The sequence below is a fragment of the Solanum dulcamara genome, chromosome 2, assembly GCF_947179165.1.
Source record: "Solanum dulcamara chromosome 2, daSolDulc1.2, whole genome shotgun sequence".
Taxonomy (NCBI): Eukaryota; Viridiplantae; Streptophyta; class Magnoliopsida; order Solanales; family Solanaceae; genus Solanum; species Solanum dulcamara.
Window position 1 is genome coordinate 31103131 of NC_077238.1, and position 72089 is coordinate 31175219.

Below are 72089 nucleotides of genomic sequence, written 5' to 3' on the forward strand. Positions count from 1 at the left end.
AAGAGTTTATCGATAGCATTCAAAAAATTATTGATATCATATATCTATGTTGAGAAAGTTAGCCACGTATTAATTAAAGGATGTTGCTCATATTTGATGTGACCAATGGAAAAGTGAGAGTCCTAGAGAGGCAGATATTGTGACTTGGGATAAGTTCAAAGGGATGTTTCTTGATCGCTTCTTTCCATTAGAGTTGAGGGTGGCCAAAGTACAAAAGTTCATCAACCTTAAGCAAGGTGGTATGAGTGTGAAGGAGTATGTCCTCAAGTTTACTCAATTGTCAAAATGTGCTCCATTCATGGTTGCTGACTCAAGACCCCATATGAGTAAGTTCTATCGGGAGCATCGTATATGGTCTCTAAAGAGTGCAAAATGGCTATGTTAATATGGTAGATAGACTATCTAAACTCATGACATATGCAAAGAAAATAGAAGTAGAGAAGCTAAAGGACAAGAATAGGGAGTCCAAGAGGCCAAGAACCGTTGGTGGTGATTTCTCTCATGGTAAGTCCAGAGGTGGTGGACGTCCTCATTTTTAGAAAAAGTACTCCGGCCAAGGCTCTTCTAATGCCACTACTCCAAGGTTTGAAAAGGATAGGGTTCCCAATCCTAAGACGCAAGGAGGTGCTCTTATTGTCCAAGTTACTCCCGCATCTAAGAAGTGTAGCAAGAACCACAAGGGTGAGTTTTAGCTTGTCTGAATGTGCGCTAACGATGTGGTAAGCCAGATCATCATTCTAAGGAATGCAAGTTCAAAGATAGTCGTCCTCAAAGCCAAGTTTCTCAAGTTGCTCAAGTGCAACCAAAGGGTGGTCAATACAATAATAGGTTTTATGCTCTTCATGGTAGGCAAGAGGGGGAGGAGACAGTCGATATTGTTACCGGTATGTTATGAGTCTTTTACTACGATGTGTTTTTCCATGAGATTTGATGTTAGCCTCAAAATGTTGTTAGAGCCTTTCTCCATTTATACTCCCATAGGTGAGTCTTTTGTGGCTAAAGGAGTTTATAGAGGTTGTTCGATTTCAATTTTCCATAAAGTTACTTTATGTGATCTTATTGAGCTTGAGATAACCAATTTTAATGTTATCTTTGGTATGGATTGACTATATGCATGTTATGATTCTATTGATTATAGAACCTGAGTGGTTAAGTTCTAATTCCCAAATGTGTCAGTCCTAGAATTGAAGGGAAGAAATTTTATGTTTAAAGGTCAATTCAATTTGTGCCTTAAAGCTCGAAAAATGATTTCCAAGGGTTGTATATATCATCTTTTTAGGTTTAGGGATAAAAATTCTGAAGCCCCTATTCTAGAGTTGGTACACATTGGAAAAGAGTTCTCAGATGTGTTTTCCAATGATCTATCTAGTGTTCCTCCCGAGAGGGAGATTGATTTTAGTATAGACCTTCTTCCAGGTACTCAGCCTATTTCTATTCCTTCTTGTAGGATGGCCCTGATAGAATTAAATGAGTTAAAGGACCAATTGAAAGAATTGGTAGACAAGGGTTTCATTAGACCAAATATATCCCCATGGGGTGCTCTCTTTTTGTTCATTAGAAAAAAGGATGGTTCATTATGTATCTTCATTGACTACCAGCAATTGAACAAGGTGACCATCAAGAACAAATACCGAATTCTAAGGATAGATGATTTATTTGACCAATTACAAGAGGAAAGTTACTTCTCTAAGATAGATCTTCATTTCGGATATCACCAATTAAGGGTGAGGGAGTGTGACATCCCAAAAATGGCATTTCTAACAAGGTATGGCCATTATGAGATCCTAGTTATGTCGTTTAGTTTGACTAATATCCCCGCAGCCTTTATGGACTTAATGAATAGGGTGTTCAAGAAATATTTGGACATGTTTGTAATTATATTTATTGATTACATAGTGGTTTACTCTCGCAATGATGAAGAGAATGCAAATAACTTAAGGATTGTGTTACAAACTCTAAGGAACAGGCAATTATTTGCCAAGTTCAACAAATGCAAATTTTGTTTAAGGGAAGTGGCTTATCATGGTCACATTGTGTCCGGTGAAGGGATTATGGTTGATCCTGAGAAAACCGAGGTGATTAAGAATTGGCCTAGACCATTATCTTCTTCAAATATTAGAAGTTTATTGGGCCTATCCGAATATAATAGGAGATTTTTGGAAGTATTTTCATTAATCTCATCACCTTTGACCAAGTTGACTCAAAAGAAGGTAAAGTTTCTACGGTCGAAAGCTTGTGAAAAGAGTTTTTAAGAGTTGAAAGATCGTCTCACTACCGCTCCTATTTTGACCTTGTTGGAAGGGTCCAATAGTTTTGTTATGTATTGTGATGCTTCAAGGATTGTTCTTGATTGTGTTTTGATGCAACATGGTAAGGTAACAACCTATTCTTCTAGAAAACTTAAAGTGTATGAATAAAATTATCCAACCCATGATCTTGAACTAGCAGAGTTTGTGTTTGCCTTAAAGATTTGGATGCAGTATCTTTATGGTGTCCATGTGGATGTGTTCACTGACCATATTTGTTTACAATACGTGTTTAAGAAAAAGACTTGAACCTTTGGCAAAGGAGATGGCTTGAATTGTTGAAGGGTTATGACATGAGTGTGTCGTATCATTCGGGCAAATATAATATGATTGCCGATGCACTAAGTAGATTGTCCATGAATAGTATTGCACATATTGAAGAAGGTAAGAAAGAATTGGTTAAGGATGTTCATATGTTGACAAGTTTAGGTGTATGGTTGGTTGACTCTGATGATGGGGTGTTCTTGTGCAAAATGGTTCAGAATCCTCCCATCTGGCGGATGTCAAGGCTAAGCAAGACCAAGATCTAATATTAGTTGGGTTGAAGAAGGCAGTTGTCAAAAAAGCCATTGAGGCTCTTTCACAAGGTGGAGATGGTATGCTACGTTACCAAGGTCGGTTGTGTGTACCTAATGTGGATGGTTTAAGAGAGTTGATATTGAATAAGGCCTATAGTTCCCACTATTCGTTTCATCTCGGTTCCACCTAGATGTACCGTGATTTGAGGGAGGCGTATTGCTGGAATGTCATGAAGAAGGACATAACGGAATTTTTGGCTATGTGTCCTAATTGCCAACAAGTTAAAGTTAAGCATCAAAGATCGGGAGGTTTAGCCCAAGCTATTGAAATTCCTACTTGAAAGTAGGAGGATGTGAATATAGACTTTGTAATGGGTTTAACTCATACTAAGAAGCAAAATGACTCCATTTGGGATGTTGTAGATTAGATGATTAAGTCAGCTTATTTTCTACCGGTTAAGACTTGTTATGGTGCCGAAGACTATACTAAGTTGTATGTTCATGAACTTGTGAAACTTAATGGTGTTCCTTTGTCGATTATATCCGATAAAGGTACTCAATTCACTTCATATTTTTTGGAAGTTGTTTTAAAAAGGTCTTGGTACTAGAGTTAAGCTAAGCACCACTTTCCATCCTAAAACTGAATGACAAGCTGAAAGAATGATTCATACTTTAGAGGATAAGTTGAGGGAGTGCGTTATTGATTTTAAAGGAAGTTGGAATGAACATTTTCCATTAATTGAGTTTGCCTATAATAATAGTTACCACTCCAGCATATAAATGGCTACTTTTGAAGCATTGTATGGGAGAATATGTAGATCCCTAGTGGGATGGTATGAAGTAAGTGAGATGGCTTTGATTGTCTAGATTTGGTGATAGATGCTATTGAGAAAGTAAGAATAATAAGGTAGAGGTTAATGACGGCCCAAAGTCATCAAAAATGATATTCGGATGTTATGAAAAGAGAGCTCAAATTTGAGGTAGATAATTGGGTCTATTCGAAGGTTCACCCATGAAGGGTGTAATGCATTTTGGTAAGACAGGGAAGTTGAGTCCTAGATATGTTGGACCTTATAAGTTATTGAGACGTGTTGGTAAGGTGGCTTATAAGTTAGATTTGCCACTTGAGTTAGCTATGGTTCACCCGATGTTTCATGTGTCTATGTTGAGAAAGTTTGTGAGAGACCCAAATTCCATTGTACCATTAAAAGATGTAAGTGTTGAAGAATATTTGACCTATGAAAAAGTTCTGTTGGAAATCTTAGACCGATAAGTTACGAAGTTGAGAAACAAAAAAGTTGTGTCCATCAAAGTGTTATGGAGGAATCAACAAGTAGAAAGTGCTACTTGGGAAGCAGAGGTGGATATGATGAAATGATACTCGTACCTATTTCCCTCTACTAAAGCCTAAAGTAGTAAGTTATTCTTATTCAAAGTTAATTGAACTCTTATGTATTCAATTCCTCCTATGTTATTCGCATGCATGCATGTTCATGAAGTTGAATTTTTAAAGTCATGGTTCTATGTTAAGTTAAAGTTTTCAAGTTCCATGAATTTTAAGGTGTCATCATGTTCATGTTGGGTTGCTAGTCCTCTTTCCATCTCCTTCTTATTGTAAGTTTATCTCATTCAAGGACTAATGTTCCCAAGGGGAGATATTATAAGACCCCAAAAATCAAAAAGTTGGAAAACCAAAGAGAAATCTTGAAAATGTTGACTAGACCCAAGTTTATGATCGTCTCTATGAGTCGTAGAGGTTTTACACCCCGTAGATATGAGTCGTAGAGGGAATCTTGGTAGTTGATCATGAACAACCTCGTAGGAAGGTCCTATGACTCAAGTTGACTACCCGTAAACCCCTAGACGACCCATAGACACAACTTGATGCGACCCAGTCGCCTCTAATCCATTTACAAGGAACCAAATACGAGAGCTACTAGTTCTTCAAAGCATATTTGTGAAGATGGCCATGTTGGACGTTTTTGTAAAAATATTGATACCATACAAAGGATTCCACAATATGATGGTTGGATTAGAGTTAGAAGAAAGGATAAGTTGTTCACTGCCTTGGAGTGACTACCGTCAACTTCGGCATCAAAGGGGTGACACCCCGTCAACATTTGCATCACTTGGATGGTTTGTGGCAGCACATCATCTTAGAGTGATTGAGGAAGAGACAACCCGTCAAGTGGGTGAAGGCTCTTCAAGTTGGGCGTTAACTTGGAGGACTTGAGGCAGCACTTTTCCTAGGCGTGATGGAGGCAACGATGCCCCATCGAGTGAGTAATGGCCTATCACTTTAGCTTCACTTGAACATCAACCAAAATATGGCCACTTTCATAAAGCTTTTGGGCCACTTTTGAGCCATTTCTGTAATAACTAGTCAAACACTATAAATAGCTAGCTTAGTCTTCATTCTTAGGGAGATTATTTTTAATATTGATGAAACTCTTGAGGAGTGTTGTGAGCTTGGTATAAGCTTAGGTTGAACTTTGGTTAGAAATGTGAGTTGCGGGCTGAATTCAATTCCCTCAAGGTCTTCTTAAGAGTTGGGTGCTTCTTAGGATTAATACGACTGAGGTTTTAGGGTTTAATATACCCTTTAGTTGCTTTTGATTTCCTATTTTATATCTATCTATCTATCTTTATTTTCTTGTCTTTTGTTTTCTTATTTTGTTCTTGCCTTCCTAGGCTGGCTCGTATTATTTAGTATTAGAGCTGAACTTAGATTCATTTTAACAATTCTAGTCTTGGGTTGTGGTATTGAAAGAAAATCCAAAAAAAGTGTCAAATTCATTTTTGAAGAAAACCCCAAAAATATTTTGTGTTTCTTAGTATTGTTTGATGTTTCTAATGCAAGAATGTCGTTCTCTAGTATTATTATAGTCTAGATTTGAGATATCACCAAGTTTAGAAAAGGATTTTTGAGTTTCCACCATTGTTGCTTGAAGGAATCTTGAAGATCAAGAAATGGGTCTTTGATTGGGTGTTGATTGGATTCCAATCTATTGTGGGCTTTGTTCTCCATGATGAAAGGAACCTACAATTGAAATTTGGGTCTTATTCGAGCTGATTTGAAGAAGTTACAAATTTGAATTTTCCAAGTTGTTCATGAGGTTCTTCATAAAGTTCAAGAGAAGAAGAAGCTAGAAAAGGTACATTTGATCCAAAACCCTTGGAAAAAATTTGAGGAAAAGTGTTTTTGACCCTAAAAAGGGTAAGGATTAAGAGAAGTGCCCCCAAGAAAATCAATTTTTCAGCAAAATTTGTAAAGTCCAAGAGAGTGGTAAGTGACGCAGAAGTGATAAACTGTCACATACCTGTTGTTACACCCCACCCTTTTAACTCGGAATGTGTTATAAGTTCTTTAAACATTATCATGTGAGTCATATATGCTATGTTACTATCAAACGACTCTAAGGAAGGGAGAATGTGATACCCCATAGTAAAGAAGGTTGGAAATAGAGTCATAAGAATCCGGAAGGAATTGGAGGTCAAGTGACGAATCGTAGGACTCAACTTACCTACGTAAGATACTAAATTAGAAGTCTAACATACTTGAGCTACTTGAGGACATACCAAGCTTACGTAGCACCGATTACATAGGCTCTTAAAATAGGATGAGATTACGAACCCATGAGGAAGGGGAAAAAATGACATGTGGAAGCCAATGGAGGAGTGACACATGGAAGAACCTCAAGCAAGTAGGTGACCCACATGCTTGGGGTAAAGTAGGTGACCCACCTGTTTGGGGGGGAGGTGGACCCCACTGCCACATGGTAGCCCCTAAGTGGTTGCATAGTTACGGTGGTCCAATATGGGTTAGACACGTATCACCCTTAGAAGATGACACATGTCACCTCCTAAAAAACCCTACACATGTATGTATTGTGACTAAGAACTTTAGTTCTTAGCCAAAACAGCAGCGAAAGAGAAGGAAAAAAAATGTGAGAGAAGAAGAAGAGAAAGGTAGCCATGTTTTGGAGAAATTAAGGTAAGTTTCCAATTATTCCTCTGTGAATTAATTATCTACGGTGTTCCTCAACAACGTGGAGGTGTATACATGTATCTTACGATTTCTATGGAACAATAACTTCAGCTTTACACTTGGAACAAAGAAGAGAAAGTTGAAAGGAAAACTCTAGGAACAAGAAGAGGGAGCTCCGGGTTTGGCCCTTTGGAGGTGAGCCTCCTACTTTCATTTCGGGAATTGATTATTTTAGGTGTCCCATGGTTATATAATAGTGTTTGATAACCAAAAATTCCAATTTGGGGCAGCGGATAAGGGACATAAACAGCCCGCTCAATTTTACCACGTTTGAAGAAGTTCCGAGTTGCAATTTGGCAGTTTTGGCCAATTTCGGGTAAGGTAAGGTTTCTCCTTTTAATTTGGACTTTATTGTGATGTTATGTAGTGTATTATATGCCTTGTGTATGTCTGGGAACATAAAAATGGTATAGGAATGCTTGACATTGAAGACAATCCAAATTGTAGTCGTTATAGTTGAATTATTGTCGAACTAAAGTGTTGTTCTTGTGAGGTGTTGCTTCAGGGGTGTGGTGTGTTGTTTCAGGGCCTAAATGTTTTATAAAATGGGTAGGTGTGCTGCTGGTTGAATCCAAATGATCCCTTATTTCGTATAATTAAAGGTTCTACAAAATAAAGGCTAGACATCCTGAACGAATTTGGTATGGTAGCTCTGAACGAATTTGGAGAATATGTTGTATATTGTTAATGTGAACTGTTTAAACATATGTTGCAGGTTTTTTTGGATTGGCTTTAGGTATTAGGAGTGGAATTGGAAATTCGGATAGGGCACATTATAGGGGAGGTGCTGCTCGATTTTCGTAAACTCTTTATCTAGTTAAGGAACTAGTCAAGAAAGCAAGCGAAGGGTTGAGTTCTATGAATACTTATGTGTAGCCTAAGGTGCTGGAAAGCTAAGAGTGTTTGATATTCATATTACTTTCATGTTGAATAGGTTCAAAGGATGACGAGGAAAATGGGATAAAGAGTAACTCATAAGAGGTATGTGAAGCTTCTCTTGGTATGTTTTTGGTATAGGTATGTAAAGCCTATCTTTTCTCTTTCTTTTGGCATGTCTTAGATGTAAGCAGGATATGATATGAGATTTGGGGTCAATTCGATTCCCAGGTTCTGAATATGACTTCAGGACCCTCACTCACTTTTGAATGTCAAACTTTAAAGTAGTAAGCTACTATCCTCGAGTCTTCGATAGGTTAAATAGTAATTAGAGGTATAGGTCTTTATCCTTAAGGGTTCCACGAGGACAAACGTATGGATCCTATAAGCTGTTTGGCAACATTGTGACACATATCTATGGTTCCTGATGCTCCATACAGTCCTCCGTGACACCTAGCAGGTACTTCAATTACTTCCAAGTGATAGTTCACTTGATGACTTCATTGAGTCTCAGATAATTATTTAAATTGTGTTTGGTTTCTCACTACTCTACGCGCGCATATTGTAATACTTCTTCCGTCGACCCCGGGGTAGGGAATAGTAATTGTACACCATTCCACTACATTGTTCATCGCACCCTCACTAAAAGTCCGGGTACGTATGTATATATATGATGATATGATGATGTGTTGTAATAAGGAGGTTGTGGTACTACAGATATGATTCATCGGATCCCTGATAGCGCTGGCTATATTGAATATTTGAGTAGCATGATTTTACTTTTCCAGGTACAAGTTTCTGATTTGATATTTTATCCCCTGCTTCTCTATTTCAGATATGCCTCTAGTCGTATTGTGTTATGTTTTACATACTCAGTACATATGTTGTACTGACCCCCTCTCCTTTTCTCGGGGCGGCTACGTTCATACTCGTAGGTACAGATATAGGTTTTGGAGTCCATCAGCTTAGGATTCAGCTCAGCTCAGCTGAAAGAGGCTCTATCGTATTGGAGCCTATCTTTTAGTACTGACCATTTATGCATAGAACTGTTTTATTTATTTAGGGGTACGACAGGGACCCTGTACCGCCATATGTTGTCATTAATATTGTTAGAGGTCTTCAGACATGTATATGTGGGTTGTATATGTCAGTTTGGTTCAGCTGGGTCTATATGATATATTGTATGTGTTGTTATGTTATGGAAGCCTGGTCGTCTTGTGTGCCTTTTCATGAGGTGATACAAATGAAAGAGGCTATAGATATATAGAATCTTATGACCCATAGGGGTTCTCATGTATGTATCATGTTGTTGTAGTCCGGTTTGACTACACTTGATTTATATGCATTGCATGTTCATAATTCGATATGACCACAACTAATAGATATGTATACGGGGGGTCCAGGTCGAACCCCAGTTGCGACCTACGGGATTGGGTCATGATAGAAGTGGTATTAGAGCATTTCATCCTTGGATTGTCTACAGACTGTGTCTAGTAGAGTCTTGATTATCGATGTGTTGGGCGTCACATCTATAAACAGGAGGCTACAGGACATTTAGGATGTTACCTTTCTTTTACATTTGAGATCGTGCTATAGATCTGAGTCATAGGAAAATTCCTTATACTAATCTTGGATCTTAATAGAAGGACGACATCAATCGAAGGAAGTAATTGACGACATGAGACATTATGAAGCATGCAGGTACGTAAAGTAAAGGCACGAAAGATATCTATTGGGTAAGGTATTAAAGTAATATTGAAATATAAAGTTGAAACCTGAAAGGAAAGCAGACCGGAAGTGCAACAGATGTAGTTTGAAGTTGGAAATACGAGGTAAGTCCATTATTTTTATACTATTGTTGATATTGAAAACCCTGTGTGGCTGCGATATGATGTGATATTGAAAGCCCTATGCGTCTGTGATATGATACAAATATATATATATATGTTGGCCCTGTGAGGCATTGTTGGTATTTTCTGCGTGTAGGTTTGGGATAAGTAAGAAATATAGAGGAAACTCTGCCAAAATTTTCCCAGAACAAGAAAAAAGGGATAAAACATAGCTTTATAACATGTCTTGGAACTTGATACCGAGTACCCATATTATGTCAAATTAAAGTTGTAAGAGGTACTCTTCATGTCATCGATAGGAGAAACCCTTTTTACTCGAGGAAGTTTATTACGAAAAAAAACAAAAGTCTATCGGGGCAGTACAGTTCAGACCACAGTATCTCCAGCCGTAGTTGTGCTGTAGAAAAAAAGAGAAGCTCAGGTTGAAGGGTAAGATGTCCAGTAATTGAGCTTCAATCATTTTGAAAGTACCAAGCCCCCAACTCCTAATTGTAAATTAGATAAGTTATTCATAACTCGAAATAAACTCAGAAGGAGACCAGGTAGGTCAAGTATTAAAAGGAAGTACTGTGATGGTTAAGGGATTCTAGTTTCTTTCGACAATAGTTGGAAAATGGTTTACTATGACAGTTTATAGTTCTCCACCAACTAATTGGGGAAAGAACTTCTAAATAGAAGCACCTCAAAGAGATGTCAGGCACTGAATATGAGTATGAATTTAAAGGTGTACTATAGCAGTACGAGGACAAAGTGAGACCGTTAATAAGGCGCACTTGGTAGATGCTAACTAAGTTAAAATCCTACGTTGAGTACGCAGTAAGAGCATGGAGCTTAAGATATAAAGAAATGACGTGTGAACACAACGTCGCCCCAAAAATAATGGAATTCTAAAGAGACAAAGACGGCGAACTTAGGAAATAAATGGAACAAATTCCATTCATCCTAAGAAACAAAGGATGTAGATTGGGAAAGCCACTACTCCAAGAGAACCTTGGACAATGAATGTCGGAATACAAATGTTACCTAGTTAAAAGAAAATTTAGAATGGCTACAAGTGTTTAACTTTTATAAAGATAAGTAAAATGTGGCCTTGGGCGAGTTGTTCCCGGGGTCCCATTACTGGAGTATAGATTAATAGAGGAGATATTGCACTATGTATGGAAAGGTTCTAGTCGCTATGTGATTTAGCCAAGGTTCCGTACGTGGATCAGTAGGTTATAAAATGTATGGAAAATAGGGACATGATGTAGTACTAAGTAGACTGGGGAAGGAAACCGGACGAATTTGAGACTGGACCTAGAGATATAGGGCAAGGTATAAGCAGGTAAAGGTATAAGTACCCTCTAAAGGGGGGAAGTAAGTGAGAAAACTGCAAGGGTAAGATGGAGGCAATTGATGGGGAAACATGCTTGAGACGGATGTTTAAAATTCAATAAGATCCTTTGTTGAACCAAGTTGGGAAGATATGGAAGTCATCAATAATTGGATAGAAGTCAAAAGGCTATGCAAGATAGTGTTAAGAAGTTTTCAACAAGACCTTGAATGACGTAACGCTAGAAGGTGAGTGTGTATGAAAAGAAAAGGGTATATCAATAAAAGGATATTGAATAACTCAAGAGACACTATGAAGGATAATGACACCATACTGGGTCAAAAGCTAAATATTGGCTATAGAGTTGGTCGCAAATGATATTACGATAGATAAATAACCAAGAAAAAGAAATAGCAAGACTCCTATGGTAGGAGATAAAATGAGCAAGGAGTAAATAAGGAAATAGAAAGAAGTGCGACAAGGTATTTCTTGCACTCTCTCATATTCTCGTAAAGGTAAAGAATGACACGAGAATGTGTTAAGAAGGTTACAAGCGGGGGTAAGGAAAAATTGCGAAATGGTTTAAATAAGACGGACAGGACTAGTTGGTTAATATAGGATTGGCAAGCTTATATGTCAGATTCCTTTAAAACTATGCCAGCTAATGATAGACAGAACTCAAAGTGGCTCTAAAGGTCACTATATGAACGAACTTTAGCGCTACTCAGTAGCCAACCCCAATGAATGGGTGTGTATGTAAAGGGGGGAATACAATAGGAGGAGTTAAACAAGAATGACTTAAAAGGGACATGGTCATAGTGAAACTAAAGATCTACCCCTATACCGATTGCAGATTAACAGAGGAAAGGGAAAGGCAACACATAAAGACTAGTGAGATGACGCTAAGATAAATTTTGGACTAAGTTGAGTGCCCCGCACATTATTGCAAGGATTACCATGAAACACGACACGAGGAATTCCCAGGAAGGTCACCCATCCTAGTATTTCTCTCGCCCAAGCATGCTTAACTTCTAAATTCTGATGGAACTTAATGCATTAGTGCTGGTATGATCACGCGAGATGGAAGAATCTGAACTAGCGGTGGGGAAATGATATGAGATTATGTACCCAGAGTATTATAAGATATATTAAGGCAATTGTAATAAGGTCTTAAGCAAAACAAGCAGTGTTAGTTGATTACCAACTGATGGCGCACTTGCATACCACAGTTCTTCAACATAGTACCAGTTAACGATAGATAGATGATAGAAAGGCTATATGGGCCAGTGGGCGAGGGAATTTCAACACTACTTGGCAGCCAACTTTAAGGATTGAAAAGCAAAATCCAAAGGATGAAGTGCCAGTTAAAGTTTGGGAATAAAATGAAGGACTATACGAGGCTAAGGATTCCCAAATTATCAACGTCATTATGCACCTATGCTATACTCTTCAAGAGTAGGGTGTTATATGGGTTATTGCGAGAAGGCTAACGAATCAGCCTAATTGCCTTCAAGCAAGACCACCTATGCAGCTGGTACTAGGTGAAGTTATAGGAAAAAGAGGTAGTAAGGTTCCGTAAGGCTTCCTCAGCTAATATCTCAGATAGAGGGACTTCAATTATAATTAACATCTTGAGATCAGTCCAAGAAGAGATCAGGAGCACAGACAGGTCTTACTACCACATTTTCCCCTCAAGTTGTTAAACAGACTAAGCGCACTATTAGACGCTAGAACATATGTCGCAAGCCGGGAAATTAACTTCGAAGGTAGCTGGGATGATTATCCATCACTCATCGATTTGCCTACCATAATGGCTACTACTCCAATATCCCAATGACCTCATACAAGACTGGTAGAGCAAGATGTGTAAGTCCCCTACTAGATGGGGCGATGTTAGAGAGACTAAGCTAAAGGGCCCCGACATGATTGAGCAAGTTAAGAATTAGCAGCCTAGAGTCAAAGAAATAATATACAAATAATCGCCATCGATATACAGAGTTCAAATTGATGATTGGATGTTCATAACAGGGTCACCCAAAAAAAGGAAACTTAACCCAAAATACATTGGATCTTGTCAAGTTGCTCATAAGGTGGGAAAAGTTACCAGTAAGTTGAGCTTACCACCTGATTGGAAAACTATACGCCCAGTCTATTAGATAAGGATGTTCCACAAAGGTATTGGTGAGCCACCCAGAGTATGTTCCATAGATAATGTCCAGAAAATAGAATCTTGCGAGGAACAACCGTCGCCATCTTAGATCAGTAAACTACAAGATCATAGACTAAAGACGTGCCTTCCATTAAGATACTGTGGCAAAACCAAAACCTGAAAGAGGATGACCGGGGAAGCTGAAGAGAACATAAAACACAAGTATTCGTACCTATTCCCGATGTCTGCAAGTAACCCCAACTCCTAAAACTCATATATTAATTACTTGGATAGAAGTATATATTATGGAAATAGTAAAGAATCTCCCTACGAATTGTATAAGGTGTTAAGGGAAGTTTTGTTTAACATTCAAGGACGAATGTTCTAAAGGGGGAAGGATGTTACACCCCACACTTTTAAACTCAGAATGTCTTATAAGTTCCTTAGACATTATCATGTGAGCCGTATATGCTACGTTACAATCAAATGACTCTAAGGAAGGGAGAATGTGATACCCCATAGTAGAGAAGGTTGGAAATAGAGTCATAAGAATCCGAAAGGAATTGGAGGCCAAGTGACGAATCGTAGGACTCGACTTACCTATAAAAGCTACTAACTTAGAAGTCTTACATACTTGAGCTACTTGAGGACATACCAAGATTACGTAGCACCAATTACATAGGCTTTTAAAATAGGACGAGATTACAAACTCATGAGAAAGGGGAAAAGAGATATGTGAAAGCCAATAGAGGAGTGACACGTGGCAGCACCTCAAGCAAGCAGGTGACCCACCTACTTGGGGTCAAGTAGGTGACCCACCTGCTTGGGGGGAGGTGGACCCCACTACCACATGGTAGTCCTTAAGTGGTTGCATAGTTACGGTTGTCCAATAAGGGTTGGACACGTATCACCCTTAGAGAATGACACATGTCACCTCCTAAACCACCCTACATATGTATGTATTGTGACAAAGAACTTCAGTTCTTAGCCAAAATAGCAGCCAAAGAGAAGGAAAAAAAATGTGAGAGAAGAAGAAGAGAAAGGTAGCCATGTTTTGGAGAAATTAAGGTAAGTTTCCAATTTTTCCTTTGTAAATTAATTATCTACGGTGTTCCTCAACAACATGAAGGTGTATACATGTATCTTATGATTTCTATGGAACAATAACTTCAGCTTTACACTTGGAATAAACCAGAGAAAGTTGAAAGGAAAACTCTAGGAATAAGAGGAGGGAGCTACGGGTTTGGCCCTTTGGAGGTGAGCCTCCGACTTTCGTTTCGTGAATTGATTATTTGAGGTGTACCATGGTTATATAATAGTGTTTGATAACCAAAAATTCTAATTTGGGGCAGCGGAGAAGGGACATAAATAGATTGCTGAATTTCAGCACGTTTGAAGAAGTTTCGAGTTGCAATTTGGCAGTTTTGGCCTTGTGTGTGGCTGGGAACATAAAAATGGTATAGGAATTCTTGACATTGAAAATAATCCAAATTGTAGTTGTTATAGTTGAATTGTCGTTGAAGTAAAATGTTGTTCTTGTGAGGTGTTGCTGCAGGGGTGTGGTGTGTTGTTGTAGGGCCTAAATGTGTTCTATAATGGGTAGGGGTGTTGTTGGTTGAAGCCACACGACCCCTCATTTCATATAATTAAAGGTTCTACAAAATAAAGGCTAGATATCCTATTTTGGTATGGTAGCTTTGAATGAATCATTTGTAGATTATATTGTATATTGTTAATGTGAATTGCTTAAACATATATTGCAGGTTGTTGTTGATTGGCTGTAGGTATTAGGAATGGAATTGGAAATTCGGATAGGGCACATTATAGGGGAGGTGCTGCCCTATTTTTGTAAACTCTTTAACTAGTTAAGGAACTAGTCAAGAAAGCAAGTGAAAGGTTGAGTTCTATGAATACTTATGTGTAGCCTAAGGTGCTGGAAAGCTAAGAGTGGTTGATATTCATATTACTTTCATGTGAATAGGTTCAAAGGACGATGAGGAAAATGGGATAAAGAGTAACTCATAAGAGGTATGTGAAGCTTCTCTTGGTATGTTTTTGGTATAAGAATGTAAAGCCTATCTTTTCTCTTTCTTTTCGCATGTCTTAGATGTAAGCAGGATATGATATGAGCTTTGGGGGTAATTCCAATCCCAGGTTCTAAATATGACTTCGGGACCCTCACTCACTTTTGAATGTTAAACTTTAAAGTAGTAAGCTAATATCTTCGAGTCTTCGATAGGTTAAATAGTAACTGGAGGTATAGGACTCTATCCTTAAGGGCTCCACGAGGACAGACGTATGGATCCTATAAGTTGTTTGGCAACATTGTGACACATGTCTATGGTTCCTGATGCTCCATACAGTCCTCCGTGAAACCTAGCAGGTACTTCAATTACTTCCAAGTGACGGTTTACTTGATGACTTCATTGAGTCTCACATAATGATTTAAATTGTGTTTGGTTTCTCGCTACTCTACTCGTGCATATTGTAATACTTCTTTCGTCGACTCTGGGGCCGGGAATAGTAATCGTGCATAACTCCACTACATTGTTCATCACGCCCTCACTAGAGGGCTGGGTACGTATGTATATATATGATGATATGATGATGTGTTATAATAAGGAGATGATGGTACTACAGATATGATTTACCGGATCCCTAATAGGGCTGGCTATATTGAAAATTTGAGCATGCATGATTTTACTTTTCCAGGTATAGATTTCTGATTTTATATTTTATCCTTGCTTCTCTATTTTAGATATGCCTCTAGTCGTATTGTGTTATGTTTTACATACTTAGTACATATGTTGTACTGACCTCCCCCCCTTTTCTCGGGGGGGCTGCGTTCATGCCTACAGGTACAAATATAAGTTTTGGAGTCCGTCACCTTTGGATTTAGCTCAGCTCATCTTGAAGAGGATCCATCATATCGGAGCCTAGCTTTTGGTATTGACCATTTATGCATAGAACTGTTTTATTTATTCAGGGATACGGTAGGGACCCTGTCTCGCCATATGTTGTCATAGATATTGTTAGAGATCTGCAGACATATATATGTGGGTTGTATATGTCAGTTTGGTTCAGCTTGATCTATATGATATATTGTACGTGTTGTTATGTTATGGCAGTCTGGTCGGCTTGCGTGCCCTTTCATGAGGTGATACAAATGAAAGAGCTACAGATATACAGAATCTTATGACCCATTGGGGTTCTCATTTACGTATCATGTTGTTGTAGTCCGGTTTGACTACACTTGATTTATATGCATTGCATGTTCATAATTCGATGTGACCACAGCTGATAGATATGTATACCCGGGGTCCAGGTCGGACCCCAGTCGCGGCCTATGGGGTTGGGTCATGACACCTGTCAAGACCCACTCCGTAGGCCGTGACTAGTGCCCGAGTTAGGCACCCATACGTACCTTTAGCCCCACTTAGCATGTTAGCAGAAGAAACAAATGTAGAAATCAAAAGAGGTCGCTTAAGAGCACATGAAAGCAGTTAAGGCCGTAACAAAACATAAAATCCTAAAACATATACAGAACCGAAAAATACATATCTAAAAATCTCTATAGAACAATAGCATAATCATATGATAGGACAGGGCCCCATCGTATCCCTGACCAAAATATGGGCTCTAAACAAAGGAGCACTATCAAACAGCAGAGTGGATGTCCTAAGCAAGCGGATTGATAACTCAATCGTATGTACCTGCAGACATGTAATGCAACCCATTAGAATAGGGGGTCAGTACAGAAAATGTACTGAATAAGAAAAGCGTGGGATGTAATAAATAAAGTCATCACTAGAAAAGAATGAGCAAAACAAATGAGCGAAATATCTAGAAATATCAAAATTCTTATCGCAACCCCTAATAATGCATGCGGAAAAACATATGTCATATCCTACCCCATTACGAGATGTAGTAAACATAACATGGTCGTCATCCCATCACTGGTGCCACAAAACAGCATAACTTCAGAGTAGGGAATACCTCCGTAATAGATCATATCATATCAGATGGCCATATCATATTATATCATATCATCAGACATAAACATATGTGTACATGGCACAGCATAACTCCACAACCCATGTACAGGATATACCTGCCCCCTCACGTTGGGGCACGACAAACAAGGCAGAGAAGTATGCACGATCATGTATCTCCTAGCCCAGGCTCAGTGAAAGAAGCATTGAGGCATCCACGAGTGGAGTAGTGAGAAACTAAATGCAATTTAAATCATATTTGAGACTCGATGGAATGATAAAAATGAACTATCATTCAAAAATCAATACAAGCTCTATATCAAGTACCTTTTGAATGTTATTATGGATTTCATCAAAATAGAACCTCTGAAAATCTAGAACATTGGCCATCCAAGTGGCTCTAAGAATAGGAACTTACTTGGAAGCATATAAAAATCATATATTTATTTCATAAAGACCATGCCAAAGAAAGGAAGATAGCTTCACATTTTTTTACTACTCTCCATCATATAAAAGGCTTGAGAGCCATAGCTCAATTATTATGGAAGTTCTAACATTAGGAAGTAGATAAGAGTCATAAATCATGCTCGGAGCTTTATGGATGGGATAACCCCCAAAACTTACATCATGTAATACTTATCTCAAAACATGCCAAGAGAAGGAAGGGGTAGCTTTACATACCTATGCAAAAAACATGCAAAGAGAAAGAAGAAAGCTTCACATATCTCTTATGGATTACTCTTAACCACGTTTGTGTCGTTGTATTTTGAAACTATTTAACATGAGAGTAATACTAAGATTAATAACCTTTCACTTTCCAATTTCCAACTCTACAACCACGTACCCATAGGAATCATTTCCTTATCTATTTCCCTTAACTAGCTTACTACTAGCTCCGAAGTTACCAAACATTGGGCAGCATCTCCCATATAACTTTAACATCCCTGAGATTTCAACTCGGCCAAAATATCAACAACCATACCAACAACAACAACCAGCAACATATTTACAAGTAAATCACTTCAACTTTACACAATACAAACTCCAAACAACTCGCTTAACTACGATACCAAAATAGAGTTTTTAATCTTTATGTCATAAAACCGTTAAAAATATGAAACAGAGGGTCATTTGGGTGAAACCAGAAGCACCCACAACCTTTTGGAAACACCTTCCATCCCTGAACCACGCAACCAAACCAGCTGCAACTACAGCACCACAATCACATCACACTACCCAACTTCGATTTAAGTATAACGACTTCAATTTAGTTTGTTTCTAATGTCAAGCATCCATATGTAATTTTTCCACTTCAAACCTTATTTAAGACATTTAATATACCTCATAACATCATTATAAATTCCAATTTGAAAGGTAAAACCTTACCTTTCCCGAAACTTACCAAAACTCGCCTCGGAAGTTCCTTTAGCGCGACTAAAACTTTATGGTTGCTTGTTGTCCTTTTGATGCAAACCCAAATAATAAATTTATATTACTAACACCTTCATATCATCGTGGTATACCCTAGATAATTAATTCACAAAACAAAATCAGAGGACTTACCCCTTTTGTTTCTCCAACCCGTGGCTCTCTCTTCTCTAGCTCAAGGTTTCTCTTCTCTTCTTTTTTTCTCTAGAAGTTTGTAGATAATAACGACTTTGGTTGTAGATATGAATGACTCATAATATATATATATATATATATATATATATATATATATATATATAGGATGCCTTAGGGGGGTGGCACGTGTCAACCCCTAAGTGGTGACATGTGTTAAGCCCTAAGTGATGATATGTGTCAAGCCCTCATTGGGCCACCACATCCTCTACTCCAATCCGGGGATGCCATGTGGAATATAGGGTCCACCCCTTGATCCATCTTTTTCCACATGGAACTTCTAACTGCTTCCACATAGCAGTCTCTTATGCTGCCACGTGTCACTCTCTTATCCTCCTCACGAGTTTGTAATCTCGTCTTACTTCACGAACCTATGTAATACTTGTTATGTAAGCTTGATATGTACTCAAGTAGCTTAAGTATGTAACACATCCAAAGTAATAGCTTACACAAGTAAGTCGAGTCCTATGACTTACTACTTGGCCTTCAATTCCTTCTGGATTCTTATAACCCTATCTCCAATCTTCCTTATTATGGGGTATCATATTCTCCTTTCTTTAGATTTATTTGATAGCATTATAGCTTATCCGTCTCACATGGTAACTTCTACCGACTATATAGAGAGTTTTCCTATTCCATTGCAATGATATATACTTTCATCGAGCAATTAATGTCAGAGTTGCAAAGGTTGGGATTACTTGTAGATGTAGGGAATAGGTACGGATACTTGTGTTTCATTTCCTCTTCAGCTTCCTAGGTCATCTCTTCATGTATTTTGTTTCACCACAATACCATGACGGAAGCTACATCCTTAGTTCACAATCTTTTACTCTGTTGATCCAGGATGGTGATAGGTTGTTCTTCACAGGATAATTCCTCTGTGACCTGGATATATTCTATTGGACAAACTCAGGTTGGATCACCAACACACTTGCAAAGAATTAATACCTGAAAGACTGGATGTACTGCTTCTATATCCGCTGGTAAGTCCAGCTCATAGGTAACCTTGACTATTTGGTGAAGGATCTGATAAGGACCAATGTATCTGGGACTAAGGTCTAGATTTTATTACTTTCTTTGTGGGTGATACTTTCGAGAATACTCAATTACTAACTTGAAACTCTAGAGATCGACATCGATTATCCGCATATGACTTCTGTCGATTCTAAGCTGCTAATGATCTCTCCTGAATAAGCTTTGTCTTTTATACAACTTATTGAACCATGCCTGAGCCCATTAGTCGTGTTTTACCAACATCAAACCAACCAATTAGTAATCTTGACAGATAGTAGACAATTGTCCTAGTTACCTTTGAAGTCAACCATATAGGCCCGCCGCATCTCTTCTAGCATTTAGCTAGTAAGCTTAGTCTATCGATCGGTCTGAGGGTACAGTGATGTATGAAGACCTATCTGTCTTCCAAATCTCTTTTCCCAATCTGCTTGGTATCGTATCATATCCATCTCTTTCTTCATCCTTGACTAAGTCACGAAGCGACGAGAACCTTTCCACACATAGTGCAATATTTCATCTATTAATCTGTACTTATGTAATATGACCCATGGAACAATTAATCCAAGGACACACTCCATTTATTTTTATCAAAAGTTAATTAGCACTTTTCGTCATTCCAATTTCAATTAGGCAATACTTGTATTTCGACGATAATTGTCCAAGGTTCTCTTGCAGGAGTAGCTTTATCCCAACCTATATCCTTTGTTTCTTGGGATGAATATATATTTCACCATTTATTCCTTAAGTTTACCATCTTTTTCTCTTAAGGATTCCACTATTGTCGGGGTGACGACTGTGCACGTACCACCCCTTTATACCTTATACCCCTTACCCTTACTGTGTACCCAACACCGGCTTTTAATTTTCTCAACAATATACCAAGTTTGCCTCAATTAGGGCCTTACCTTACAACCATGTAGTCGTATTGCACTTTTAAGTTCATATTGTACATTCCCCTTTTGTTCCATATTTGTATTCATTTAAGCACTTTTAAGTTCATATTGTACGTTCCCCTTTTATCTCGTCTATGTCTATCTTTTATTCTGCACAACAGGGATCTTATACTACCTCTGTATTATTCGGAATGCATTACTTCCACATAGTCCTTTTTCTCATTTCCAAAACGTATTATATCCATCCATATTTATTCGTATCATACCAATCATTCCCTAACACCCATTCTATCTCGTTGCTCATCCTTCTACAGCTTGGGCTTTCGTAGTTCCATCACTTTTAGCATTCGTATCTTCGGCTACACATGTCATGACCTATTGTTACAATGTCATCTCGCTTTCTTCTTACTTACTCCTTTCACTTACTCTTTCTTTCCTTGTGCTCGCTATCCTTTCTGTTATCACATAATCTTTATTCGCAACTTTCCCTACGGAACTTGATAAGTCTTCTTATTTGTTCCCTAGCCCACTTTTCCATTTCATACTTACCCTTATATTCTTATTACACAGACCACGTCCTATCACTAGCCAATTTCTCACTAGGCTTTACTTATTTTCATAATGATCCTCGTTATATTCACATCATATCCTATTCGTATTCTACCCCATAGTATAACACTTCTTAACCTTTTTCATGATTCTTACTATGGGTTACTTACCCTTCTTAGTTAGTCTTATCCTTAATATCTCCCAAGTTATCCTATTTATACTTCATATACATCACAATTCTGTTTCCCTTACACTCTTGTCTTAATCATACTGTTACTCTTTTTAATTATAGTTCATCACAGTTTATCCCTGTGTATCAATTCTGTCGGTGCCTTAATATATCGTTCTATCCAGAACTACCAGTCTTCTCTAAATCATCTCCCTAGGGTCATGATTCTTTTCCAACTTTGGTTTACTATATCAATATTGACCTCCTAGTTTCTATTGCCATCAATTCAGTAATTAACTTATTTCTCAAAGTCAGCCATACTCGTGGTTTAGAGAAATCTTGTCATTATTTTGGGAACGACCCTTTAAGACATACTACAGCCCTGTATCTCATTCTATTTTTATTTCTAGGAAAATTTGGGCAGAGTTTCCTCTATATTCCTTACTCTCTCAAATTTGCACACAGAAAATACCAAAATTGCCTCACAGGGCCAACATGTATAAATTTACATATATATGTATCATATCATATCATATCGCAGCCACACAGGGCGTCCACAATCAATAGTATGAAAATGGACTTACCTCGTACGTCAACTGGAACTTCCCCTGTTACACTTTCCTATCTACTTTTTCCTTTCAATTTACAACTTTACATTTTAGTTCTACTTCAATACCTTACCCAACAGATATCTTTCTTGCCTTTTCTTACCTGCGTGCCTTGTGACTTCCAATATCATCAATCACTTCTTTCCGTTGTTGCCATCCTTCTGTTAACATCCAAGGTTAATATAAGGAGTTTTCCTATGACTTAAATCTATCGCATGATGTTAGATATGAAAGAAAGGTAACATCCTAAATGTCCTGTAGGCTCCTATTTATAGATGTGGCACGCAACACACCGATAAACAAGACTCTACTAGACACGATCTGTAGACACTCCAAGGAAGGACCGCTCTGATATAACTTTTGTCATGACCCACTCCATAGGCCGTGACTAGTGCCCGAGTTGGGCACCCATACATACCTTTAGCCCCACTTATCATGCTAGCAGAAGAAACAAATATAGAAATCAAAAGAGGTCGCTAAGGAGCACATGAAAGTAGATGTAGCACACGAAGGCCGTTTAAGGCAGTCACAGAACATAAAAGCCCTAAACATATATAGAACCCACAAATACATATCTAAAAATATCTACAGAATGATAGCATAATCATATGACGAGATAGGGCCCCGTCGTACCCCTAACCAATGTATACATATAGGCTACAGAAAGGTCAGTACCAAAATATAGGCTCTGAACAAAGGAGTACTGTCAAACAGCAGAGTGGATGTCCTAAGCAAGCGGATTGATAACTCAATCGTCTGTACCTGCAGGCATGTAATGCAGCCCACGAGAAAAGGGGGTCAGTACAGAAAATGTACCGAATAGGTAAAGCATGGGCTGTAATAAATAAAGTCATTACTAGAACAGAATGTGCAAAACAAATGAGCGAAATATTCAGAAATATCAAAATGCTTATCGCAACCCCTGATAATGCATGCGGAAAAACATATGGCATATCCTACCCCATAACAAGACGTAGTGAACAAAACGTGGTCGTCATTCCATCACCGGTGCCAAAAAATAGCATAACTTCAGAGTATGGAATACCTCTCTAATAGATCATATCATATCAGATGACCATATCATATTATACCATATCATCAGACATAAACATATATGTACATGGCACATCATAACTCCACAACCCATATACAGGTCATACCTGCCCCCTCACATTGGGGTACGGCGAATAAGGCAGATAAGTATGCACGATCATGTGTCTCCTGGACCGGGCTATGTGAAAGAAGCACTGAGGCATCCATGAGTAGAGTAGTGAGAAACTAAATGCAATTTAAATCATATTTGAGAATCGATGGAATGATAAAAATGAACTATCATTCAAAAATCAAGACAAGCTCTATATCAAGTACCTTTTGAATGTTATTATGGATTTCATCAAAATAGAACCTCTGAAAATCTAGAACATTGGCCATCCAAGTGGCTCTAAGAATAGGAACTTACTTGGAAGCATATAAAAATCATACATTTGTTTCATAAAGACCATGCCAAAGAAAGGAAGATAGCTTCACATTTTTTTACTACTCTCCATCATATAAAAGGCTTGAGAGCCATAGCTCAATTATTATGGAAGTTCTAACATTAGGAAGTAGATAAGAGTCATAAATCATGCTTGGAGCTTTATTGATGGGATAACCCCCAAAACTTACATCATGTAATACTTATCTCAAAACATGCCAAGAGAAGGAAGGGGTAGCTTTACATACCTATGCCAAAAACATGCCAAGAGAAAGAAGGTAGCTTCACATACCTCTTATGGATTACTCTTAACCACGTTTGCATCGTTGTATTTTGAAACTATTTAACATGAGAGTAATACTAAGATTAATAATCTTTCACTTTTCAATTTCCAACTCTGCAACCACGTACCCATAGGAATCATTTCCTTATCCATTTCTCTTAACTAGCTTATTACTAGCTCCGAAGTTATCGAAAATTGGGCAGCATTTCCCATATAACTTCAACATCCCCAAGATTTTAACTCGGAAAAAATATCAACAAACATAACAACAAAAACAACCAAAAATTTATTTATAAGTAAGTCACTTCAACTTTACACAATACAAACTCCAAACAACTCGCTTAACTACGATACCAAAATAGAGTTTTTAATCTTTATTTCGTAAAACCTTTAACAATATGAAATGGAGGGTCATGTGGCTGTAACCAGAAGCACCCACACCCTTTTTAAAACACCTTACATAACTTCACCATGCAACCAAATCAGCTGCAACCGCAGCACCATAATCATAACACACTACCCGACTTCGATTTAAGTATAACGACTTCTATTTAGTTCATTTCTAACGAAAAGCATCCTTATGCAATTTTTACACTTACAAACTTATTTAAGACATGTAATATACCTCATAATATCATCATAAACTACAATTTTAAAGGGAAAACCATACCTTACCCAAAACTTGCCAAACTCGCCAAAACTCGCCAAAACTCGCCTCGGAAGTTCCTTTAGCACGACTAAAACTTTGTGGCTGTTTGTTGTCCTTTTGGTGCTGCCCCAAATCATAAATTTACATTAATAACACCTTCATATCATCATGGTATACCCTAGATAATTAATTCACGGAATGAAATCGAAGGATTTACCCCTTTTTTTTTCTCCAACCTGTGGCTCTCTCTTCTCTAGCTCAAGGTTTCTCTTCTCTTCTTTTTTTCTCTAGAATTTTGTAGATAAGAATGACTTTGGTTGTATATAATAATGACTCATAAAATATATTTATATATATAGGCTACCTTAGGGGGTGGCACGTGTCAAACCCTAAGTGGTAACACGTGTCAAGCCCTCATTAGGCCACCGCATCCCCTTCTTTAATCCAGGGATGCCATATGACAGGTGGGGGTACACCCCCTTGATCTAGATGCTGCCACATGGCACTTACCACTTCTTCCATGTGGCACTCTCTCATGCTTCCACGTGGCACTCTCTTTTCCTCTTCTTGGGTTTGTAATCTTGTCTTACTTCACGAACCTATGTAATCCTTGTTATGTAAGCTTATTATGTACTCAATTATCTTAAGTATGTAACACATCCAAAGTAATAGCTTACACAAGTAAGTCGAGTCCTACGACTTACTACTTGGCCTCTAATTCCTTTTGGATTCTTATAACCCTATCTCCAATCTTCCTTATTATGGGGTATCACATTCTCCTTTCCTTAGAGTTATTTGATAGCGTTATAGCTTATTCATCTCACATGGTAACTTCTGAGAAATTTAAGAACCTTTCAATAAACTTAAGAAGTTTAATAAACTTAAAAAGCTTTAAAATCTTTCAAGAAACTCAAAAACCTCTCAAGGTACAAAAGTCTTTCAAGATACAAAAGTACGGGGTATAACAATACCCGATGCTCATTAGGGTCACCGTCACCCTTAACCAGTATCTCACTTTTTAGATCCCTTTTATGATGGTACAAGTGATACCCCATCACATATCTGACGGACCATCAGAGTCGCCGTTAGTCTTATCTAGAGAGTCTATTTTTTGAGCTTTTTGTGACAATACAAGTGACGGGCCATCACACATCTGAAGAACTATCAGGAAGGCCATCACAATGTCCTTTGTTCAAATTTTGAGGTGTTTTTTTGGTAATCCTTTACCTAATTCCTAGATTCAATTTCTAAATTCTCTTCCCTTGTGGTGAAGTGAGACTCAATTTGTTAGTTAGAGGTAAAAAAGAAAAAAAAGAGTATGAAAATTTTGAAATTTCAATGCCATGGATTCTTTGGATCATTTAGAGTGTGTTTCAAGTGATTATCAACGACATTACGCACCTATGCTATATTCTTCAAGAGTAGGGTACTATACGGGTTATTGCGAAAAGGCTAATGAATCAGCCTATTTGCCTTTAAGCAAGACCACCTATGCAGCTGGAACTAGGTGAAGTTATAGGACAAGGAGGTAGTAAGGTTCCGTGAGGCTTTCTCAACTAATATCTCAGATAGAGGGACTTCAATTATAATTAACATCTTGAGATCAGTCCAAGAAGAGATCGGGAGCACAGATAGGTCTTAGTACCACATTTTCCCCTCATGCTGTTAAATAGACTGAGCGCACTATTTGACGCTAGAAGATATGTCGCAAGCCAGGAGATTTACTTCGAAGGTAGCTGGGATGATTATCCATCACTCATCGAGTTGCCTACCATAATGGCTACTACTCCAGTATCCCAATGGCCCCGTATAAGACTGGTAGAGCAAGATGTATAAGTCCTCTATTAGATGGGGTGATGTTAGAGAGACTAAGCTATAGGGCCCCAACATGATTGATCAAGCTAAGGATTAGCAACCTAGAGTCGAAGAAATAATATACAGATAATCTCCATCGACATACAAAGTTCAAATTGATGATTGAATGTTCATAACAGGGTCACCCAAAAAAGGAAACTTAACCCAAAATACATTGGATCTTGTCAAGTTGTTCATAAGGTGGGAAAAGTTGCCGGTAAGTTGAGCTTACCACCTGATTAGAAAACTATACGCCCAGTCTATTAGATAAGAATGTTTCGCAAAGGTACTGATGAGCCACCCAGAGTATGTTCCATAGATGATGTCCAGAAAATGGAATCATACGAGGAACAACCTATCGCCATCTTAGATCGGCAAATTAGAAGATCGTAGACTAAAGACGTGCCTTCCATCAAAATACTGTGGCAAAACTAAAACTAGAAAGAGAATGACCGAAGAAGCTGAAAAGAACATAAAACAAAAGTATTCGCACCTATTCCCGATGTCTGCAGGTAACCCCAACTCCTGAAATTCATATATTAAGTACTTGGATAGAAGTATGTGTTATGGAAACAATAAAGAATCTCCCTACGATTTGTATAAGGTGCTAAAGGAAGTTTTGTTTAACATTCAGGGACGAATGTTCTAAAGGGTGGAAGGATGTTACACCCCACACTTTTAAACTCAAAATGTCTTATAAGTTCCTTAGACATTATCATGTGAGCCGAATACGCTACGACACTATCAAATGACTCTAAGGAAGAGAGAATGTGATACCCCATAGTAGAGAAGGTTGGAAATAGAGTCATAAGAATCCGTAAGGAATTGAAGGCCAAGTGATGAGTCGTAGGACTCGACTTACCTACGTAAGCTACTAACTTAGAAGTCTTACATACTTGAGCTACTTGAGGATATACCAAGCTTACGTAGCACGGATTACATAGGCTCTTAAAATAGGATGAGATTACGAACCCACGAGGAAGGGAACAAGATGACATGTGGCCGCTAATGGAGGAGTGACAAGTGGATGCACATCAAGAAATAAAGTGACCCACCTACTTGGAGTCAAGTAGATGACCCACCTGCTTGGGGGGAGGTGGACCCTATTGCCACGTGGCAGCCCCTAAGTGGTTATATAGTTATGGTGGTCCAATAAGGGTTGGACACGTGTCACCCTTAGAGGATGAAACGTGTCACCTCCTAAACCACCCTACATATTTATGTCTTGTGACTAAGAACTTCAGTTCTTAGCCAAAACAGCAGCCAAAGAGAAGGAAAGAAAACGTGAGAGAAGAAGAAGAGAAAGTCAGCCATGTTTTGGAAAAATTAAGGTAAGTTTCTAATTTTTCCTCCGTGAATTAATTATCTACGGTGTTTCTCAAAAATGTGGAGGTGTATACATGTATCTTACGATGCCTACAGAATAATAACTTTAGCTTTACACTTGAAACAAACAAGAGAAAGTTGAAACGAAAACTCTAGGAATAAGAGGAGGGAGCTACGAGTTTGGCCCTTTGGAGGTGAGCCTATTACTTTCGTTTTGTGAATTGATTATTTTAGGTATCCCACGGTTATATAATAGTGTTTGATAACCAAAAATTCCAATTTGGGGCAGCGGAGAAGGGACATAAATAGCCCGCTCAATTTCAGCACGTTTGAAGAAGTTTCGAGTTGCAATTTGGCAGTTTTGGCCAATTTCGGATAAGGTAAGGTTTATCCTTTTAGTTTGGAATTTATGGTGATGTTATGGAGTATATTATATGCCTTTTCTGTGGCTGGGAACATAAAAATGGTATAGGAATGCTTGACATTGAAGACAATCCAAATTGTAGTCGTTATAGTTGAATTATCGTCGAAGTAAAGTGTTGTTCTTGTGAGGTGTTGTTGAAGGGGTGTGGTGTGTTGTTTCAGGGCCTAAATGTGTTCTAAAAGGGGTAGGGGTGCTTCTGGTTGAAGCCAAATGACCCCTCATTTCGTAAAATTTAAGGTTCTACAAAACAAAGGCTACACATCCTATTTTGGTATGGTAGCTTCGAATGAATCGTTTGGAGATTATGTTGTATATTGTTGATGTGAACTGCTTAAACATATGTTGCAGGTTGTTGGTTGGTTGTAGGTATTAATAGTGGAATTGGAACTTCGTATAGGGCACATTATAGGGGAGGTGCTGCTCGATTTTCGTAAACTCTTTAACTAGTTAAGGAACTAGTCAAGAAAGCAAGCGAAGGGTTGAGTTCTATGAATACTTATGTGTAGCCTAAGGTGATGGAAAGCTAAGAGTGGTTGATATTCTTATCACTTTCATGTTGAATAGGTTCAAAGTACGATGAGGAAAATAGGATAAAGAGTAACTCATAAGAGGTATGTGAAGCTCTCTCATGGCATGTTTTTGACATAAGTATGTAAATCCTATCTTTTCTCTTCCTTTTAGCATGTCTTAATTGTAGGCTATGGATGATGAAAGCTTTGGGGCAACTTCAATCTTAGGTTCTGAATATGACTTCAGGACTCTGAATCACTTCTGGATGTTAAGACTTTTAAAGTAGTTAAACTCCTACTCCTCGAGTCTTCTATATAATTGTGTAACGATTGATTCGACTAAGCTCTTTTTCATAAAAAGAAAGGCTCTGAGATAACCAACGCTCGGACTACTATAAGATATTTCATACTGGTATAAGTCTAATATTTGGAAAACTCTCTTTTACATAGTCCTTAGTGACATTTAGAGGGTATACGTCAGATATTTTCTGCCCTGATCTCCAGGGATGATTCACCTAATGACTTCATTAATTCTCCGATAATTATTTAAACTGTGTTTTGTTTTTCACTACTCTACTCGTGTATACTGTAACACTTCTTTCATCATGCCCTGGCCGGGAATAGTAATCATGCACAATCCACATCATTATTCATCGTGCTCTCACTAGAGGGTCGGGTACGTATGTATATATATGATGATATGATGATGTGTTATAATAAGGAGGTGATGGTACTACATATATGATTCACCGGATCCCTGATAGGGCCGGGTATATTGAAAATTTGAGCATACATGATTTTACTTTTCCAAGTATCGGTTTCTGATTTGATATTTTATCCCCTGCTTCTCTATTTCAGATATGCCTCTAGTCGTATTGTGTTATATTTTACATACTCAGTATATATGTTGTACCGACCCCCCTTTTCTCGAGGGGGCTGTGTTCATGGCCGCAGGTATAGATACAGGTTTTGGAGTCCGTCAGCTTAGGATTCAGCTCAGCTCAGCTGGAAGAGGCTCCATCATATCGGAGCCTAGCTTTTGGTACTGACCACTGATGTATAGAACTGTTTTGTCTATTCAGGAGTACAGCGGGGGTCCTGTCCCGCCATATGTTGTCATTGATATTGTTAGAGGTCTGCAGACATGTATATGTGGGTTGTGTATGTCAGTTTGATTCAGCTGGGTCTATATGATGTATGATATATGTTATTATGTTATGGAAGCCTTGTCGGCTTGCGTGCCCTTTCATGAGGTGATACAAATGAAAGAGGCTACATGTTTATAAAAATGTTATCGCCCAATAGGGATCAGCATGGCATTGTGTTGTTTGTAGTCCGGTTTGACTCCACTTGATTTATATGCACTGTATGTCTATAGTTCGACTTGACCACAACTAATAGATATGTATACGAGGGTCCAAGTCGGACCCCAGTCGAGACCTACGGGGTTGGGTCATGACAGAAGTGGTATCAAAACAGTTCGTCCTTGGATTGTCTACAGACCATGTCTAGTAGAGTCTTGATTATCGATGTGTTGTGCACCACATCTGTAAACAAGAAGCTACAAGGCATTTAGGATGTTTCCTTTCCCTTCACATCCGAGATCGTGCCATAGATCCGAGTAATAGGAAATCTCCTTATACTAACTTTGGATTTTAGCAGAAGAATGACATCGATAGAAAAAAGTAATTGACGACATGGAAAGTTACGAAGCACAGGTAAGTAAAGGCACGAAAGATATCTGTGGAGAAAGGTTTTGATATGTGATGGAAATGTAAAGTCAAAAATAACTGAAAGGAAAAGTAGACAGGAAGTGCAACAGATGCAGTTCAAAGTTGGACATACGAGGTAAGTCCATTATTTTTATACTATTATTGATATTGAAAGCCCTGTGTAGCTACAATATGAGGTGATGTTGAAAGACTTGTGTGGCTGTGATATGATATGAATATATATATGTGTTGGCCCTATGAGGCATTATTGGTATTTTCTGCGTGCAGGTTTTGGGATAAGTAACGAGTATAGAGGAAACTCTGCCGAAATTTTCCCAGAACAAGAAAAGTGAATAAAACATAGAGTCTTAATATGTCTTGGAAGTTGATACCAAGTACCCCCATTATGGTTAACTAAAGCCGTAAGAGGTACCCTTCAGGTCACTAATAAGGGATACCCTTTTTACTTGGGGAAGTTGGTTTTGGAGAAACAAAAGTCTACCTGAGTAATATAGTTCAGACCGCAGTATCTCCAGCCGCAATTATGTTGTAAAAAAGGGGAGAAGCTCAGGTAGAAGGATAAGATATCCAGTAATTGAGCTTCACTCTTTTTGAAAATACCAAGCCCCCGACTCCTATTGTAAATTAGATAAGTGGTTGATAACTCGAGGATAAACTCAGAAGGGGACCAAGTAGGTCAAGTATTAAAAGAAGTACTGTGATGTTTAAGAGATTCTGGGTTTTTCCAACAATGGTTGGAAAGTGGTTTACGATAATAGTTTATAGTTCTCCACCGACTAATTGGGGAGATGACTTCTAACAGAAGCACCTCAAAGAGATGTCAGGAACTGAATATGAGTACGAACTAAAAGGGGGATATGTAAGTATGAATTGAACGGTGTGATACAATTATACATGGATAAAGTAGGACCACTAGTAAGGCGTAGTTGGTATATGCTGACTAAGTTAAAAACCTATGTTGGGTACACAGTAAGGGTAAGGTCTATAAGGTATAAAGGAGTAATGTGCATACACAACATCGAACCAAAAATAACAGAACTCTTAAGAGACAAAGACGACAAACTTAAGGAATAAATGGCGCAACTTCCATTCATCCCAAGAGACAAAGGATATAGGTTGGGAAAGCCACTACTCTAAGAGAACCTTGGACAATGAATGCCGGAATACAAATGTTGCCTAGTTAAAAGAAAATTTAGAACGGCTACAAGTATATATTAACTTTTTATAAAGATAAGTAGAATGTGGCCTTAGATGAGTTGTTGCATGGGTCCCATTACTCAAGTATAGATTAATAGATGAGGTGTCGCACTATGTGTGGGAAGGCTCCTGTTGCCTCGTGATTTAGCCAAGGTTCCGTACGTTGATAATCAGGTTGGAAAAAAAAATATGCAGAAAGACAGGGACATGATACAGTACCAAGTAGACTGGGGAAGGAGACTGGACGAATTTGAAATTGGGCATAGAGACATAGAGCAAGGTATAAGCGGATAAAGGTATAAGTACCCTCTAAAGAGGGGAAGCAAGTGAGAAAACTGCAAGGTTAAGATGGAGGCAATTGATATGGCAACATATTTGAGATGGATGCTTAAACTTCAATACGATCCTTTGTTGAACCAAGTTAGAAAGATCTGGAAGTCGTTAATAATTGGATAGAAGACAGAATGCTATGCAAGATAGTGTTAAGAAGTTTTCCACAAGACCTTGAATGACGTAATGCTAGAAGGTGAATGCGTATGAAAAGAAAAGGGTATAGCAATAAAAGGTTATCGAATAACTCAAGAGACACTACGAAGGATAATGACACCATGCTGGGTCAAAAGCCAAATGTTGGCTATAGAGTTGATCGCAAATGATATTGCGATAAATAAATAACCAAGTAAAAGAAATAGCAAGACTCTTATGGTAGGAGATAAGATGAGCAAGGAGTAAATAAGGAAATAGAAAGAAGTGCGACAAGGTATTTCTTGCACTCTCTCATATTCTCGTAAAGATAAAGAATGACACGAGAATGTGTCAAGAAGGTGACAAACGGGGGTAAGGAAAAATTGTGAAATGGTTTAAATAAAACGAACAAGACAAGCTGGTTAATATAGGATTGGCAAGCTTATATGTCAGATTCCTTTAAAACTATGCCAGCTAATGATAGACAGAACTCAAAGTGGCTCTAAAGGTCACTATATGAACGAACGTTAGCGTTACTCAGTAGCCAACCCCAATGAATGGGTGCATACGTAAATGAGGGAATACAATAAGAGGAATTAAACCAAAATGACCAAAAAGGGACATGGTCGTAGTGAAACTAAAGATCTACCCCAATACCGGTTGTAGGATAATAGAGGAAAGGGAAAGGCAACACATAAAGACTAGTGAGACGATGCTAAGATAAATTTTGGACTAAGTTGAGTGCCCCACACATTATTGCAAGGATTACCATGAAACGCGACACGAGGACTTCCCAGAAAGGTCACCCATCCTAGTATTTCTCTCACCCAAGCACGCTTAACTTCTAAATTCTGATGGAACTTAATACATTAGTGCTGGTATGATCACGCGAGATGGAAGAATCTGAACTAGCGGCGGGGAAACGATATGAGATTATGTACCCAGAGTATTATAAGATACGTTAAGGCAATTGTAACAAGGGCTTAAGTAAAACAAGCAGGGTTAGTGGATTACCAACTGATGGCGCACTTGCATACCATAGTTCTTCAACATAGTACCAGTTAACGATAGGCAGACAACAGAATGTCTATATGGGCCAGTGGGTGAGGGAATTTCGACACCACTTGGCAGCAAACTTTAAGGATTGAAAAGCAAAATCCAAAGGATGGAGTGCTAGTTAAAGTTTGGAAAAAAAAGGACTATACGAGGCTAAGGATTCCCAAATTATCAACGACATTACGCACCTATGCTATACTCTTCAAGTGTAGGGTACTATACGGGTTATTGCGAGAAGTCTAACGAATCAGCCTATTTGCCTTCAAGCAAGACCACCTATGCAGCTGGAACTAGGTGAAGTTATAGGACAAGGAGGTAGTAAGGTTCCGTGAGGCTTTCTCAACTAATATCTCAAATAGAGGGACTTGAATTATAATTAACATCTTGAGATCAGTCCAAGAAGAGATTAGGAGCACAGACAGGTCTTACTACCACATTTTCCCTCAAGATGTTAAACAGACTGAGCGCACTATTTGACGCTAGAAGATATGTCGCAAGCCGGGAGATTTACTTCGAAGGTAGCTGGGATGATTATCCATCACTCATCGAGTTGCCTACCATAATAGCTACTACTCCAGTATACCAATGGCCCCGTACAAGACTGGTAGAGCAAGATGTATAAGTCCTCTATTAGATGGGGCAATGTTAGAGAGAATAAGCTAAAGGGCCCCAACATGATTGATCAAGCTAAGTATTAGCAACCTAGAGTCGAAGAAATAATATACAAATAATCTCCATCGACATACAAAGTTCAAATTGATGATTGGATGTTCATAACAGGGTCACCCAAAAAAGGAAACTTAACCCAAAATACATTGGATCTTGTCAAGTTGCTCATAAGGTGGGAAAAGTTGCCGATAAGTTGAGCTTACCACTTGATTAGAAAACTATACGCCCAGTCTATTAGATAAGAATGTTTCGTAAAGGTACTGGTGAGCCACCAGGAGTATGTTCCATAGATGATGTCCAGAAAATGGAATCATACGAGGAACAACCTATCACCATCTTATATCGGCAAACTAGAAGATCGTAGACTAAAGACGTGCCTTCCATTAAGATACTGTGGCAAAACCAAAACTAGAAAGAGAATGACCGAAGAATCTGAAAAGAACATGAAAAAAAAGTATTCGCACCTATTGCCGATGTCTACAGGTAACCCCAACTCCTGAAATTCATATATTAAGTACTTGGATAGTAGTATGTGTTATGGAAACAATAAAGAATCTCCCTACGATTTGTATAAGGTGCTAAAGGATGTTTTGTTTAACATTCAGGGACGAATGTTCTAAAGGGTGGAAAGATGTTACACCCCACACTTTTAAACTCGAAATGTCTTATAAGTTCCTTAGACATTATCATGTGAGCCGGATATGCTACGACACTATCAAATGACTCTAAGGAAGAGAGAATGTGATACCCCATAGTAGAGAAGGTTGGAAATAGAGTCATAAGAATCCGTAAGGAATTGAAGGCCAAGTGATGAGTCGTAGGACTCGACTTACCTACGTAAGCTACTAACTTAGAAGTATTACATACTTGAGCTACTTGAGGACATACCAAGCTTACGTAGCATGGATTACATAGGCTCTTAAAATAGGATGAGATTACGAACCCACGAGGAAGGGAAAAAGATGACACATGGAAGCTAATGGAGGAGTGACACGTGAAAGCACCTCAAGCAATAAAGTGACCCACCTACTTTGAGTCAAGTAGGTGACCCACCTACTTGGGGGGAGGTGGACCCTATTGCCACATGGCAGCCCCTAAGTGGTTATATAGTTATGGTGGTCCAATAAGGATTGGACACGTGTCACCCTTAGAGGATGACACGTGTCACCTCCTAAACCACCCTACATATTTATGTATTGTGACTAAGAACTTCAGTTCTTAGCCAAAACAGCAGCCAAAGAGAAGGAAAGAAAATGTGAGAGAAGAAGAAGAGAAAGTCAGCCATGTTTTGGAGAAATTAAGGTAAGTTTCTAATTTTTCCTCCATGAATTAATTATCTACGGTGTTTTTCAAAAATGTGGAGGTGTATAAATGTATCTTACGATGCCTACAGAACAATAACTTTAGCTTTACACTTGAAACAAACAAGAGAAAGTTGAAACGAAAACTCTAGGAATAAGAGGAGGGAGCTACGGGTTTGGCCCTTTGGAGGTGAGCCTATTACTTTCGTTTTGTAAATTGATTATTTTAGGTGTCCCACGGTTATATAATAGTGTTTGATAACCAAAAATTCCAATTTGGGGCAGCGGAGAAGGGACATAAACAGGCCGCTCAATTTCAGCACGTTTGAAGAAGTTCCGAGTTACAATTTGGCAGTTTTGGCCAATTTCGGGTAAGGTAAGATTTATCCTTTTAGTTTCGAATTTATGGTGATGTTATGGAGTGTATTATATGCCTTTTCTATGGCTGGGAACATAAAAATGGTATAGGAATGCTTGACATTGAAGACAATCCAAATTGTAGTCGTTATAGTTGAATTATCGTCGAAGTAAAGTGTTGTTCTTGTGAGATGTTGCTGCAGGGGTGTGGTGTGTTGTTTTAGGGACTAAATGTGTTCTAAAAGGGGTAGGGGTGCTTCGAATGAATCATTTGGAGATTATGTTGTATATTGATGATGTGAACTGCTTAAACATATGTTGCAGGTTGTTGGTTGGCTGTAGGTATTAGGAGTGGAATTGGAAATTCATATAGGGCACATTATAGGGGAGGTGCTGCCCGATTTCCGTAAACTCTTTAACTAGTTAAGGAACTAGTCAAGAAAACAAGCGCAGGGTTGAGTTCTATGAATACTTATGTGTAGCCTAAGGTGCTGGAAAGCTAAGAGTGGTTGATATTTGTATCACTTTCATGTTGAATAGGTTCAAAGTACGATGAGAAAACGGAATAAAAAGTAACTCGTAAGAGGTATTTGAAGCTCTCTCTTAGCATGTTTTAGACATAGGTATGTAAAGCCTATCTTTTCTCTTCCTTTTGGAATGTCTTAATTGAAGGCTATGGATGATGAAAGCTTCGGGGCAACTTCACTCTTAGGTTCTGAATATGACTTCAGGACTCTAAATCACTTCTGGATGTTAAGACTTTTAAAGTAGTTAAACTCCTACTCCTCGAGTCTTCTATATAACTGTGTAACGATTGATTCGACTAAGCTCTTTTTTATAAAAGGAAAGGCTCTGAGATAACCAACGCTCGGACTGCTATAAGATATTTCATACTAGTATAAGTCTAAGATTTGCAAAACTCTCTTTTACATAGTCCTTAGGGATATTTAGAGAGTATACGTCAGATACTTGCTGCCCTGATCTCCAGGGATGATTCACCTGATGAATTCATTGAGTCTCTAATAATGATTTAAACTGTGTTTTATTTTTCACTACTCTACTCGTGTATATTGTAACACTTCTTTCATCTCGCCCTGGCCGGGAATAGTAATCGTGCATAATTTACTGCATTATTCATCGCGCTCTCACTAGAGGGCCGGGTACGTATGTATATATATGATGATATGATGATATGTTGTAATAAGGAGGTGATGGTACTACATATATGATTCACCGAATCCCTGATAGGGCCGGCTATATTGGAAATTTGAGCATGCATAATTTTACTTTTCCAGGTACCAGTTTCTGATTTGATATTTTATCCCCTGCTTCTCTATTTCAGATATGCCTCTATTTGTATTATGTTATGTTTTACATACTCAGTACATATGTCATACTGACCTTCCTTTTCTCGGAAGGGGGGCTGCATTCATGCCTGTAGGTACAGATACATGTTTTGGAGTCCGTCAGCTTAGGATTCATCTCAGCTCAACTGGAAGAGGCTCCATTGTATTGGAGCCTAGCTTTTGGTATTGACCACTGATGTATAGAACTATTTTATCTATTCAGGGGTACGGCGGGGGCCCTGTTCCACCATATGTTGTCATTGATATTGTTAGAGGTTTGTAGATAATTATATGTGGGTTGTATATGTCAGTTTGATTTAGATGGGTCTACATGATGTATGATATATGCTATTATATTATGGAAGCCTTGTCAGCTTGCGTGCCCTTTCATGAGATGATACAAATGAAAGAGGCTACAGGTTTATAAAAATGTTATCACCCAATAGGGCTTTGATGCATAGTGTTGTGTTGTTTGTAGTCTGGTTTGACTACACTTGATTTATATGCACTGCATGTCTATAGTTCGACTTGACCATAGTTGATAGATATGTATACGGAGGTCCAGGTCGGATTCTAGTCACAGCCTATGGGGTTGGGTCATGACATGTGATGCTTTACGAATTGGTCTCTGTTGTTTCCTAATGCAAAATGGTAAAGTAATAGCTTATACTTCAAGGCAACTCAAGCTTCATGAAAAGAATTACCCAACCCACGATTTGAGTTGGCGGGTGTTGTATTATTTTTGAAGTTGTGGAGACACTGTCTATATGGTGTCTATGTAGATATTCACCAATCATAAAATCTTGAAATATGTGTTCACTCAAAAGTATTTGAATCTTCGACAAATGAGGTGGCTTGAATTATTGAAATATTTTGACATGAGTGTGCTATACCATCTAAGAAAGGCAAATGTTGTTTCCACTACTCTTAGTAGGATATCCATGAACAGTGTTACCCATATTAAGGATGAGAAGAAAGTGGTAGTTTCGGATATTAATAGGTTAGCCTGTTTGGGTGTTCGTTTGGTTGACTGCGAGGATGGTAGTGTCGTTGTGCAAAATGGTTGTAAAACATCTTTTTAGCGAATGTTAAGGCAAAACAAGATAATAATCCATATTTGGTTGAATTGAAGAAAGTGATTATCGAAAAAACCATTGAGGCTTTCTTCCAAGGGGGAGATGGTGTTTAGAGATATCAAGGCCGATTAGATGTTCCCGATGTTGATGGTTTACAGGAAATGATATTGTCCAAGGCTCATAGTTCATGGTATTCTATTTATCTGGTTTCCACAAAGATATATTGTGATTTGAGAAAACTATATTGGTGAAATGGCATAAAGAGGGATATTGCAGAGTTTGTGGCTAAATGTCCAAATTATCAAGAAGTGAAAGTTCAACATAAAAATTGAGAGGTTTGACTCAAGATATTGAGATTCCTACTTGGAAGTAGGAAGCCTTGAATATGGACTTCATTATAGGTTTGCCTCATAGTCATAGGCAACATGATTCTATTTGGGTGGTTGTTGACCAAATGACTAAGTCAGCTCATTTTCTTCCTGTTAAGACTTCATATTCAATCGAGGACTATGGTAGATTGTATATCCGAGAGTTGGTAAACTTCATGGTGTTCCATTGTCTATCATCTCGGATAGAGGTACTCAGTTTACATCCTATTTTTGGAGGTCTTTCCAAAAGGGTCTTGGTACTCAAGTGAAGTTTAGTACAACTTTTCACCCACAGATGGATGGTTAGACCGAGCGTACTATTCAAACATTAAAAGATATGTTAGAGAACATGTTATAAATTTTGGGGGTAATTAGGATGATCATTTACCATTGATAGAGTTTGCCTACAATAATAATTATCATTTCAGCATTTAGATGCCCCATTTAAGGCCTTCTATGGTAGGAGGTGTAGATCTCCTATCAGTTGGTTCAATGTTGGTGAAATTGTTTTGATAGGACCCGAGTTGGTATTTGAGGCTATGGAGAAGATCATACTATTAGAGAGAGATTGAAAAAAACCTAAAGTCAACAAAAGTCCTATTCAGATGTGAGGAGAAGGGAACTTGAATTTGAGGTTAATGATTGGGTTTACTTGAAAATTTCACCAATAAAGGGTTTGATGTATTTTGGTAAGAAAGGCAAGCTAAGTCCCCCCTATTTTGGCCCATATTAGATTTTTAGGCGAATTAGCAAGGTGGCTTATAAGTTGGATTTGCCTTCTGATTTGGCATCGGTGCATCCGGTGTTTCATGTGTCCTTATTGAGGAAGTTTGTTGGTGATCCTAGCTCCATTGTGCCATTGGACACCATTGTGGTAAGGGAGAGTCTCTCCTATGAGGAGGTCCCGATTGAGATATTAGATTGGCAAGTTAAAGAGTTGAGAAATAAGGAAATAGCTTCAGTTAAAGTGTTATGGAGGAACCAAGAGGTTGAGGGTGCTACATAGGAAGTCGAAGCCGATATGATGTCACGATATCCTCATATTTTTCCTTTCGTATATAGTTGAGGTATTTAGTTCCTTCATGATCCGTTCAGCCCAAACTATATGTTTTAGTCATTCCCATGTTTTCATATGCATTTATGATCATGAAATGAGTTTTAAAGTCATGGTTTAGCTTGAGACTAAAGATTTCATGTTTTATGCATTTTTGAGATGTTTTGCATTCATGTTGGACTGCTATATTCATTTCCTATTCCATCAATGATAGTTTGAGTTCCATTCAAGGACGAATGTTCCCAAGGAGGAAATATTGTAAGGCCTCGAAAGTTGAAAAGTCATAAAACGAGGTTCAAAACAAGTTCCTAGCAAAAATCTCAACTTTTGCACCAAGTAGCCACCACGAGCTCAGTCCACGAGCCGTGGTCCTCAATACGGGCTGTAGTGGCCACCATAATGCAAGTCTTGAAACTCACGATTCTGCAGGTATGGGTCCATGATAGGGACAACAATCCCCCATAAATGTTGTATATAGTGTTCCAATTCTCGATGAAAATTATACCGCTTCTGTATTTTGGGCATAACTTTTCATATGATGGTCTAAATTAGGTGATTCAAATTTCAAAATAACTCCAATATCATTACCTACAACTTTTGTAAAGATATAGCTTATGATTCAGAGGCTAAATAAGTCAAATAAATTAATCTTTACAAGACCTGGTGTTGTGATGAAATGGGGTATTTGTAGAAGAAAAATCATATCTCACTATAGAATGATCCTATTCAATTGATTGTTGAATGACATGAAAGGATACTGCTAGTTCTACAATTCATATGAAGAAACAAAATCCTAATTAGGAAGTTATCTTTTTCAAACGTAGCTCCAAAAAAAGGGTATTCCGTAAAATAAGAAGATTCATCTCACCAACCATGAAAGATCTAGATCCATTTGACATCACCCCTGATATCAATAGTCCTCTATTTGACATAACCTATGACATCATAATCCTCTATTAAATTTTCAAATTTTCCTTTATAACTATTTTAGTTATTGTTAGGTCCCTCCTTCACATCTATAAATACCCATCTTATTTCATCATTTTGTTCATCAAGCTTTCTCAAACAACTCTTCTCTTTATACACTTTTTTACTCATTCTCAAAATATAGTTTTAGTTCTTTGTAGTGTAGAAATACTATTCCGGTGATTTATATACTCGGATAGTACACAAAACACTCTGGCGAGGAGAAAAGGCTAGGATTCAAAAGTGTTCATTAAGTCCTTCGATTCTGAGTAAAGCTTCGGATTCTAGGTATGTAAGTCTTTAATGAGAGTATTCCTTCCACTCTCATGCCTAAAGGATTTTGATTATATGATAAATTATGTTTATTTTCTTTAAGCTTTACTCTAAGGTATGTGGGTGTTTATCCATGGGTTCTTCTACCCACAGAGTCCAAAACTCTTTCAACTAAATCTCTTGATTTCAAATAAGATTTTCTTATGGTTAATTCTTATTTCTACTTAATAACATGACTCATGGTTAAACTAATGATTATTGGTCTATTTTGATGCAAAATGATTTCATATGTATGATATGATGTTTTTTCAAGTATTTTCTCTATTTAGCTCTTTAAAGGTTCTTAAAATTCCATGGTGGGTTTTTTAAAACATGATTTTTAATTGATAGATTTCAACTATTATGCATAATTTCATTTACATTCATGTTTGAAAGTTGAAGTGATTTGAACCCACCTGGTTTTAGTATGTTTTCAATGAATTTTAACTTGAAAACTTTGACTCCAAATGAATATTTATGAAAGCAATGTCTATGATCAAAAGGGAGTCTTATGAAATAAAAGAATGATAAAATGATATGAATGATGGATTCTTTATGCAATAAGGATAATTCTTGCATATTTGAATTACCAAAGGTTTTAATGAGCTATTCTATCAAATATGATGTTTTGAATTCTCAAGCTATATGCTATGACTATTTGAAGTATTAAACTATTCCGTGTGATTGACTTAGCACTGAATGGGTCATTAAGGTGGAATTCGGTAAGGAAATCTTAGTAGTAACCCCTTGTCTTATTAACTAGGTGCCAACATAAGAGCCCTTGTAGGATTAGGCTAATGGATCCACCAAAGCCCTTAAAGTTATAGTTAAAGAATGAATGTAAAATTGACAGAGTTCTACCCTAGGCATGTAGACTCCCTGTCCAACTTAGGAGGTTATGTTGGATTTCATGTAATAGCTCATATTGTCTTAATGTTAGTTATAGTCAACTTTCCACAAACAAATGTTTCAAATGCTATTTACATGATTAATCATGCATGTATATATCCACATATGTATGATTTAAATGCTATCAAGATGATTTCTTATGCATGCACTCATTTATGTACTTTAACTTATAAATGTCCTAAATGTTTTACTTTGTAATGCATGCCTACATACTTAGTACATTCAAAGTAATAACACATACTCTTTTGCCTACATGATATCACCATGTAGGGACCGATTCTCCTTCTCATTCTCCTCCACGTGGCTAGTTGAGATTTTATTTGAAGGCTACTTTTGGTGAGTTCCCATGTTTTGGGAATATACTCCTTTATCTTTCTAGCTTATGATATATTGAGACCTTTAGACACTTACTATGTCATTTCTTTCTATTATGATTGAGGGTGAGCTAGGGACTTGTCTTAACTCCGTTAAATCTAAAAGCTAGATGTATTGTTGGACATATATAAGTTGAAAATTTACTATTATGATTTTCTCTTGTTTATTTATTGTCATTACCTATGAAAGGCTAAAAGAATGCTAAGAGGATTGTTTGAGGAACTTTTGGGTTCCTCATTCACCGTGTTATATCTAGGACCTAGGCTTGGGTCGTGACAACCATGAACCATGGTGCTCTTTGTGGTCGACAACCTTGTAAGGTCCCTAGTCCATCCATCACCACGCACGACCACCACGAGCCGTATTGCCCATCACGGACTGTGGTGGGTCTCATGGTGGGAGTCCTTGCAAAGAACCTTGCCCATAATCTTAGGTCCCTCACCATGACCCAGAATTACAGTCTGTATTGTCCTTCACGAACTGTTATGATCTCTGTGATGGAGGTCCTTGTCACGAACTAAACTAGGGCCAAGCCGTAACAAAGCGATTGGGATGTGAAGGACCCTAACCAAGACATCTTAGCATACATTGCATTCATAAAGTAAAGACCATGATAATAAGATATAAGCAAAAATAATCAACTTAAGGGAGTGAGACTAAGGGAAATCAACTCAATAGACATCCACAATAGACTACATCATAAAGCCGTCTAAACATGCCTCTAGTCTAGTCTTTGATATGGAATTCAGACAAGCTCCTACCTCACCCGAACAATAAGAAGAAATTCAAGTAAATAACAAGAATAAAAGTCATGTCCTCGATAGAATGAGGACTTACCAACTACTTGAGAATCTAGAGTAACTCTAACCATGATTAGGATGATCGTGAGTGTTTTCCGCCCCTACATTATGAAACAATATAGGCAAAATATGCATTAGTATATTTTAATGTACTAAGTATGTGAGGTATGCATGAACAATTAATAGGAACGTGAATAATATTCCATAAGATGCATGACCAATCATAATGAACATGAGTAAGACTTAGAAATATTTGAAAACATATGAAAACTCATGGTCAATGCATATCATAGAACTTCATCATAAAACTCATAACTTGACATTTAACTTGTGTGGGATAGGACCTTTAACCGACATCTATGACCATGCAAGCTATTAGATGGAATCCGATAGAATCCTCATTGAGAAGGGGGAGGGTACCTTGCCAGGGTATACTCCATCACGGTACTCATCTCAACTCAATTCAACTGTGCTATATGTGGATCCACTAGCTAGGACATGAAGGCAATCCTATGCGGGCAATGTAGTTTGGGACTTTAGGTTGGTACTAGGATTTCCTTGGGTAACTAGCTGCATTACCGGACCGAACCCCACCTAGAAGCCTTCTCGGTGATTAGTCAATATTCCAACAAAAACTCATAAACATGATCATAACATAATAGGGAAAGATAGGAACTGCCTATCAATCGATCTTTAAAACATATTAGAAATAGCTCATTAACTTAGTGATTCATAGGAATCCATAACTTCGGTGAGAATTGTCCTTATCACTATCTTATAACATGATTATGTAAAAATTATACTTATCACACCACAATAACATCTTTGATCTTAACTTTGATCATCATCATAACTTTCATCATAAAAATCATAATCTTAACTTTAAATCATAGAAACTTCCATTGAAATCATTAAACTCATGATCAACTCATAAAATCATCTTTAACTTTCATAATCATAACTTGAAAGTAGCTTTTTAAATAGACATTGATAATTCAACTTACAATCATGCAAATTCATATGAAAACATCCATATAATAATCATTAATAATATCTAAAAACAAAATTAAATCAGCCCAATGCAATTCATCAAAACTAGGGTTTATAATCACTTGTAAATTGAAAGAAACTTTGATAAAATTGTGGGACTCCATGGGTGAAAAGGGCCCACGAATCAATCCCACATACCTTGACTGAATGCACTTAGAATTGAAGAAGAACCTTGAAGAAAATCTGGAACTCTGGCTTGTAGGTTGAAGAAGAAGAAACCTTGAGAGACTTTGGAGTTCTTGCCGTAGAGAAATTTTGAAGAATGAATTGAATGGGAGGGGAATTTGAAGAATTAAATATATATAGACTTTGAATTTGGCCATAAAAGTGTCTAAGTTCATTGAACCAAACTTGGAAAACAACACAATTACCCCTCATTAGACTTTGGATTTTGAACCTACAAGACCCTTTCTATGGATCATCGAAGGGATGAAGAGTCATCAAAATGACTCGTCCTGCAGGCTTTAGAAATGACCTGAAAATCAAGTCTCTGAAGTTTTGTTATGAGTCATAGAAATGACTAGTAATAACTTATACGAACCGTCCTGTCAAGTCGTAAACTTGACCATGAGGGACTTTTGAAACTTACCCTTTGTAGTCTATCTATGAGTTGTGATACGAACTAGCCTAGAAAGGCAAGAACAAAACAAGAAATTGAAAGACAAAAAAATATAGATAGATAGATAGATAGATAGACAAAAAATAGGAAATCGAAAGCAACCAAAGGTATTTTAAACCCTAAAACCTCAATCGTATTAATTCTAAGAAGCACCTAACTCTTACGAAGACCTCGAGGGAATTAAATTCACCTTGCAATCCACATTTCTAAGCAAAGTTCAACCCAAGCTTATACCAAGATCACAACACTCTTTAAGAGTTTTATCATATCAATATTCAAAACAATCTCCCTAAGAATGAAGACTAAGCTAGCTATTTATAGTGTTTGGCTAGTTATTACAAAAATAGCCCAAAAGTGGCTCAAAATCTTTACAAAAATGGCTATATTTTGGCCGATGTTCAAGTGGCGCCCAAAATAATGGGCCATCACTCAATCGATGGGGCATTGTTGCCTCCATCACTCCTAGGCTAAGTGCTGCCTCAAGTCCTCCAAGTTGACACCCAGCGTGATGGGTCGTCGCTTCCTCCATCACTCTAAGATGATGTGCTTCCACAAACCATCTAAGTGAGCCTATGTTGACGGGCCATCACCCATTTGACATCTAAGTTAACCGTAGTCACTCCAAGGCAGTGAATAACTTGTCTTTTCTTCTACCTCTAATCCAACCATCATATTGTGGTACCTTTTGTATGGTATCAAGATGTGCTCATAAACGTCCAACATGGCCACCTTTACAAATATGCTTTGGAGAACTAGTAGCTCTCGCACTTGGTTCCTTGTTAGTGGATTAGAGGCGACTTGGGTCGCATCATACTCCCTCTCTTATAAAGGATTCATTTTTGAATCCAATCCTTGCAAAACCATAGGTAAAACAAGAAACAATAACATCCTCGTGGCATGAGGGTTAGCTTTAGTAATAACAATTTTATCACAATGCAAAGGTAGAACACACTTAACATATATTCGAGCATCGAACGGTTGAAGCACAGGTTTGTAACTCTACAAGGCAAAAGACACTTGGCTACTAAAAATATTTTGGCATAGCGACAATTCATAATTACCAACATTGGCTCTACACGAAGGCAAGCACAAATCCCCTTTCAAATTAGGTAAGACACCATAGCTAAGTGCAAGTTCATTAAAACAATTCACCCAAGTTATGACTCCACCCAACACACTAGCTAATTTCAAGAATGGAATTACTCACAATCCACCATCGGGGTCAAATATCAATGTAATGTGCACACAAATTGACACAAATATCTCTTTGAAGCAAATATGATCAAGTAGTAACACCAAGTAAGAATTATTTGAAAAAGAAGAAATGTTACTACTATACTCAACATTATTTAGGCCAACAACAGGGTCAAATGGAAGGGAATAACATTGCATCAAGTCAAGAAGACTCTCATTTTTCCTATTGATACTACTATTAACTAAAATATACTCCCCAGACAAGCATGAATATCATCATATGCAAATAGATAGTACAGAAAGGTATCTCGCAAAATAACTTTATCTAAGGTGTTTACATAAGTATGGTTACTAATAGACTCAAAATCATTAGTCATGTCATCAAGAATTGGAACACACCAAGAAGAAGAGGTAATGGAAAAACAAATACCAACTTCCTTCTCAATATAATCCTTTCCCATAATAGTACTCTCATCTTCTAAGAAGAGATTTCCATATTTGGGAGGAAAGTCTTCACACCATATTGGATTACTATAAAAAGTATAGCTCTCACGAACTACACTATTATCTTGATTCACACCACTAGGCACTTCACTAGGAGTGATCTCATTATTTTTAAACAAGATATTGTACTTAAAGAGATAATTAAAAAACCATCATAAGAGAATTAAACCATGTAAGTTCACTCTCAAAAAGACATATCATTATCCAAAGCATTTTCAAGCACATGATGTCTATGAGCAAAACAAATTATAGGATCTTCAACAATAGATATGCTCAAAGAGTCACTCCTATCCAAATGATTAACATTATAACCATTATCACCAAATTGAGATTCATTAATCACATCACAATATTCCTTAATTAGTGAACCACACTCAAATGAAAGTTGATCAATACAATTAGCACATGGTAATACACTGTTATTCAAAGCACCGGTTTCAACACTAGGTGGATATAAATTAATCATACTAGAAGAATCAATTTGGTCATCAATAGAATCAACTAGTGTATCCACATCCTCAACATGTATAGTATCAATACTTGGTAAAGAATCATTAGACTGACATAAAGACAAGCTATCACTCACACTTTGTTTATTTATAGTTGTAAAAGTGTTAAGTTAGCTATATTACCTTGACGTTCGCAAGAAAGATCTTCTTTACCTTGGAAGGACACTCCCTTAGGAATGTTGGAGCACTCCAAAGGAACTTTCACCACACCTTCGATGGTAGACTCATTGTTGGGAACTTGTGTTCCTTCATTCATCATGCTTGTACCTACAAAAGAATCCTTACAAAGAGAAGGATAAGAAAGAAGGTTAGATTCAGATTGTTCCAACCCCCTCACTTCACTCCACTTAAACACTCCTTTTTCCACTATTAGGTTGCCACCTTGCTCTCCCTCACTTCTCTCAATCTTTTGTCTCTCATATTTCACCTTGGAAGGAGGGAATAGATGAGTTCCCCATTGATCTTTAGCATGGTTGGACCATATTTCTGTGTTTGGAACCTTATGTTGGTTAAACCATTTGGCTCCTAAACATAAGTCACAAAAGTTCATAGGTATTACATCACACCAAACCTCCTTAGAGTATTCGCCACGTGTGAAAGAGACCTTTACCACTTCGGTAACCTTATATCCTTCCATAGTGTATGGATAATGCTTTGATATTTGGTGTAGTCTCAAATAGGCTACAGTCGATGGAGTGATATATTTTAGATTACAACAATCATCGAGGACAAGATCGAACCCCAAAGCACCACAAATAGCAAGCTTTATTTTAAGAACTTGTCTTCTCGGGTTAACATTATAAAGCTTGGTGTATCCTTTTGGCACGTACTTAAACCTCATGAGTCATTTCAATTATCCCCATCTCAAAAGATTGGTATTTCCACCAAATCCTCGAGGCCAATATTTCCACCAACTTAAGGCAAGACCATTAAAATGTTCAAGGGAATACCTTGATTTCATTAGGTCATCCAAATCATGGTCTTGGAAATTCTATTCACATTGCCACTCCTAATCAAGATAAGCTTCAGGATCACACTTTCCTTCAAAAGTAGGGAGTGAAACCCTTAGCACATCTTTCATACCCTCCTTGGTTCCTATATTCTGACACTTGTGCATTTGAATTAAATGAAGAGGATGTAGTACTCTTAGACATTGGAGATGCATACTCCCTTTTTTCCATCCATCAGATGACTTTGGCTTGAATAAGAATGAGCACACACACCACTTCAGCTAGGACAAGGATTACCAAAAGACAGAATATATCATGACCCGACGTAGGGCCTAGTTGTAACACGGCGATTAAAATCCCAAAGGGATACAACCAAGATTTTTGTACATATCATAAGCATACATAAGGTAAAGTAAAAGCGAAAACATTATAAGAGAGTCTAAACCATGAATAGAAATTGAGGAATGTCATATGACAACATAGACTCAAAACATTTGTCCAACTAGATGCCTCTACTCATGAATATGGGCGGGGGATAAAACATGTTTGTAGCTCACCCTCAATATTAAACATAACAAAAGTCTTTGAAAATAGTAAACAACTTGATGACTAGTCCCCAATGAATGACGACTCACCAGAAACACCATCGGATAGAAAATCTTACTAGCTACATAGACGAATATGATCTTCAACCTCAACCCTACATTATGAGATAATGTAGGCAAAAAGTATGTATTATTATATTGGAATGTACTAAGTATGTGGGCGTGACATGTAACGTAAATTATGGAGTACAATGGTCAAGTAAATCATATGGTAAGATGAGATAATTAAAGTCATGAGAAAAATCATATTGACCAAAGCATTTAAAAAATATAATTTAAAATCATAGCATACCTAAGAGATCATACGTATGTGGGATAAGAACTATAACCGATAATAAGACCATGCGAGCTACCATGGAATCCCAATGTTGCCCCTACATTAGAGGAAAGGGGGAGACTACTTGCTAAGGTAGACTCTTACATGCCTAAATGGATCCACTAAGTAGTTATGTGAACCGGGTGCTCACCCCTAGTTCTTAGACTCGGGTACTCACCTCCAAGCCTTGATATTTCGGGTACTCACCTCGTAGAAATTTGGGTATTCACCTCTAGTCCCTTTTATACCTACGGTGGCATGTAGTTATGTGACAAGATACTTTATATAAGGACCTCATATTTCGAGTCCCCACCTCAAGTCCACATTTGGTGCTAAGTCAAATCTCACAGAATACATACATAGCATATAAATCATAAATTCATATATCATAGCCATTATCATAGGTTTGAAATCATAGAGTAGCTCATTTTCATAACATGGGTGCGATGCAGGTATTGTCCTTCCATATTACAAATCATACATACATAAACATATCATAATTGAAATACATAATCGTAATTCAAACTTTGAAAATTCATGACAATAGCTTGTACTTGAAATTAGGGTAAAACATGAATGCATGATCAATTGATTTGAAAATCATGAAATTGACTTGAAAACATGAATGATAATAAACTTTATATCAGCCCATACATAATTAATAAAGATAATATCATTTAAAAGTATAATTGAAAATACTCATAATTTTCATCATGAACCCTAGAGATCAAAATAGAAGAATTCATAGAAAAACTCTTCAATTTAGTGCAATAACCATCAATTCATATCAACTTATACTCATAATCATAATTTGAATCAAAATTCATGCAATAGAAATAGTGAGCATAAAACTCATAAAATATCATACTTTAATTTGATAGAAAACCTTGAGAAATTGATTGGGATTCATGGATAAAAGGATCTATGAATCAATACTCACATACCTTAAGTGAGAACCCCAATTAATTTGGAAGAACTTGAGAGTTTTGATGGAGAGCTTGAGTGAATTTACTTGAAGTCTTCAATGGAGTCCTTGAGAGTCTTTTGTAGAGAGAGAAATATTTGAGTAGGTGAATTGTAGAAGAATAAATAGAATTAGAGGTTTAGGTTAATTTATAGAGTTGAATTAGGTTCTAAAAACGTCTAGGTTCATTAGCTAATAATTTGGAAAAAGTCTAAAACACCTTTACTAAAAACTAATTTTGGCCATGAAAAATCATCGCCAGGTCCGCGATGCGGAGGCGAGCAAGTATGCGACGCGGGGGCAGTAGCTCGATTATTCCAAGAGTTTTAACATCAAGAAGTGAATAAAAATTATGAATCATATAAGGAACTTATGAACAGAATTACCCTAAAGCTCATATCATTTAGCACTTACATCTAAGACATGACAAAAGAAAGAAGGCATAGCTTTACATACCTTTAGCGTTTATTCGCACACAACACGTATATGCTGCCCAATAGAGTCTCAACCTATATTAAGACGTTAAGAACTATGGTTAAGCTATGGAAAGGCATAAAATATACTTTATCGTTAGTAAGTTATTTCTAGAAAATTGGACCGCACCTCCCCTATAACGCTTACTCTCCTCACATCCAACCATCCATACAATCACCAAGAAGCATCCACAATAACATGTTTAAATGCCATGTTAAGACTAGCCAAGATGAGATTCAAGAATACTCCAAATAGCCCACATAACATTTGATACCCATCCACATACGATTACTACTTATTCAAGTTATCTTTAATAATCCATAGTCGTAACATTTTCATCAAAAAAAACCTACAACAGCCTAACCAACATACAACACAATGTATCATCTTAACTATCATTAATCTTTCAAGCTCAACAAGAACAACAACAATATATCAAAACAGCCCTCAACTAACAACGTAAAGAGATGCCCGATAATCTCACGAACACCTACAAACATGCCAAACAAATCATTTACATTCATTATACATTACTTAATACATTCTTTCCATCCAAGTTCATGAACTATACCAGCAACTACACGTTAATAACATCACCTCTTTATGTGCAAGAAAATTACATTAACATCATTTTAACTCCTACAACAGCCCATAAAAAATTACAACTCCAACTTGAAATATCAAATTCTTCTATTTTTATTATATAATTAGCCACAACAATAACATCAATAGTAGTTATAATTAATTCCATCATTTCAGGATTAAGGCAGTCCATTATTTACAATCAACACAATATAAATTTTTACTCTTAATCCCTCCAATCAACAAGAACAAGAACATACCCAAAATAGCGCACTAAGTGAACAAAAATCATTTCAACTTTAACCATCAAATTTCTTCACTCTCTCATCATATAATCCATGACAACAACAATCACAACATTAATCAAAATTAATCCATCATTTTTAAATTAGAACAGCCCCAACATGGCCCAAACGGAGATTTAACATTAACATATATAATTCCTTCACATTTAGATCATAATCCATAACAATAATAGCAACAACAATAATCAACCCAATCAAATTCAAGCAACTCCAATTCTATCCATTTCAACACTAACACTAATCATGAAGTTTTCCTACTTACAATTCCATTTAATACAAGTTAATCTCTTTATTACAACATCATTAGCTCCAATTTTTATGACAAAAGAAGAAACCTTACCTCAAGTTTAATTTGGATAGATTCCATAATGATTTGTACCATTTGCACATAAAACAGCTCCCTACGGCTTGAACAACTTCCCAAATTAACATACATAATTTCATACATCCAATTCACATTCATACACTCAGAACACATCCAAACTCACCCTAAAATGTATAGAAAATGATTAACTCTTACCTTAACACCTTGACTCCTTAATTTGCTAAAATTTGTGAATTGAAAGGATAAATATTTTTGGTTGCTCCAATGGCTGCTTCACGTCAATGTAGTCTTTCCAATTGGTTGGAATACTTGATGAAAACAAAATTTGATCACCAATCTTAGATTTCTCCATGGTCAGCCATGGCCGAGAGCTCTTCTCTGTATCTCTATTTGGTAAAGATGAGAGCTTCTCTCTTCTTGAAGAATTTTCTGGAGTTGGGGTGATTTTTTGTGGCTTAATAATCAGTCAACAAAGTGACTATATGTGCTTCCCAAGGTGCCTACTTGTCCCCTACTAAAGCATGGGCCAATCGGATTTGGCCATGTGGCAGTGGGGACTACTTTTCAGTCCACTAATAACTTAATTCATCTTAATTAATCCAAAATCCCCACTTAATAATCCAATCATGGTTAATTAATACCTAATTTCAACTAATATTTCTATACTGATTGAAATTTATAAATAAGTTGAGCCATTTTACAATTCAAAATTAAGAGTTTCTGAATTTATATCCATTAGCTTACAATAGTTCAATGTGCAAAAATACAGAATATAACACCGCCTTTAACTTGAGTCGGCTTTCTTGTCAATAATTTGATGTATAAACATATAGGGTATAATAGAAACAAAGTTCTACAACTATACTAAACAAAACTAAGTCCAACACCGGGGTCAAATGGGAAAGGAGAAGATATCATTGAGATAAATAGATTTCCATTTGCCCAATTGAAACTACTATTAACGTAAGATATACTCTTTACACAAGCATAAGTATCATCATATGCAAATAGGTAGTAGAGAAAGGTCTCCAGCAAAACCACTTCATCCAAAGTGTTCTCATAGGTAAGACTACTACTAGGCTCAAAATCATTGGTCATACCATTAAGAATTGGAACACACCAAAAAGAAGAGGTAATGGAGAAACAAATACCACCTTCCTTCTCATCATAATCCTTCACCTTAAGAGTACTTTCATCTTTCAAGAAGAGATTTCCATCTTTGAGAGGAAAATCTTCACACCATAGTGGGTTATTAGAAAAAGTATGGTTCTCACGAACTGCATTAGTCTCATGATACACACCACTGGGCCCTTCACTAAGAGTAATCTCTTGAAATAAGATATTATACTTAAAGAGAGAAGGATCAACTACCGTGGGAGAACTAAAGCATCTAAGTTCATTCTCAAAAATACACATATCATTTTTCAAAGTACTTCAAGCACATACTCTCTATTAGCAAAACAAGTAATAGGATCTTTAACAAAAGATATACTCAAAGAGTCACTCCTATTCAAATGATCAACATTATCGTCATTGTCACAAAATTGAGGTTCATTAATCAAATCACAAGATTTATCAATTAGTGAACTACATTTAAATACAAGTTGATCAACACAATTATCACATGATAATGAACTATCATTCACGGCACGGGTGTCAATACTAGGTGGACATAAATTGATCTTACTAAAAGAATCATTCCGGTCATCAATAAGATCAACTAGTGTATCCACACTCTCAACATGTACATTATCAACACATGGTAAAGAAATATTAGGCTCAAATAAAGACAAGCTATCACTTACACTTTTTTCATTTGCAATTGCAAAAGTGTTAAGTTTAGCTATTGTACCTTGACACTCACAAGAAAGATCTTCTTTACCTTGGAATAAAACACCCTTTGGAGTATTGGGACTCCTCAAAAGTTCTTTCATCACACCTTCAATGGTAGACTCTTTGTTGGGAACTTGTGTTCCTCCATTCATCATGCTTGTGTCTACATAATAATCCTTAAAAAGTGAAGGACAAACAAGAAGGTTAGATTGAGATTGTGGAAACCCCCTCACTTCACTCCACTCAATCTCTCCTTTTTCTCTCTTAGGTTTCCACCTTGCTCTTCCTTAATTCTCATAATATTTTATCTCTCATTTTTCACCTTAGAAGGAGGAAATAGATGTGTTCCCCATTGATCTACAACATACTTGGACCATTTATGCTCATTTGGAACCCTATGTTTGTTAAACCAACTGGCTCCCAAACATAAGTGATAAAAGTACATGAGTATTACATCACACCAAGCCTCCTCGTAGTATTCACCACATGTGAAAGAGACCTTTACAACTTTGGTAACCTTATATCCATCCATGGTGTATGGATAAAGCCTTGGTATTCGAGAAAGTCTCAAGTAGGCTACTGTAGATGGAGTAATGTAGTTTAGATTGCACCAATCATCGAGGACAAGATTAAACCTCAAAGCTCTATAATTTCAACCTTTATTATAAGAACTTGTCTTCTTGGGTCAACATTATAAAGCTTTGTGTACCCTTCTGGCACATACTTGAACCTCATAAGCCCTTTTAATTCTTTCCATGTTGGAATGCAGGTATAATCAAGACACCTTTGACTATTTCTCATAGATTCTTACCAACTCAATGCAACTCCTTTAAAGTGTTCAATGGCATACACGATTTTCTCAATGTCAACCAACTCGTGGCTTTGGAAATTCCATTCACATTGCCATTCCCAATCAACATAAGCATCGGGATCACTCTTTCCTTCAAAAGTAGGAAGAATAACCCTATTGAAGTTGAGTCCCCTAGCACATCCCCTATGTTTCTTGGTTACTATATCCCGACAAGTGTGTTTTGAAATGGGAAGTGTAGGATGTAGTATCCTTAGAAATTAGAGATGCACACTCTTTTCTTCTCATATAATGACTTTGACTTGAACTTGTGTAACCATACACACCACTTCGGTTAGGACAAGGATTACTACAAGACAAAGAATATGACTCTTCACAAGCCTTAGAGGCATGCTCCTTATAGTTCTTATATAAAAGAGTATTATACCTCACCTCACCTTCATCCTTGGATTGGGAAGTGTAATATCTTTCGTTAACATCATACGAATCATCTTTACTCTTAGAGTGGGAGTAAGATCTCTCACATTCTCCATCATTATCATTATCATAAAAACCATTACAAGGCTCTTCGTCTTCTCCATCTTTATCATAAGAGCTATGATCACAATTTTCCGCATATTCTCCTCTGAGATAGTATCTGTCATTCACATTTTTCTCTTGATCATGGATATCATCATAGCCTCCATAATCACCATCATCCTCACATCTATAGCCCCCATCACTATAATCATAGTCTTCCATATCGTAGTCACATGGATCCAAGGCTATTGATGACATGCTTTCTTATAACTTCTTTGTACCTACAAAATGAGCAAACAAGGTTAGTAGTAAAACCTCCTCACCAACACTTGCCTTTTCTCACTTTTAAATGCCTCACAAATTGGCTCGGCTAATATTGAGCCTTGTTTTAATCCGGTTGTACACAAGTGTTAATTAAGCTCTTGGTTAGAATGGATACTTGTTCAAAGAAGAAAGGAAAAATCTATTAAAGAAAATAGACTTGAATCAAGAAGTTAACTACGACATAAAAACTAAAAAGCAAACAAAGAAAGAACAAGAAAGAAAAATGAACACAAGACTAATCAACAACTAGGTAAGAATATTTACTAGTTGGAAATTAGTTTTTAGAATCAAAGAAAGTGAGTAGGAATCAAGGAAATGAAACTAGGAAGTTAGAACATGAGATTGGATATAAAATGAAGCTTAGGTCTCCAAATCCAACCTTTTAAAAGTCAAAATTGAAGTTTAGCTCGTGATCTTAAAGTTTGGCTTGCATAATCAACTTGGCGAGTCGCTGAAGGTTGTGCAAGCTCGACCCAGCTTGCCCAATTGACCAAAAACTCAAACTGGTTAGGTAAGCTCAATAGTCATTTGGCTTCTCGCCAAAAAAGGCTTCGCGAGCATGACTTAACTCGCCAAATTGGCCCTTTCGCACACTTGAAGCCTCCGATTTTGATCTTCTTGTGGTCCCCTCATTTTTTGTTTTCCTAGTACTTGCCTCTTTTGGTAAATTTCCTTTAGTACCAACACAAGTACCCTTTATTCTCTTTTTGCTTTTGGATCAAACACCCCTATTTGGAAGAATATTCTTCTTGAAGATTTGAAAATTCCCAAGAACACTATGAACAAAATGAAGACCCAAATAAAACCCTTAACAATCTTGGCACAAAATTTCATGAAATTTGAGATTATGACTCTGGTTGATGTTGGAAGCAAACCACAATACTTTTTACTTGTCAATTCCCAACCAATATCATCAAATTTCAAAACCCATTTCTTCTTTATTCAAATCATGAAGAACACCATGAACATGAAGAACACCCAATTTCAAACCAAATGGATTTCTACTACATTTCCAGATGTTTATTTCAGAGATCTGCCAGCTTAGGATTTCTGCTCAGCTATGTTGGAAGTGCTCCACTATTTCGGAGCCTAGATTTTTTGGGTACTGGTCCTCCTATGTATATATTTGTTTATTTAGGAGTACGACAGGGGCCCTGTCCTGCTACATGTTGCTGTTACTATTCTTAGAGGTCTGTAGACATATGTATGTGGGTTATGTGTGAGTTTTGTTTCATTATGGTTGTACGATGAGTAAGTATGGAAGGGAACAAGATGACATGTGGCCGCTAATGGAGGAGTGACAAGTGGATGCACATCAAGCAATAAAGTGACCCACCTACTTGGAGTCAAGTAGATGACCCACCTGCTTGGGGGGAGGTGGACCCTATTGCCACGTGGCAGCCCCTAAGTGGTTATATAGTTATGGTGGTCCAATAAGGGTTGGACACGTGTCACCCTTAGAGGATGAAACGTGTCACCTCCTAAACCACCCTACATATTTATGTATTGTGACTAAGAACTTCAGTTCTTAGCCAAAACAGCAGCCAAAGAGAAGGAAAGAAAACGTGAGAGAAGAAGAAGAGAAAGTCAGCCATGTTTTGGAAAAATTAAGGTAAGTTTCTAATTTTTCCTCCGTGAATTAATTATCTACGGTGTTTCTCAAAAATGTGGAGGTGTATACATGTATCTTACGATGCCTACAGAATAATAACTTTAGCTTTACACTTGAAACAAACAAGAGAAAGTTGAAACGAAAACTCTAGGAATAAGAGGAGGGAGCTACGAGTTTGGCCCTTTGGAGGTGAGCCTATTACTTTCGTTTTGTGAATTGATTATTTTAGGTATCCCACGGTTATATAATAGTGTTTGATAACCAAAAATTCCAATTTGGGGCAGCGGAGAAGGGACATAAATAGCCCGCTCAATTTCAGCACGTTTGAAGAAGTTTCGAGTTGCAATTTGGTAGTTTTGGCCAATTTCGGATAAGGTAAGGTTTATCCTTTTAGTTTGGAATTTATGGTGATGTTATGGAGTGTATTATATGCCTTTTCTGTGGCTGGGAACATAAAAATGGTATAGGAATGCTTGACATTGAAGACAATCCAAATTGTAGTCGTTATAGTTGAATTATCATCGAAGTAAAGTGTTGTTCTTGTGAGGTGTTGTTGAAGGGGTGTGGTGTGTTGTTTCAGGGCCTAAATGTGTTCTAAAAGGGGTAGGGGTGCTTCTGGTTGAAGCCAAATGACCCCTCATTTCGTAAAATTTAAGGTTCTACAAAACAAAGGCTACACATCCTATTTTGGTATGGTAGCTTCGAATGAATCGTTTGGAGATTATGTTGTATATTGTTGATGTGAACTGCTTAAACATATGTTGCAGGTTTTTGGTTGGTTGTAGGTATTAATAGTGGAATTGGAACTTCGTATAGGGCACATTATAGGGGAGGTGCTGCTCGATTTTCGTAAACTCTTTAACTAGTTAAGGAACTAGTCAAGAAAGCAAGCGAAGGGTTGAGTTCTATGAATACTTATGTGTAGCCTAAGGTGATGGAAAGCTAAGAGTGGTTGATATTCTTATCACTTTCATGTTGAATAGGTTCAAAGTACGATGAGGAAAATAGGATAAAGAGTAACTCATAAGAGGTATGTGAAGCTCTCTCATGGCATGTTTTTGACATAAGTATGTAAATCCTATCTTTTCTCTTCCTTTTAGCATGTCTTAATTGTAGGCTATGGATGATGAAAGCTTTGGGGCAACTTCAATCTTAGGTTCTGAATATGACTTCAGGACTCTGAATCACTTCTGGATGTTAAGACTTTTAAAGTAGTTAAACTCCTACTCCTCGAGTCTTCTATATAATTGTGTAATGATTGATTCGACTAAGCTCTTTTTCATAAAAAGAAAGGCTCTGAGATAACCAACGCTCGGACTACTATAAGATATTTCATACTGGTATAAGTCTAATATTTGCAAAACTCTCTTTTACATAGTCCTTAGTGACATTTAGAGGGTATACGTCAGATATTTTCTGCCCTGATCTCCAGGGATGATTCACCTGATGACTTCATTAATTCTCCGATAATTATTTAAACTGTGTTTTGTTTCTCACTACTCTACTCGTGTATACTGTAACACTTCTTTCATCATGCCCTGGCCGGGAATAGTAATCATGCACAATCCACATCATTATTCATCGTGCTCTCACTAGAGGGCCGGGTACGTATGTATATATATGATGATATGATGATGTGTTATAATAAGGAGGTGATGGTACTACATATATGATTCACCGGATCCCTGATAGGGCCGGGTATATTGAAAATTTGAGCATACATGATTTTACTTTTCCAAGTATCGGTTTCTGATTTGATATTTTATCCCCTGCTTCTCTATTTCAGATATGCCTCTAGTCGTATTGTGTTATATTTTACATACTCAGTATATATGTTGTACCGACCCCCCTTTTCTCGAGGGGGGCTGTGTTCATGGCCGCAGGTATAGATACAGGTTTTGGAGTCCGTCAGCTTAGGATTCAGCTCAGCTCAGCTGGAAGAGGCTCCATCATATCGGAGCCTAGCTTTTGGTACTGACCACTGATGTATAGAACTGTTTTGTCTATTCAGGAGTACGGCGGGGGTCCTGTCCCGCCATATGTTGTCATTGATATTGTTAGAGGTCTGCAGACATGTATATGTGGGTTGTGTATGTCAGTTTGATTCAGCTGGGTCTATATGATGTATGATATATGTTATTATGTTATGGAAGCCTTGTCGGCTTGCGTGCCCTTTCATGAGGTGATACAAATGAAAGAGGCTACATGTTTATAAAAATGTTATCGCCCAATAGGGCTCTGATGCATGGCATTGTGTTGTTTGTAGTCCGGTTTGACTTCACTTGATTTATATGCACTGTATGTCTATAGTTCGACTTGACCACAACTAATAGATATGTATACGAGGGTCCAAGTCGGACCCCAGTCGAGACCTACGGGGTTGGGTCATGACAGAAGTGGTATCAAAACAGTTCGTCCTTGGATTGTCTACAGACCGTGTCTAGTAGAGTCTTGATTATCGATGTGTTGTGCACCACATCTGTAAACAAGAAGCTACAAGGCATTTAGGATGTTTCCTTTCCCTTCACATCCGAGATCGTGCCATAGATCCGAGTAATAGGAAATCTCCTTATACTAACTTTGGATTTTAGCAGAAGAATGACATCGATAGAAAAAAGTAATTGACGACATGGAAAGTTACGAAGCACAGGTAAGTAAAGGCACGAAAGATATCTGTGGAGAAAGGTTTTGATATGTGATGGAAATGTAAAGTCAAAAATAACTGAAAGGAAAAGTAGACAGGAAGTGCAACAGATGCAGTTCAAAGTTGGACATACGAGGTAAGTCCATTATTTTTATACTATTGTTGATATTGAAAGCCCTGTGTGGCTACAATATGAGGTGATGTTGAAAGACTTGTGTGGCTGTGATATGATATGAATATATATATGTGTTGGCCCTATGAGGCATTATTGGTATTTTCTGCGTGCAGGTTTTGGGATAAGTAACGAGTATAGAGGAAACTCTGCCGAAATTTTCCCAGAACAAGAAAAGTGAATAAAACATAGAGTCTTAATATGTCTTGGAAGTTGATACCAAGTACCCCCATTATGGTTAACTAAAGCCGTAAGAGGTACCCTTCAGGTCACTAATAAGGGATACCCTTTTTACTTGGGGAAGTTGGTTTTGGAGAAACAAAAGTCTACCTGAGTAATATAGTTCAGACCGCAGTATCTCCAGCCGCAATTATGTTGTAAAAAAGGGGAGAAGCTCAGGTAGAAGGATAAGATATCCAGTAATTGAGCTTCACTCTTTTTGAAAATACCAAGCCCCCGACTCCTATTGTAAATTAGATAAGTGGTTGATAACTTATAAACTCAGAAGGGGACCAAGTAGGTCAAGTATGGAGATTATTTCTGGTGATTAAAGTGAGGTGAAGAAATCTTGTCAAATAGTTCCGATGCCGACAGACAGTCGTGTAGCCGATGATAGGCGTCTTAGACTGTAAGGTGGTTTGTTTGACTAGACTCTTGTAAAATCCAAGATCTTTAATGTAATATCCTTGCTATAATTCCATAATTATGCTTTCAGACTTAGAAATATATGTTTTTATAATTTGTTCATAATTTTATTAAGAACTTACTATTGCTATTCATTTATCATCCTGCATAATATAATCAAAGGCATATCTTCTCAAAATGAATAATCATCAGTATACTGTCAATAGTGTTAACTTGTCTATCTCTAAGGTAGAAAACGATTTACAAAACTGGTCTATCCCAAAAGAACCTTTTGAAAAGATTTACCAGCTAGGTAATTTTTCACTCTTTAAAAAATATAATATTAAGACTTGTGAGTCTACTATTGCTATCAATAATTGCCTTGAAACTATTAAGTTATTAATTGCTAACGATATCTATAGATATCAGAAGGAGTTTAAGTTCCTTCATATTGGTCTTGTTCAAGTAGCTGTCAAGCCTCTTTTCAGAAAAGGTTTAAATATCCCTATTTGTTTATTACTCAGAGACGATAGATTGCTTAACTTTGATGATTCTCTGTTAGGAGTCTTAGAAAGTAACCTCGCCAATGGTCCGGTATACTTTAACTGTTATCCCAATTTCTCGGTTGATATCCATGATCCAAACATTATGGATACTTTGACACTTAATGTCAAAACCAAGAACATGAACAGTAAAACAGACACCAGAGAGATAGCTGTAATATATAGGGTATATTACAAGCTAATGAAAACCACTATAGCCCCAAAGGCTATATCAACTAGCGTCAAAGGAGTCACTATGCTCATGGAAGCAAACCAAGAGCACAGTACTACCTTCGTCCCCAGACTTCTAAAATGGGACGACATCTTGACTGACGAAGAATGGAAATTCGATTCCATTACCCATCCTTTACCTATCCAACCTGATAGATCCCAAATTGATAGGGTAATTCAATTTCCAGATGGGTCTATTAACCTTAAGTTTTTAAGATCCAACTCTTACAGCCAAGCTTCTTCAAGTAGAAGAATGTCTTCAGCTAGACCTTCTTCCTTTTGCCCCCGGGAAGAAAGAGAAGATTCTTCCAGTGAACCTATTGAACAGGGAAAAGTCCATGGAGTAGATTTCTCTGGGACTATCCCAAAGGTCTATTATGAAACTACTGCTCCTGACAGCCCCACCTTTAGCGATATGAAACCAGGTCATAAGCGAAAAGAATCTCTAGGGGTCCTAACCTCTAATGAAACCTTTGTACCTGACAATAGGAAGATTAACAAATGGTGGAAACTTCCTAAACACCAAAAGAAAGTTGAATGGTACAAAGCCACTTATTCCTTAGAACAAAGAACCTCTTTTAGAGATAAATGGTTTAAGGATATGGAAAGATTCAAAACTGAAATTGAATTTTTTAAATGGTTTGAACACTCAGGACAAATAGATGACACCAAATCATCCCTTCAAGTCCTTATTAACAAATGGTATACTAGAGAACAGGTGATAGAAAGTGTCACTCCTCCTCTAGAAGGACTTAGTATTCCCTATAGGAAAAATATCCTCAAAGCTTCTCCTTTCAAAAAACCTATTGAAAAGGATACCTCTCTTCCCACAGGAGCTGACATCAACAGCATCTACGAACAGAATAACTACACCAATCAGGTTCTTCACATAGTATCAAAACAAATAGAAGAATCCAAAAGTAGCAGCTACAAAGGAATTTCCCAGATAGGAAATAAACCTAGTACCTCTTACAATAATCCTCAGATTGAGACTAACCCCATATTTAAGATTCCAGAATTCTCTAGAGAAGACTTTCCAAAATTAGAAGATCCTCTCAGTCAATCCAATGACATTCTCGAAAAAATCAATGACCAGCTCTCCAAACTCAACATCACTAAAGGAGACCAGGTTAAAGCCATCACCTTAAATTCTTCTGAGAGTAGATATCCCAATAGAAGAAATTACTACTCTAGACCCTCCTTTCCTGATATGCAGTTTGAAGAAGACACTCTTCACCCTTCAGGAGCCACAGATGGCCATGGAATTCAAGAATGGAACATTGACGGAATGGCAGAAGGCCAGATCTACAATAGACTCCAAGAAATGGGGATGAATATCACTGCGTACAAAATGAAAGGTTGCACTGATAAGAATGCTGCTATTCGTCTTGTTGCCGGTTTCACAGGAACTTTGAAATGTTGGTGGGATAATTATCTCACTGAGCAAAACAAAGCTAAAATCTTCAACGCTGTTACTACTAAAAGAACCATTAAAGTAGAACACGGAGTAGAAACTGCTTCTGAGACGGTCGTAGAAGATGCGACGGCCACCCTTGTTTATTGCATAGCAAAGCATTTTGTAGGAGAACCTAAACTCTTCCAAGATAGGAGCCTTGAGATCCTTAACAATCTTTATTGTAAAAAATTGACTGACTTTAGGTGGTACAAAGACATGTTCATCAACAAAGTCATGATCAGATCAGATTGCAATAATGATTATTGGAAAGAAAGATTTCTCAGTGGTCTACCTCCGCACTTTGCCGAAAAGGTAAGATCCAAAATCAGAGATAGATGCGAAGGAAAAATCCCATATCCCCATCTCACTTATGGAGATCTCGTTAGTCTCATAAATGTCACAGCTATGGAACTGTGCACAGATCTTAAGCTAAGAGCTCAACTTAAGAAAGAACAGAAAACCTACTCCTCAGAACTAGGAAGTTTCTGTCAGGATTTCGGTTTCCAAACCTTAACACCCCCTTCCTCCAAAAAATTAGGAAAAAGGGAAAGAACTTCTTCTAGTAACTCTAGCAGGAGAAGATCTTCCAAGAAAAGAGAACATAGAGATAAACCCAAAAGAAGGTTTAAGAAAAGAACCTCTAAAGGATCATCTTCTGAAGATACCTGCTGGACATGTGGAAAGAAAGGACATAGATCTAGCGAATGTCCCAGAAACAAGAAGAAGAAAAACAAAGTAAATCTACTAGAAGTAGATGAAGAAACTAAGAAAAAACTCTTCTCCATTATTGAAGAGGAAGAATCTGAGTCTGGCTCCAACTACTCCTCAGAAGGAGAAAGTGATGATGAATTTCTAAATGTCGCTCATAATAGCCAGACAGAAGAAGATTCAGAATGCAATTGCAATGGAGCATTTTGTATGTGCGATAGCAAATCTATCAATGTCATATCTGAAAATTCGATAGAAACCTTGTTTTCTACTATCGAACATATTCAAGATGAAGATGCTAGGAGAAAGTACCTCCTCGAACTACAAAAATTAGTTACCAGGCAAAAAGAAGATAGACCTGAAGTAACTCCTTTTAGCATGAAGCAAATCATGGGGAGATTTGAAACTAAGAAGGAAGAACCTTCTATTGAATTACTAAGAGGAGAAGTAAAAATTCTCAAGAATGAAATCAGAGAAGTCAAAGCAAGACTTCACAAAATAGAGATTGATAATCTCTCTAATCAACTTCAAAAGGAGTCTACTAGCCAAGTGAAATCTTCAAAAGCCATCCTTACGGAAGAAACTGATTCTGACTCTGAAACAGAATCCCTCAGATTTGAATCTGACACAGGTAAAACTGAGGCAGGTAAATCAGACGCAGGTCTGAAAGCTATTACTAAAATAAGGCCTCAGAGTTCTCATATATTAATAAAACTTGTTATAAACAATGATTTTGTTCTTAACAAAATTGCCTTGTTAGACAGTGGTGCTGATAGAAACTGCATTGTTGAAGGATTGATACCTACAAAATACCTTACTAAGGGTACTACAAAATTATACAGCGCCACAGGTGAGCGTATTTTGATTAATTATAAACTCTCCGATGCCCATATTTGCAATAATGGCATTTGTCTTTCTAATGATTTTGTTATTACAAAAAACATTAATGAAGATATTATTTTGGGAATACCTTTTATTACTCAAATCAAACCATATCTTTTAGATTTTGATGCCATACAGACAAATATATTGGGAAAAGAAATTGCATTTCCTTTTATCAAAACCCTTTCTCAAGAAGAAAGTAAACTTCTTCATAAACAAACAGCTTTTAAAATAAATCTTTTTTCTCAGCAGATTTGTTTTCTTAAAGAAGACATAAAAATTAAGCAAATTGAGCAAATTTTAAAAACCCCAGGAATGGTCACTAAAATTACCAATCTTCAAAAAACTTTTGAAAATAAATTTTGCTCTGATTTTCCTAATACCTTTTGGGATAGAAAATCCCACATGATTGAACTTCCTTATATTGATGGATTTAATGAAAAGGCCATTTCTACGAAAGCTAGGCCAATTCAAATGAACCATGAATTAATGGAAATTTGTAAAAAGGAAATTAATACTCTTCTGGCTAATAAAATTATTAGACCTTCTAAATCTCCTTGGAGCTGTTCAGCCTTTTATGTTAATAATGCAGCTGAAAAGGAAAGAGGATCTCCTAGACTTGTTATCAACTACAAACCTCTTAACACAGCTTTAAAATGGATCAGGTATCCTATTCCTAACAAAAGAGATCTTTTGAAAAGAACTTATAAAGCAAATATTTATAGTAAGTTTGATATGAAATCCGGTTTTTGGCAAATACAGATTGCTGAAAAGGATAAATACAAAACTGCTTTCAATGTTCCGTTTGGACAATATGAATGGAATGTAATGCCTTTTGGGTTAAAAAATGCCCCTTCAGAATTTCAAAATGTCATGAATTCCATATTTAATCATATCAGTCATATATCTATTGTGTATATAGATGATGTATTAATCTTCTCTGAGGACATTGATTCTCACTTTAAACATCTTAACACTTTTTATAACATTGTCAAGAAAAATGGCCTTGTTGTTAGTGCTAAGAAGATCAAACTCTTTCAAACAAAAATTAGATTTCTTGGGCATGATCTATACCAAGGTACTTATAAACCTATCTGTAGAGCCATCGAGTTCTCTGACAAATTTCCTGATGTTACTGACTTTATCCCTAAAGTTAGACAAATATGTAAACCTTTATATGACAGGTTGAAAAAGAATCCGGTTCCTTGGAACAAAGAACAGACTACAGCTGTTGTTAATATTAAAAGAATGGTGAAAACCCTTCCATGTCTAGGAATTCCCAATCCTAGTTATTTTATGATTGTAGAAACTGACGCCTCTGATAATGGCTATGGAGGAATTCTTAAACAAAGAAGATCCCCAGAAACACCTGAACAATTAGTTAGATATACATCTGGAATCTGGAATTCCGCACAAAAAAATTATAGTACTGTCAAAAAGGAGGTTTTGGCCATAGTTCTATGTGTCACCAAGTTCCAAGACGATCTTATTAATAAGGAGTTTCTACTTAGAGTAGATTGTAAATCAGCTAAAGATATTTTGCAAAAAGATGTTAAAATTCTTGTCTCTAAACAAATCTTTGCGAGATGGCAGGCATTACTTTCTAGCTTTGATTTTCAGATTGAATATCTCAAGGGAGAAGACAATTCTCTCCCAGATTTTCTAACCAGAGAATTTTTGCAGGGTAAAACATGAGGACTGGAGCACCAATAGCTAAAGGACCCTTTAAAGGGAAAGAAGTAACCATTAAACCCACTACGGCTAAACCTTTCAACATCCGGCCTGAAATTACAGGTCCTTCCAATAGATATTCAGCCTTAGCCCAATTACCACCCATAAATCCTTCGGTATTTCCTCCATTACCTCTAAGCACATCTTCAAACATCCTTGTTATGAAGAAACCTTTTGCTCAAACCCCAGAGCCAAGCTCCATCTCTCCTTCAGGAAAACAAAGATTTTCCCAAACACAAACCAAAGACAGTTATACAATGAAAACTCCTGAGAGTTTTGCTGAAGCAGTAACCCCAACCGCTTCTCCTTCCAAAACCAAAGAAAAAGAAAAATTCAATCTTATTTCTTTACAGGTTATCCCAATCTTGGCCCTAGACAAGGAGTACGAGAACTTTGAGATCAAACATCTCTTAAAACCCCTGTATACAAACAGGAACTACGTGGATACTGAAAGTCCGCTCAAAACTAGATTATTCTATGAGTTCATCTTAGTAGACACTGGATCTGTTGAGATAGAACATGAATTAGCAGACAAGAGTAATCCGGATAGCATAGCCTATTCTAAGTTTACTATTAAAAAGATTTTAACTCCTTTTGAATGGCAGGTTGACCATTTACATACCCCTATCAATTTTTCCAGAGAACATAGGCCACAAACTTCCAACTGGTGGGACTATAAACAAGCCTGGTTCAACTTCATGTATTTACGACCCTCATCCCATACCTGGTTCGTAAAATACAGCCTAAAATTAGCCAGATCCGTCATTCCCAGATGGTTTTATGAATGGTGGCAATGTTTCAGAGGAAACCACCAAACTCTTCCAAAATTATTTTCAGAAAAATTCAGTCAATTTCAAATTGATCAAGGTATTTCTACTCTACCTGAACACATTCAATTGTGTAAATATTTTATTCAAAAAAGAATTTCATACATTTTAAGTTGGACTTTTAAAATCAGTGAGTTTGAAAGAATTAAATATTTATCTAAAGAGATCCTTATCAAAGGATGGTCTCCGGCCCCTAAAGAAACTCAATCAACTTCCTTGAGAAGTTCTTCTATTATTCATAAATCACCAAAGAGTGATCTAAAGAAAAGACTGGAAAAAGCCCTTTCAGAATTAGAAAACAGCAATGAAGACGAAGTCCTTCAGCTTCTTGAAGAAGCCTCTTCTCAAAGTGACGACAATGGGGACATGTTAAATCCCAAAGGTATTGCCAAGGCCTACCTAAACCCATTTGATTAAAATCCTAATTGAGTGTTTTAAAACACGGAATAATTAGTCTTCCAAATAGAGATACAAAGTATCAGAATTATTATGGAAGAAAAAGATGAATCTCTAAAAGAGATGGAATACCTTTTGATTTAATCAAAATGGATCCCACTACACCGAAAGTTGTTTAACTTATTCGGAAAAGAAGACAGGCTTCCAGACAAGCTTTTTGACCACTCAAAAGAAGTGGACCCCTGAAGAAAGACGTCCACCAACCAATGGACCCCTCCTAAATTTAGATAAGGTTATCTGCAGCCAATCAGAAGAAGGCTTTTTAGATTCCCATTATCTCTTCTAGTCTATAAAAGACTTGTATTATCTCATTACAAGACATCGGAAAATTTACACTAGAAATCTCTCTTAGTCTTGCTCATCTGTAACAAATGTTTGTAATGCTTCCGCTTCATCAATAAATCATTCAACTCTGTTATTCCAGTAAGTTCACCTCTAGTCGTATTGTGTTATGTTTTACATACTTAGTACATATGTTGTACTGACCTCCCCCCCTTTTCTCGGGGGGGCTGCGTTCATGCCTACAGGTACAAATATAAGTTTTGGAGTCCGTCACCTTTGGATTTAGCTCAGCTCATCTTGAAGAGGATCCATCATATCGGAGCCTAGCTTTTGGTATTGACCATTTATGCATAGAACTGTTTTATTTATTCAGGGATACGGTAGGAACCCTGTCTCGCCATATGTTGTCATAGATATTGTTAGAGATCTGCAGACATATATATGTGGGTTGTATATGTCAGTTTGGTTCAGCTTGATCTATATGATATATTGTACGTGTTGTTATGTTATGGCAGTCTGGTTGGCTTGCGTGCCCTTTCATGAGGTGATACAAATGAAAGAGGCTACAGATATACAGAATCTTATGACCCATTGGGGTTCTCATTTACGTATCATGTTGTTGTAGTCCGGTTTGACTACACTTGATTTATATGCATTGCATGTTCATAATTCGATGTGACCACAGCTGATAGATATGTATACCCGGGGTCCAGGTCGGACCCCAGTCGCGGCCTATAGGGTTGGGTCATGACACCTGTCAAGACCCACTCCGTAGGCCGTGACTAGTGCCCGAGTTAGGCACCCATACGTACCTTTAGCCCCACTTAGCATGTTAGCAGAAGAAACAAATGTAGAAATCAAAAGAGGTCGCTTAAGAGCACATGAAAGCAGTTAAGGCCGTAATAAAACATAAAATCCTAAAACATATACAGAACCGAAAAATACATATCTAAAAATCTCTATAGAACAATAGCATAATCATATGATAGGACAGGGCCCCATCGTATCCCTGACCAAAATATGGGCTCTGAACAAAGGAGCACTATCAAACAGCAGAGTGGATGTCCTAAGCAAGCGGATTGATAACTCAATCGTATGTACCTGCAGACATGTAATGCAGCCCATTAGAATAGGGGGTCAGTACAGAAAATGTACTGAATAAGAAAAGCGTGGGATGTAATAAATAAAGTCATCACTAGAAAAGAATATGCAAAACAAATGAGCGAAATATCTAGAAATATCAAAATTCTTATCGCAACCCCTAATAATGCATGCGGAAAAACATATGTCATATCCTACCCCATTACGAGATGTAGTAAACATAACATGGTCGTCATCCCATCACTGGTGCCACAAAACAGCATAACTTCAGAGTAGGGAATACCTCCGTAATAGATCATATCATATCAGATGGCCATATCATATTATATCATATCATCAGACATAAACATATGTGTACATGGCACAGCATAACTCCACAACCCATGTACAGGATGTACCTGCCCCCTCACGTTAGGGCACAACAAACAAGGCAGAGAAGTATGCACGATCATGTATTTCCTAGCCCAGGCTCAATGAAAGAAGCATTGAGGCATCCACGAGTGGAGTAGTGAGAAACTAAATGCAATTTAAATCATATTTGAGACTCGATGGAATGATAAAAATGAACTATCATTCAAAAATCAATACAAGCTCTATATCAAGTACCTTTTGAATGTTATTATGGATTTCATCAAAATAGAACCTCTGAAAATCTAGAACATTGGCCATCCAAGTGGCTCTAAGAATAGGAACTTACTTGGAAGCATATAAAAATCATATATTTATTTCATAAAGACCATGCCAAAGAAAGGAAGATAGCTTCACATTTTTTTACTACTCTCCATCATATAAAAGGCTTGAGAGCCATAACTCAATTATTATGGAAGTTCTAACATTAGGAAGTAGATAAGAGTCATAAATCATGCTCGGAGCTTTATGGATGGGATAACCCCCAAAACTTACATCATGTAATACTTATCTCAAAACATGCCAAGAGAAGGAAGGGGTAGCTTTACATACCTATGCAAAAAACATGCAAAGAGAAAGAAGGTAGCTTCACATATCTCTTATGGATTACTCTTAACCACGTTTGTGTCGTTGTATTTTGAAACTATTTAACATGAGAGTAATACTAAGATTAATAACCTTTCACTTTCCAATTTCCAACTCTACAACCACGTACCCATAGGAATCATTTCCTTATCTATTTCCCTTAACTAGCTTACTACTAGCTCCGAAGTTACCAAACATTGGGCAGCATCTCCCATATAACTTTAACATCCCTGAGATTTCAACTCGGCCAAAATATCAACAACCATACCAACAACAACAACCAGCAACATATTTACAAGTAAATCACTTCAACTTTACACAATACAAACTCCAAACAACTCGCTTAACTACGATACCAAAATAGAGTTTTTAATCTTTATGTCATAAAACCGTTAAAAATATGAAACAGAGGGTCATGTGGGTGAAACCAGAAGCACCCACAACCTTTTGGAAACACCTTCCATCCCTGAACCACGCAACCAAACCAGCTGCAACTACAGCACCACAATCACATCACACTACCCAACTTTGATTTAAGTATAACGACTTCAATTTAGTTTGTTTCTAATGTCAAGCATCCATATGTAATTTTTCCACTTCAAACCTTATTTAAGACATTTAATATACCTCATAACATCATTATAAATTCCAATTTGAAAGGTAAAACCTTACCTTTCCCGGAACTCACCAAAACTCGCCTCGGAAGTTCCTTTAGCGCGACTAAAACTTTATGGTTGCTTGTTGTCCTTTTGATGCAAACCCAAATAATAAATTTATATTACTAACACCTTCATATCATCGTGGTATACCCTAGATAATTAATTCACAAAACAAAATCAGAGGACTTACCCCTTTTGTTTCTCCAACCCGTGGCTCTCTCTTCTCTAGCTCAAGGTTTCTCTTCTCTTCTTTTTTTCTCTAGAAGTTTGTAGATAATAACGACTTTGGTTGTAGTTTGTAGATATATATATATATATATATATATATATATATATATAGGATGCCTTAGGGGGGTGGCACGTGTCAACCCCTAAGTGGTGACATGTGTTAAGCCCTAAGTGATGATATGTGTCAAGCCCTCATTGGGCCACCACATCCTCTACTCCAATCCGGGGATGCCATGTGGAATGTAGGGTCCACCCCTTGATCCATCTTTTTCCACATGGAACTTCTAACTGCTTCCACGTAGCAGTCTCTTATGCTGCCACGTGTCACTCTCTTATCCTCCTCATGAGTTTGTAATCTCGTCTTACTTCACGAACCTATGTAATACTTGTTATATAAGCTTGATATGTACTCAAGTAGCTTAAGTATGTAACACATCCAAAGTAATAGCTTACACAAGTAAGTCGAGTCCTATGACTTACTACTTGGCCTTCAATTCCTTCTGGATTCTTATAACCCTATCTCCAATCTTCCTTATTATGGGGTATCATATTCTCCTTTCTTTAGATTTATTTGATAGCATTATAGCTTATCCGTCTCACATGGTAACTTCTACCGACTATATAGAGAGTTTTCCTATTCCATTGCAATGATATATACTTTCATCGAGCAATTAATGTCAGAGTTGCAAAGGTTGGGATTACTTGTAGATGTAGGGAATAGGTACGGATACTTGTGTTTCATTTCCTCTTCAGCTTCCCAGGTCATCTCTTCACGTATTTTGTTTCACCACAACACCATGACGGAAGCTATATCCTTAGTTCACAATCTTTTACTCTGTTGATCCAGGATGGTGATAGGTTGCTCTTCACAGGATAATTCCTCTGTGACCTGGATATATTCTATTGGACAAACTCAGGTTGGATCACCAACACACTTGCAAAGAATTAATACCTGAAAGACTGGATGTACTGCTTCTATATCCGCTGGTAAGTCCAGCTCATAGGTAACCTTGACTATTTGGTGAAGGATCTGATAAGGACCAATGTATCTGGGACTAAGGTCTAGATTTTATTACTTTCTTTGTGGGTGATACTTTCGAGAATACTCAATTACTAACTTGAAACTCTAGAGATCGACATCGATTATCCGCATATGACTTCTGTCGATTCTAAGCTGCTAATGATCTCTCCTGAATAAGCTTTGTCTTTTATACAACTTATTGAACCATGCCTGAGCCCATTAGTCGTGTTTTACCAACATCAAACCAACCAATTAGTGACCTACACTGTCTTCCCTACAAGGTCTCGTGTGGGGTCATTTGGATACTAGAATGATAGTTAATATCATAAGTAATCTTGACAGATAGTAGACAATTGTCCTAGTTACCTTTGAAGTCAACCATATAGGCCCGCCGCATCTCTTCTAGCATTTAGCTAGTAAGCTTAGTCTATCCATCGGTCTGAGGGTACAGTGATGTATGAAGACCTATCTGTCTTCCAAATCTCTTTTCCCAATCTGCTTGGTATCGTATCATGTCCATCTCTTTCTTCATCCTTAACTAAGTCACGAAGCGACGAGAACCTTTCCACACATAGTGCGATATCTCATCTATTAATCTGTACTTATGTAATATGACCCATGGAACAATTAATCCAAGGACACACTCCATTTATTTTTATCAAAAGTTAATTAGCACTTTTCGTCATTCCAATTTCAATTAGGCAATACTTGTATTTCGACGATAATTGTCCAAGGTTCTCTTGCAGGAGTAGCTTTATCCCAACCTATATCCTTTGTTTCTTGGGATGAATATATATTTCACCATTTATTCCTTAAGTTTACCATCTTTTTCTCTTAAGGATTCCACTATTGTCGGGGTGACGACTGTGCACGTACCACCCCTTTATACCTTATACCCCTTACCCTTACTGTGTACCCAACATCGGCTTTTAATTTTCTCAACAATATACCAAGTTCGCCTCAATTAGGGCCTTACCTTACAACCATGTAGTCGTATTGCACTTTTAAGTTCATATTGTACGTTCCCCTTTTGTTCCATATTTGTATTCATTTAAGCATATCTATCTTGGGTGCTTTCGTAGATTTCTCTTATCATTTATCTCGTCTATGTCTATCTTTTATTCTGCACAACAGGGATCTTATACTACCTCTGTATTATTCGGAATGCATTACTTCCACATAGTCCTTTTTCTCATTTCCAAAACGTATTATATCCATCCATATTTATTCGTATCATACCAATCATTCCCTAACACCCAATCTATCTCGTTGCTCATCCTTCTACAGCTTGGGCTTTCGTAGTTCCATCACTTTTAGCATTCGTATCTTCGGCTACACATGTCATGACCTATTGTTACAATGTCATCTCGCTTTCTTCTTACTTACTCCTTTCACTTACTCTTTCTTTCCTTGTGCTCGCTATCCTTTCTGTTATCACATAATCTTTATTCGCAACTTTCCCTACGGAACTTGATAAGTCTTCTTATTTGTTCCCTAGCCCACTTTTCCATTTCATACTTACCCTTATATTCTTATTACACAGACCACGTCCTATCACTAGCCAATTTCTCACTAGGCTTTACTTATTTTCATAACGATCCTCGTTATATTCACATCATATCCTATTCGTAT

General features: G+C 37.3%; 2 pseudogenes; both read right to left on the reverse strand.

Annotated features, from left to right (window-relative positions):
• Positions 1-11869: 11869 nt before the first annotated feature.
• LOC129881292 (5S ribosomal RNA) lies at positions 11870-11989 on the reverse strand (annotated as a pseudogene).
• Positions 11990-32590: 20601 nt separating this feature from the next.
• On the reverse strand, positions 32591-32710 carry LOC129881285 (5S ribosomal RNA; annotated as a pseudogene).
• Positions 32711-72089: the final 39379 nt, after the last annotated feature.